The 72,089-nt window shown below is 38.8% G+C and overlaps 3 protein-coding genes across 3 annotated transcripts; 2 read left to right on the plus strand and 1 right to left on the minus strand.

Annotated features, from left to right (window-relative positions):
* Window positions 1–19,159: 19,159 nt before the first annotated feature.
* Window positions 19,160–19,542, plus strand: LOC108102101. Its single transcript, XM_017206755.1, has 2 exons — window positions 19,160–19,261; window positions 19,313–19,542. Exons 1-2 carry the CDS (start codon window positions 19,186–19,188, stop codon window positions 19,516–19,518), a joined length of 282 nt encoding a protein of 93 aa, XP_017062244.1. The 5' UTR covers window positions 19,160–19,185; the 3' UTR covers window positions 19,519–19,542.
* Window positions 19,543–19,649: 107 nt separating this feature from the next.
* LOC108102100 lies at window positions 19,650–20,073 on the plus strand. The gene is made up of 2 exons (XM_017206754.2): window positions 19,650–19,744; window positions 19,801–20,073. The coding sequence occupies exons 1-2, from the start codon at window positions 19,660–19,662 to the stop codon at window positions 19,968–19,970; spliced, it is 255 nt and encodes an 84-aa protein (XP_017062243.1). The 5' UTR covers window positions 19,650–19,659; the 3' UTR covers window positions 19,971–20,073.
* A 9,875-nt stretch (window positions 20,074–29,948) lies between these two features.
* LOC108102111 (V-type proton ATPase 116 kDa subunit a1) lies at window positions 29,949–36,825 on the minus strand. The gene is made up of 4 exons (XM_017206775.2): window positions 36,725–36,825; window positions 31,731–33,939; window positions 30,982–31,153; window positions 29,949–30,187 (listed from the first exon to the last, which is right to left on the minus strand). The coding sequence occupies exons 2-4, from the start codon at window positions 33,916–33,918 to the stop codon at window positions 30,094–30,096; spliced, it is 2,454 nt and encodes an 817-aa protein (XP_017062264.1). The 5' UTR covers window positions 33,919–33,939; window positions 36,725–36,825; the 3' UTR covers window positions 29,949–30,093.
* Between the last annotated feature and the right edge of the window lie 35,264 nt (window positions 36,826–72,089).

A 72,089-nucleotide genomic window follows, 5' to 3' on the forward strand; every position in this document is an offset into this window, starting at 1 on the left:
AATAAAATAAGGAAATAAACTCATAAACTTGTTAAAATTTGCTATGAATTCAAAAAAATATTTTATACAAATATAGAACAGGTTAAAAATTAAAAAATACAAAGTCAATGGTAGTAAAGTTTAGTTCAATTCTTAAAGGTTCAACTTGAATACATAATAATCTAATAAAACTCAGAGCAACAGATTTTTATAAATTATTAAAGGTTATTAAATATGATTATTTTTTGATTTCTAATATACCTCTTAAAAATCGAAAAACACAGAGTACCAAGAGCAACTTAAGCAAGTGCAAAGCCGAGGCAACTGCAGCAGCAAGTTGAAAGAAAATTTCGCTCTTTCACTCGAATTTGTTGCTGTTGCAGCATTTGTAGCGATTGCTGCTGCTGCTTTTGCTGCTGCCAGTTGTCCTTGGGCAGGAGCATAACATTTCAGCATGGAAAATAATAACTTAAGTAATGTCATTAGCCGGCCAAAATGGATTAGTTGATGCAGCTACCGGATTGCTGAAGAACTCGCTTCTAAGCATTTTTCAATTGCGAATCTTTCGACTTCACTTGATGCGAACAACATGGCTGAGGGACCTGCGGTGTGGGAAATCAAAAATAGGTTGTGCAGTCTACCGTTTTTGACTTGCAGTGGCGTTTTAGTTTAAGCTGGCCATAAATTCAGGGATTGCCAATGGCAAATATATGGCGTACATATGCGTGCGTGATTACAAATTCCTATAAAGGAAGGGAAATTGCCAACGAATCAAATCGAGAATGCATTGGATGCGAAAAACCGCATTGATGAAGTTCTCGTTGGGTTTTGTGGTTTTCCCCCGATGTTTCTCTCATAATGAATAGCTGCTGGTGTTCCTGTTCTTGTTTGTGTTGTTCTTGTTTTTTTTCTGCTTTGCCTGCATTGGAAAACAAGGAGCCTGTTGCTGACATCGACTGCAGACGACTGTGGCTCCACACAGATACACGGAGAAATTTCAAAGGCAAACTTTGTTATTCCGAGAGGAAAGCTTTTTTATTCGTTGTAAATGTTTTCTTTAAGATTATACAAAAATGAATCTCACAACTTAAGAGATCCGATTTTTATTTGAAATTTAGAAAAATAACTATAAGTAGGAAAGAAAAAATGTATTTATTTCTGGTGTAAGGTAGTTGGAGATATACAGCAAAAAATAATAATAATGTATTTTCTGTTCGCTACCTTTTTGCATAAGAATACGTATTATTTACAAAAGTTAATTTGAATATATAAATTTCAAATTTAACAAAATTGGCTTCAGGGGAAAAGAATAAATTAATAACAAAAAATATAATTTGGTGTACTATTTTTTCCAGTGCATCCACATTCCCGCCCGCTGTGAGTGTAAACTCTTTTAGCATACTTTTGCGAGCATTCATTCAATGAGCGTGACGATTATATGATGAATGGCGATAAGGCCTGCCCCTCTTAAATTTCGAGCTCATTCCTGCGAATTTTCCGCCGCCGCCACTGGCGCTTTTCCTCACAGCGGGTGAGCCCATCCATTGTCTGTTTGCTATTTTCGATTATCCAGTTGGGGCTGATTGTCCTCTGATGGAGTAGAAGGATGACGATCGCTGGTGGACCTAATAATTAACTCGAGGAAGGGCAAGCTGCTCGCTACCCAATAAACAACTGCGGGCTCGTATCACTTGTTTACAATCCGCACAGCTGGCACCTCGCCCCTTCCCTTCGCCACTTGTCAACATGCAGGGCGTGTAAAAAATTCAAGCACGAGCTTATGAAATATTTGACGCCATGTGCTCGGTGTCGTCACTCGCTTTTTACGACATGCCAATGATGGCCGCCATAAAAAGCCATAAGAGGTACAAAGAAGTCCTGCGAAATGGCGTCAAGAAGCGAAATCAAGTTGCACATGCAGATTTACATAATTTTTTATCCAATGCTTTTTTTTAAAACGCTTTATGCTTGGCTTATGCGTTTTAAAATTACTCTTTCAATTTCTACAGAGAAATTTGAGTTTGGCCTTTGTCTGAGTCACATCAAAATACTTTAGTTTGTTTTCATAAAATTATAATGGTTATTAATATTATGTACTTATTTCTTTTACTTAAAAAACAAATTATTGGCTTAAATTAAATTGTTTTGAAATATAGTTGTCTTATAAAACCAAAATATAAAATAAATAAAAAAATCGCTTTCAATAAAAGAAATATTAAATTTCCAAGAAAATGTTTAGTCACTTTGGAAGAAATTTAATATTTAATTTTAAAGAATGTTATGAAAGTCAGTTTTAATATTATATAATGAAATTGAAGTTAAATGTTTTTGTACATTGTATGGACTAAGCGTTTTAAAATTGGCCACATGTTAACTATTTCAAAACTTAAAGTTTTGGATATCTCTTTTTTAAGGGTAATTGCCTTCCTCGGTAAATCTCTCCAAGCACTTTAAAGTAGATGGGCTTAGCCGTCAGAAAAGTGTTGAAGAAGATAGGCAAAATATGTCTGCCGGATAGTAATGGCTGAGACTTTGTGCCGGAAACCGTCACGCAGCGCAAAATGGCGCAACTTCCGCTCGAGACTTGTCAACCAAAAAGTGGCAGACGACCAGACTTTCGTTCCTGAACCTCTCCACTGGCCGCCTGATTTATTGCACTTTAAATTTGGCGGCATTTTTTCGTTGGATGTCGTTTATCTTCATTGCGTATGCCAAAAACTAAAGCATGCAATTTCTACCCACCGCCCATAAATATAAAGCATGAAAATATATATATTATAAAGGGTAGCCACAGACAAATCCTTATCAAGCTGTGGACTTGTAATTTTCTAAAAGCTTGCTTCAGAGTTTTGCATATTTTGCATACGAAATGCATCAACAAAAGCACGGAGTTCTGAGGGTTCGAGATTCACAACCAGACACTGAGCTGTCGTTGCATTTGTTTTCTGTCAGTCCTGTCCGCCTCGTCCTTCATAACACAAACACAACCTGATCTGCCAAGATGAGATACTTTGCCAAGCTTATTTTGGTTAGATGTACATCAATAAGCCTACTTTAAACGCACTTGCATTTAAAGTGCATTAAAAAAAACACATACTGATTTAATTCAGAGATCTTAAATAACGGATTAAAATACCTAATAAACTATTGATACTTGTTCATCAATTCCGTTTTTACAATAACCTTTTAAATAAGCTTTAATTAAGTTTGCAATAATCTTGTTTGTGTTATGTCGTGGCATTCCTCAGATTGGCCGTGCCCTGTCTATTTAGCTAAATTTGAATGATTTAAATTTAATCTCTTTCAGTCATGCCATTTTTGGGGTTGCCCAAAAGCCAAGACAGAAGAAAATATCAGCAATTTGATAAATGAATTCCGTGGAATGGGCGAACTTTGTGGCACGTGACATGCAGGAAGGATTACTCATCCGCCCCGTAGACTGAAAAATTAAATGTACTTCTATGCTTGGGGTTCTCTTCTTTTTTGATTTCCATTTTTGACTACACCTTGTTGTGGGCTCAAACGAAGCGCGAAAAACGCCACTAAATCTTGAGCGCCAATAATTCAATAATTTTACGCTTAAATCATAGCAAATTAACCCATTTCCGGCGTAGACAGCGCCACATAAATTATGCCGCGCGACGTGCGATTTGAGACGGCTAAAAAGGTGGAGCGGATGGCTCCCCGTCTGCCGCTCGGACGTTGCATGAGTTCAAAAAGTTATTTTCCGGGTTGCCCTGTATTGGGGTTCGATTAGGGAGTGCACGAATTCAAAAAAAAAAGCGAAAAGAAAGAAAGCCGAAAAAAATTTTTTTTAAAAAATGTAGCATACTTGTATGCGTATTAATAAAATATATATTGCCAATTTTATAATTCAAAATAATTAACTTGTTGCCATTAAATAAAAAAATTAACACTTATATTTGATAACTGTAAACCTACAGTTTTAATTTTTTTATGTGTTTTTAAAATAAATTATACAATTAATAAAAATCCAGAGTTTTACACCTAACACAAATTTATACAACAAATTTATAAATGAATTGGAAATATCTGAGAACATCATTGTCTTGATACCTGCTCTCTTAATCTCTTTTATTTTAAAAATATCTGTAATCTTGATATTATTAAAGAGTTTTGTAACGTTTAAGCTTTTACAGATACTTTTTAAACATTCTCCTATTTGACAGTCTAAATTTGTTTTCTTAGGTTAAGCAAAGTTGTCGTTCAAGCTTTTTTTTTGCAAGTTTCTTGTATACAATAAGTATCCCTTTGTCTGCCCGCTAATTTGAATAGTTCTGGAAAAATGGAAAGCCATCTTCGGAAGGGTTGGGCTGACGTTTATCTCTGGGGCCAAGAAAGTGGCCAGTGGCGTCGAGTCGAGCGCCTTGGTGGATTGCCAGGTGTGAGTCGTTTGATAGTTGAGGCAGTGGATGTGAAAAAAAGCAAAGCGGAAAGAACGAAAACTTGCTACAAGCATTCGCGTGAGCGTGAAAATGGTTTTTCGTTTCGCTGTCGCCCACGCCCACTTTCCGCAGACCACCACCCATCGCCAACCGCCCCCGTGGGTTTTCCTTACCAGAATTTTCAGGGCGATGGCCATGGGCGTTGGCTTTGTGTTGCGCTTCGCCGAAGACAAGCTGACAAATGCTGAAACGTATCGTATGCCATCTATCATCGTGCATTAGAGCCACGTCCGTCCGGCTGTCCGCTTGTCCGCCTGTCCGTTTGTCCGCTTGTCCGTCCGTCCGCTCGGCTTTCTCTTTCTCGGTTAGTTGGCAGCAAGTTAAGTGCCCGTTCAATGGCCAGTTTGGGCCACGTTTTATGTTACAATGTTAATTTCCTCCTTGGGCCTTGGTCTAGACTCTAGACTCTGCTGCTGAAAACTGATTGCTGCCTCCACTTAGTCGTGGGGTTAGCTTAGTCAGGCCCATTCGGGTGGTGTGGGCCTTTCTGTATGAGTGCTAGAGATTTATGCGCCAGCGGGGCAATCATGTGGAATGCATGTTAATTATAGTACATCGAACGAACCGCACCGAAATAAAACGAAATGAAGCGAGGAAGCACGGAAAAAAATGAGTGTCAAGCTTGTGGAGAGCTGAAGTCGTGTGTCCAAAAGTATTTATTGTTATTTTTAACGAAATGTATGCAAATGATGGAACATCAAAAAAATTCATTTTATATTTGTGGCAGAAGCATAAAAAGTTTAAAAACTTTAGTTTATAAAAAACTGAATTCTGGCAAACTGCGCAAAATGTAGAATATATGCATGTGGTAAGAATACATTTTGCTTGTCTAGTTGCTGTTATTAAAAATACGTAATGGCAAAAAAGGGGAGACCTTTTTGATTGTTTCTTAATAATTCAAGCCAATGGCTTTTAGCAAAATAAATAACAATATTTCCTATTTCCTTTATTTATTTGTCCCTCAATTTGAATTTTATTCATTTATTTATTAAAGTAGCCTTAAATGTTTCCTGTTGCTAAAGTCTGAATAATTAACAATTTGAAATGATTGACCTTCGGTTTTTTTCTCTGTAAGGCCAGTGAAGCGAGTGAGTCATGGGGACCCCTGATCTGGATGTTGTTGCAAATCAATTTGATGTTATTAGTTAATAATTAGAAGCCGAGGCGAGGCAGCAGCAGCAGCGGCAGGAGAAGCAGCAGCAGTCACATCAGCGGCGCCGCGCACTTAACCAGGCAGCCTGGGGTTAATGCATGCGACGTGTTTGAACTGTAAATGAGCTGGAAATGTCAGATGGAGGGCGTTGTGCTCCTCACCTGCGGATCGAAGGGTCCGCCCCAATCGCCACCCATCGAGTTTAAATCGCTCGCAGTTTGTGGTTCTTATTTATGAGTGGAAAATGTCTGCGAATAATGCCACTTAATGAATAACTCAGCAACAGACGAGGCAATTTACAGGGGCAACTACGTCCGTATTGGCAATAATTTGACAATATTTCCGCACGTGCCCAACATCCGAGTCCCACTCCCTCTTACCCCGAAAATCCCACCCACCGAACTGGGCTCTCACGCAGCCAATTGGCCGGAAATGTTGCTGCGGCATAATTTGTCAATTGTGCGTGTTGATTTCTGAATTAGCTAATTTGGATTTTAGTTATTAGATGCTGATTACGTGTGTTTCTCCCCTGACTGTGTGGCACTCAACTCACTATTTATTTGTCCGTGTGTGCCTGCCCCGAAAATTGCCCCCACTCTTGGCCAAATGAGCTTTATAATTATTTTTTAACTATCACAGTTTGTCGATCGTTGGCAACCAATGAGCTGCTTATTTTTGCGGCTGCGGTTTGTACTGTTTTTATAACTCCTAGTGGGATGATATTTTTTCCGTGGCATTTTAACCCTCGTAAATGTTTGTATAAACATGTATCATTTTTGTAGTACATTTTGTTTGTTGTGCCTTCGGATTTAGCCTTCAAAACGTTTAATTAGAAATGTTTAGGATTTTGGCATTAGCAAATTGCATTTATTGCATTTATGGTAATGCGTGGGATGTCGACCCAGCTCTAATTAATGACAAATTATTTTCTGATGCGGACACATAGAGGGACTTAAATATTATTTACTGTGTTAACACATTTCTTCTGTCCTTGTGCGGAATTATTATCCCCAAATGAAATTCGTTTTCCACTCATGGATAATTATCGTTTTTTTTGGCAAATAATTTATTTTGGAAACATCCCGCAATTACCAAAATTAATGTTTGACAAAAGCTATTGGGATACATATGTTTTCTGAAATGTTATTCATACAAATATTGGAAAAAATGTGGGAAAATAATGAAATGTCTCTCTGTTTTTATTTTGCTGGGAAATGTCTAAAATAATAATTATTACTTAAAGTTTTTTAACAAAAAGGACTTCAAATACAACTAATGTGGAATTCGTATTCCCGCGGTCTCTTTAAAGTGTTATTTAGTGTAAGAATTTTATATGATTTCTTGTAACAGTTTATAAAAAAATAATTTTGTGTAAATCTAAAAATAAATTATATTTAAAAATTAATTAAAATTAAAAATTAAATTATATGAACATTTTAAAAGGTTTCAGAACCCTATTTCTAGAATATGATTGTTTTTTTTTTATAAAATAATTTGTAAATTAATAATAAATAATAATAATAAATGAAATTGACTGAATAACTTTTTGGCTCCTTGAAATTTAATAATGACCCTCTCATATTGGCCAATGTGTTAAGTCTTGAAATAATCAGAACACTAAACTGTTCCCAGTATAAAAGTACCTCAGCTAGCTTAAAATCGCAAACCCTTGAACTCTTATACTCAATGGGCTAAGCCTCAAAAAGCTTTTGCTCTTTTTAGCCAAATGCTCTCATCGTTATTACACAATAATGTGGGAGCAAAAGCTCTTGAGCAAAGCTGGAAAAAATAAGGTTTACTGAGGTGCGGGAGCTCTCGTTACCAAAAACAGCTGATGACTGACCAACCCAAGAATCAAATGGAGTGTTTAACCTATCCAACTTTTCAAACGAAACAACATTTCTGCTGCTTTATTTTCGCTTAGAAAGCTGTAACTAAATATTTGAGCAGCTCTGAAAGTCTGACGATTCCCAAGAAAATCTTCACTTCCGTTCAAAGCAGGTAAGCGGATGTGCTGGCTGTTTGCCTATGGCAATGGACTTTTGTTTTCATTCGTTATACCAACGGAAAATTTTAGTAGCAGCTTAGTCCTACTTATCACTTTGCAGAGAACATTATTTTTATTTTACTTAAATTATTTTATTTTACTTTAATTATTTTATTTTACTTAAATTGTGCAAACGAAGTGTATAAACATACACGATTCTATTTCTACGTATATTGACATCTTATTGATTTCTATTTATAAAATTTTAAAGTCAAAAAACGGAGAAAGTCTTAAAGAAATGATTTCCTGAAATCTAAAAAGACTGATATGTGACAACATTGTTGCAAGAAACATGTTAAATATACTTTCGCTTGAAAAATTAAATAAAATAAAAACAAGCAACAAAAAAAAATGCATATTTTTATTAAACAATTTCTTCGATTTTTCTCCAGAAACTCAAAATATGAGATAAAATAAGTTTTCCGGTGGGATAACATAAGTTTTGGCAATTTTATGCAGTCATTAACCAATGCATATGGGGTCCCAAACAAAGTTTTTTTGAAAAAAGTATTTTCTAAACTTTTAAAAATATAATAATATATAACTTTTTGGAAGGCTTATAAACATAAAATAGACGCCTTACCCGTTAAGATAAAATGATTTTTGGGCAAATATCAAAGAAATTATAAGCCCCTATTCCACTCCACAAGAAATTGCCAAACGCACGCTCACAGAAGGAAAATTGAGATTCGCGGTTGTTTATAGCTTAAATTCTTCAACAAAAACCTGAAAAACACCAGAGAAACTGTAAGCCAGCAGCACATAGGTGCATTCCGGGACGAGAAAGAAAATAATAGCGTGACAGCGCATTTAAGTGGGCTTGTGAGCGTATTATTGGCTTTAAGAGATAAGATGAAAATAAACTACTTTTAGTGGGTAGAATCTGTGTGAGACCCACTTGCGCAGGCACACATGCAAATGAAAAACACATTGCACCGCCACCAACCGCAAATTGACTAAAACCATGCCCAAAGGAGGCGGATGGAGAAGTGGGCGTGGCGGCGGGCTTGCCGAAGAGGCATCCGCAACATCCTCGGCGCCACTTCTGTAGTTTTCACTGTCTGTCACAAGACAATTTGTGCGCGCAAAACACAAAATAATTCACATTCATATACATTTACAGACAGAGAAAATGTGGATTGAAGAGCACTTTAGATTGAAATGAATTGCTTAATTAAGTTGGTAGACCTTTGACTTTCTTGAATCGAAATGTATTAAAAACAAATTTTATGGCAACCCAAATTTGGAAATAATTTAAAGCGATATTAGTGTAATTTCATAATTTCTTATCAAAAAAAAAAAAAAATAAATAAAAATAAAGAAAAGGATATTGTTTTAGTTCGGTTTGGTAAAAATGGCTTTAATGAAAAAGTAAAAACTTATGCTTTCTTTGCAAATTTAATTTTATTTTTTGTGTTTTTATTAAGTACACTTTTATGTTGTCAAATGAGTTATTTAAATAGCTACAGAATTTTTTTGAGCCTTGGTTTATTTTACGGCTTATTTTTATTTCTGTAGCACATTAACTTCAAGTATTTTGAACCAAATGGTTAAGATTCTGAATTTCAGCGCTTTTTCTCAGTGTTGATATGCATGTACATATTTATAGGGACACTCGCACAAATAAGTATATGCATGGCACAGTTGTTCAGCTGCTGCCTGGCATCAGACTCGAGGGACGTTCTTCCTCCGCCTTTGGCTTGGCTCACATCGCGTATACGTAACGCAGCCAACTACAATACGTCTAGGATCTGCGATACACACACGGATATACCGATATACGTTTATACGGCTACGAGGTTGCCTAACACACACACACACACACACACACACAACGATGCACTGTAGAGATTTCAAGTGAATAACTTGTGCGGGTAAACATTTTAGATTTTGATAAATTGCAACTTATACGTTCTCTGTATAAATAAAAGATTTACGTAAATCGCCTGGTAAATGGCTGTAAAGAAAATGTGCGCGGTGTCTTCACTTCCCTCATCGGCTCCTCCCTTTTGCAGATCCTGGTGTTTCCGTTCGCTTTGTGTGTGTGTGTGTGGTTGTGTGTGTGTGTGCATAACAAATGCTTACCAACTTAGCCACTGACTCATCTGGCAACTGAGCCTGGACAGCTTATATCACAGGGGGCGAGGGGATGGGAGAGGGATGAAGGTGGTGGGAAGGTAAACCATATCATGAATTTGGCTATAACATTTTTCGCAACCATTTTCATTGTGATTTTGATGCTGGAAAAGAGAGACTCGAAGAGGAATATCTGGTTTGGCGAAGAAAATGTGGTGAGCAAAATCAGAATTTAATAAAGCAAATACTTTCATCCATTTTTGGCTAAAGTTTCCGAAGCGAAAAACATAGAAATATACCAGGAAGAATGCCCGAAAAGAAAATGTACATAGATGCAGGAGAGTTATGTAAGTGTGTAGCAAAATATTTAAGGTACTGAACAGATAAGTCTTTATAAACAGGAAAGATAATGTAAAGAAGATTCCACAATAAATTTAAATAGAATATTTATTTATTTACAAAAGAGTTCGCAAAAGTCCAACTTGTTTGTATAAAATCGAAATGGTTTTCGAACCGTTACCCTTAATTTATATTTAAGTTGTCAAAGCCCACAGCTCATTTCATCGTCGTTTCTGTGTACAGTATGTAGTTAAACCTCGCTGAGGGAAAATCTCCGGGGCTTTTCAGGGCCACAGCAACGAGTGCAATCTGCGCCTGCAAGCGTGACTCCGACGCCATTTAATCAACATTAGTGGAACCACAGAACACTGTACCATAGTACCATCGTGTGTGGGAGGTCGGTACGGAAAACAGAAAACATATACCAAATGGCATATTAATTGCTGTCAGCTTGCCGGTTTTTAACTACATTTTATGTTGCCAGCAACAAATGAACTTGAAAAGGGATTGCTGTGGGATTTATGGGGGGGAAATTGTAAGCAAGGTGGAAACGTGTATATATTATGATCTAATGGCCATTTAAAAGATTGCTTCTTGTTGCCGAGGTGTCGAACGCGAATACAAAGTGTGGCAGTAGATCGAAAATCTATAGGTAAATGGAAATACCATAATGAAACTAGCTCAATTTGAACTAAAGTTTCATTTTATTACAACGAATGCTATCAGCCTTTCGTAATAGATTTCGTATTTAAGCTTAGCCATTCCGCAACTCATTAAACTATCAGAAACTAAACCCCAATTTTATAGCTCCCTTTTATCCTGCCAACTCTCTCCTTGTCGTTTTGGGGGCCTTCTGCCTCATTTCATCATATCGCATTTCAGCATTTCAGCGCTAATGCCGCTGCAACTTTGCTTCCATTTAGCGCTAACTGCCATTATTTTCAGTTTTATTTCCGCACAAGGTCAAAATCCACTACAACAACTACGACTGCAACTCGCACAAAACGAGTGGGTAAAAAGCTGGGAAAATGTTGTTACAATCGCCGGATTTTCAACATGCCCTTAATTTTGAAGAGGAGAGTTAAATAAATTAAAAAACTAGTTCACTAATAAATTCCTTAGTTGATTGTAAAAATTAAATTTTGGGTGTGGTAAATAATTACAAATCTTTTAGAGTTCATTTCGCAAATCCAATTATTTTGGTGGGCAATACTTACAATGTTTTAAAGCGTTTTTCTTACAAAATCTTAAGACTTTTGCTTTATTTACCAAATATTTTTTGCGCAATTTTTTTTAAAGAATATTGTTAATAATATGTTAATGCTTTTTAAATATTTATAAAAATTACAAGAGGATATTCACTGGCTTTTTCTGTATAGCAAATAATATAACTTAATGATAGTACGCAACGCACAGGTAAGAGTATAAAAACTACGGAAAAATGTTATTTACTACACATAAATTACACGGGGGTGATACCGGAGGGTGGCAGGGGAGGGAGGAGAGAGGGTGGCTCCAACTGGGGGGTCTGGAAGTTGGGCAGCCCCGAACAACAAGAAGAACTATCAAACAACTTTTTTTCACAGCACACCGCAGAGCGTTTGTTTAGTGGGCGTGACCTGGTTCTGCCTGGAGCTGCGCTACCGCTGAAATTGGATGGGTGGGGTGGGGATTTTTGGGGGGTTGGGTGCCTGAACGGTGCATATGTACATGCTACATTTGACCGCAAAGTAAAACGGTTTTTTGGTTGAGCTGAACGCTGAACGCTGAGAAGCAATTTCGGACCGAAGTTGCAATGAATGTGAACGTTTCCATGAATGACGGACGCTTTGGCAGAACTTTGACGGAACTTTGTTTTCCATTTTAGCCATTTCCACCAACCTCAACCCCCCACCCTCACCCACTACCATATTTCAAGGTCAACGGCTGTCGGAAATCTGAAAATGTGATGGAAGGCGAACAAATAGAATCTGTCCGTGAGTTTTTCCTCATTCTAGTGTCACACAGATGTCAATCGAAGCATGTTCGTTTTGAACGAATCCTTGATATTGCAACTCAACTGACGTCAAAGGAGAATCACATCTTTGGGGGGATTTTATCAATATAAAAGATAATTGAGGATTTCAGATTGTTCGCAGGTGCACTGAACGAAAAAGATCCCTGAATAACAGGATTTTTATACTTTGTACGCGGCAAAAAAACAATTTATCAAAACAAAATTCTTTAAATTTTTTCAAAGAAGTTTTTTAATGCATAATAAATTGATTTTAACACAGTTTTTATTATAAATGGTGGGCCTAGCTTTTCATTTGAACTATTAGTTTGTGATGCAAGAAAAGTGTTTTTAAAATATTATTTTTTATAACAATACTGGCTGTATTGTGTATTTTTGAAGTGCAGCTTAAGTGCTCCCATATTTGCAATACAAATTTTAACAAAAAATTCCTAGAGTAATACTATCATTTAATCGTTTCTGCTTATTTGTTCCCTACTATCAAATAGCTCTCAAAGTAGTTTTTATTACCAGTTTACTTCCAATTCATTGAACTGAGCTCGCTTAAACCACAGCTGCAGGACCATAAAAACTTAATTTGATTCAGGCGTAACTATGTGCTAAATGCATTTATATATCGAGCGATTTTAAAGAACTACTTTTCCGCCCCTTTCCCGAAACGGCGCTTCGGCCTAGTTTGGCTGTTGAAAACTTGGCCGAACTATGCAAACAACACTCGTAAATAAGTTCGACGACATTTTTAATTACATTTAAGGAAAGTTAGTCGCCCTGAATGGGCGCTGTGTTGCTGCCGGCGGTTCAAGATCGATCGATACGCAATGCCAGCCATAAATAAGCAATGCCAACGGCAACGAGCAAGGAGAAACTTAATTTCAAAATAATTTCAACGGTCGACGGCGAAGCTGGGCAAAAGTTTTCGCTTAGCCAAAAAGTTTTCGGCTCTGTCTAAGTTAGTGTTGACTTGGCCTGCTTCTTCTGCGCTTCGGCCGCTTATGTTTTGTTTATGGTTGCACAAGCCGTGCACTAAATATTAATAGTTTTATGTTGTTAAAAACGCTAATGAAATGCACTTGCCGACGCCGCCAGTTGTAAGCTGCTGCTGCCCGGCCAGGTGGCCAGGTGGGCAGATTGCCAGGTTGGCAGGTGAAAGTTTTCACGGCATATTAATAGCTGATTCTGCGAAGGCGGTGACCTGGCCAAAAACAGCTTCACTCGAGGACACGACCGAAAAGTGCTTGCCACAAGCATCCTGCCGCGTTGATGCTGCGGAAGCATGCGTGCGTGCAAGGACGGCAAACTGCAGAATTTCCAGCGTTTCGTGTTACGTGTCCGCACACTCCATCCATCTGGCCGTGTTACTTTGCCCTCTGACCGGCAAGTGGCATGGCATTAGATTTTTCAGCAGGAATTTGCAGCGTTTGTGTATTTTCGCCTGCCCTTCTCTCGTGAGTGTGTGTGTACCCAAACGAGAGTGCGGCATGCTAGAACTTTCAAATTTCGAAATATTTCTATATGGGCGGTGTTTGAACACTTTGTACTTCTAAAACACCAACCGGAATTTAGAGAAGAAAAGCGGTTCTTAAATTAGCTAATGCGAAACCGTATCGTTTTACATGAAATGCAAACAACATTTCTGGCATTTGGGGAGAAATTCATTTTTAAATGCAAAATGTAAAAAGAAAATAAGAACGAAAATAAAAGTATACAAGTTTTGGAAATGGATTCCCTGAGGTTTTAAAAGAGTTGGCTAACCAACATGCTCTTTATTTTTAGAAATATGTATAATACTAACATACCATTTGCTTTTCCTCTGAATGTAAAATTTGTCCCAATCTTGCCGATGTAATTTTCTTTTACTTAAGAGAGATAAATTTAGTTTTTATCTGTAAACAAATATTTCAAGTAAATATCTATCAAATATTATAATAATATATTAGTTGTGTTTTTTTTCTTTCGAAACTGATTAATAGAGGAGCGAAAAGAATATTTGCCAACCCAAATTTTAAAGATCATCGCGAATTCGTGTCCTCCCAAGGGGCCATAATTTCTAGTCTCTGCCAGTTGAGTTCAGTTCTTTTCTATCTCGCTCTGTTCGCTTTCGGTGGGTGTTTTCTATTGCGTTTTGCGAACAAATTCAATTGCAGCACGTGTCGTTTGGCCATGTACACAAATATATGTGAGAGCTTGTCGGTATCATACGTATATATATTTTTGCATCGATATGTTCGTATACATAAAAAAGAATTCTTGAAAGGTTAAATGTCACCAGTAGAACTTTAAAAAAATTGCTCATCAACAAATAAAAGAGTTAAGCAATAACGAAGTGGTATGATCCGATAAAAAATGTTTGTTTACCTTATGGGTACAAATTATTTTAATGTTATTGTAAATAAATAAAATTTTGCACAGACTCTTGTACCATAGCTTTTTCCCGTTCTGCCAAGGATGAACTCGTTTCGCCTTCCCTTCAAATTTAAATTCCAATTCAAATGTCTTGAACATGTAATTTTTCTCTGTGTATGCGTAAGCTTCTGAAGTGTGTGGGCATGTTAAAAGCAACTGACGCCAGCAGTTTTGGGCACTGGACAGCACCGCCCACTTTATCGAGTTTATATTTGTGCGGAAGAAATGTCGCTGGAGTGCAAAAAATGCAAGGCACAACAAACTTGTTTGTCAACCTTCAAGGGGGTGAAAGTGGGCGGTGTTGGTTGTTGGGTGTTGGGTGTTGGGTGCTGGGAGGTGTTCGAGGGCGGTCTGAAGTGTTGGCAGAGACCCTCACGTAGTTGTCTGTGGCCACGAAAAAGTTGCATAAAGTCAACAACTTTCAGTGGTTTAGTGATGTGAAAGTTGCTAAGCCCGAAATGCGGCTCTTGTCTCCACTTTTCCCCCAGCATCTGCAAGAAGGTCAATTACTCGAGGAACTTGAGTTAAAAGGCGTGAGAATACACAAACTGGACAAGGGAGAAATGGACAGATAACTTTGCCAACAAACTTTTCAGATTTTGGTAAAAGATGGCAGCATTTTGGGTGCATTATTAAATTTAGGTTTTTCAACTGCCAAAAATGTTGAGTGTTGAATTAAATTTTCGTTTCTCGGGGGAGGAACAAAACAGACAATTTTATTGTATTTCAATCGCATCTAATCCATTGTGATGGGTGGCCAACCGAAGCTGTCTGGCCAATATCAATCAAAAGTTGGCTACGCCAGATGCCGTAAAACTCAGCAGCTTATCAACGGTTAGAAGGGGCAAAATGGGATAGGAAAACTACACAATCAGCAAAATTAGCGCAATTTGCGCCGCAATTGCAATGGCGAAGGGCTGCAATTTATTTAAATACAACGGCATGTGCAGCCGTCAGCAGTCCCTCGTCAAAGCCAACAATGTTGGCCATGGCAACAGCCGAAAACACACGAAAACACACACACACATACACCCACACCCGCCAACAATTCAATGTGGGAGCGGGGTTTTGAGTGAAATAAAATTTAATGCCATCAACAGGCGTAGAAAGGAGTGGAAGGGGAGCTGGAGTGGTAAAAATGTTTGCGGCGCATAAACAAGAATTGTTGCCACACACAGCACCGGGTAACACGCTAAACCATTAACTAAACAGCTCAAAATAAAACAAAGGCAGTCATAACAGTGCTGGGGAGTTAAAGGTGTTGCAGGGTGGATGCCCTGTGTTATTAGCTCGGTTACCCGCTAATAAGGTTCTAAACAAGCCCATGGTACCAAACATAACTATGTTAACAAATTTATTTTCAACCAAGAAATAGGAAACAATTGTATACCTCATTAAAATTAAGCTAGTTAAAAACATGTATAATTACGGAATACTAAATAGGAAGAAATAATTAGTTGAAATGATTTTTAAAAAAAATATATTAATAAATGCAAACTAAATTTTTCGATTCATCAATTCAGAAATAACAATTTCAAACTAGAAAGTAAACAGCATTTATAAATCTGGCGTAATTAAAAACCTATTAAATATTATTAAATTAAATGTAGAAATATGTTCATCATTAGTTGCATGCAAATATGTAGTTTAGAAAGCTTCACCAAAGCTTTGCCTTCTAATTTAGTTGTTAGCCAATGGAGTCTAGCCGAATCCCGTTCCCAAAAACAATTAAAACTGGAGCCCTCCTCGGTTTTACAGAATATTGGCCTGAAATTTGAGTGGAGGCGGGGAAAGGGGTGGGGAAGGATGGCGCGATTGGAATGCACTCACACCCACGCATGTGCAGGAGCAATAAAAATAGCTGTAACCGAAAAATAGCGGCACTTAATAAAATAAGCGTGTGGCAGCCCCACACAAACACACACACACACATATGTAGATGGTTCAACCCACATGCTGTCAATGCATAAAACAATTTTCCACGGAAATTGCAGTAATTAACTTTAGTACCTGCTTGAGTGACATTGTGAAATTGTCTGTGTGTGTGTGCAGGATGTTGTAGGCCAAAACAGGATGCCCGTCAAAGTGTGTTTGCATGTGGGTTTGTCCCTTTCTATGTAAATTTTGTTTGCACACAAAAAAAATATAATTACTTCATGATTTGATTTTTTTGATACTGAAAAAACAGAGACAAGTTAAAAAAAATATTTTTTGTGATTCTTTTAATTGTTACTTATGTTAAGTTCAGATTTTTTTACTTTAAAAAAATTGTTGACCATTTTGTAGCATACTTTTTGAGCGTATGCACTCAGCGCACACTCTCGCGGATTCCCTTTAAATGAGTTCAGTAACTAAATTTAAAATGTAAATTAAATATGTATTTTTTAAAACAATTGAGGCAGATAAAAACCAACATTACAGTGTCGTGAGCCTCAGTGTTTTTCTAATTCAATTAAAATTGGCAGCTACAGCCGGCAAACACGAAACAGCGACAGCAGCAACAAACATTCAGCCAGTAGCAATGGCGACTCATTAGGAGGTCTGCATATGCAATCGAACACAGACACAGACAGAGCACTCAATCCCCAAATAACCCCAAACACTACCCCTCCCCCTCCCCCATCACCAGCCCCTCCCCCAGTGTAAGCATATGTTTACGCTTGTATTGGTGTTAATGTTAACTGTCACTACATTTGCCTGCAGCATTTTTGGCTTTGCCGCCCCCACGGTTTTTAACTGGGCCGAATGCTCTTGTTGTTTGTTATGTAACTGTAAAAACATGTCAAACCAGCATGAGTGCGTGTATGTGTGTGTCGACGCGTGCAAGTGTGTGTATATGTGAGTGTCCTGTAGGCTGCGTTTTTGTGATTCTGCCAGCATGAATGGCGCACTTTGATCGCCAGAGTTTATAAATAATTCAGCAAAAAACCTTGTATTTTTTAAACACAAACGCTATCAATATCACGCAACTTATATATTTTAACATGAATTTCTAATAACATTTAGGTAAATATACCTACTATAATAAAAACATTAAAAGGCAATCTGCAAAGCAGATTTTAGCTTTTATTTGTTAAACAGCTTTCCTAATTTTTATTTTTGTTAGTCATTATTGGATTTTCTTTTTTTGCTGGTAAATTGATCATTTAACTTTTAAAGCGTCAGTCGAAATACAGAAGTTACACACATTTTAGTATCTTTAGTGCCAATTTTGTTTTGAAGGTGGCTTCTAGGCTTTATCCTATTTATAGTTTTGCAGATTTGGTCGGTTTGTTTGCTATCACACATTTGCCACAACAAGCCACAAAATAAATCATGAAATCATTTTATGAAGGGCTGTGAGCACAAGAAACATTAGACCATAATGGTAAATGGAATTTGCGATGGAGTTTCATTGTTTTATGAACCTAAATTAAGTATACACATATTAAAATGCCACATTGCATGTCAAAACAAACATGTAATGCAGACTCACAATAAGTTAAAACTTAATTATCAGCTTGAATGCTAATCACGTGGAAAACCAAACGAAAGCTTTCAACAAATATTAACTGATTTTCGGGCTTCTATTTATGGCTTACACTTCAGTCCAACTGACTGACTGAGCAATTAAAGCCACACATATAATTTTCGCATTACGAGTCCACAGAATAAATTATAAGCAGCAATTTATTCGAGCATGCATAATAAGCCCACGCACACAAAGTTTCTTTTGCTTGAGTTATTGTCAAAATTATCCCCAATGTCTTTTGCATAATTGTATAGCGTTTTAGTTTTCGGGTGCGTCCCAGTGCCCATTATCCTAGCTAAGCCTTAAAAGTTCATTTTAATCACCCATTCAAGGAGTGTTTACATTGCTGCGTGGGTGAGCGTTTGATTAATGAAGATTAATAAAGGGGAAAATCGTTACCGATCTGTAAAAGGTTAGTTTGATGTGCGTTGGATATGATTTAGGCCCGACAGTTTATTTGCTTGGGTGGATTTTCCCAAATTTTATAGCCAATAATGTGATTTAATTAAGCGATTTGTGCAGATTGAAGCAGTGAAATGAAATAACTCATCTATTTAAGATATAAATTAAATTTTGGCCAGAAATATTTGTTTGACAATTTATGCGTTTGTAATTTTAAAAATTGTTTCTCATTGCTTAATATGTTCTTCGTCAGTAAATTCATACTGACGCTATAATTGAAGCATCGTGACTCGGCGCCACGCTCATATATAAAATGTTATTAAAACGCAGAGAACCAGAAGAGTGAGCACAATGTGAAAACTAGACGCTGTGGCCATTATAACATCGCTTAAAATTTATGACAGCACTTGCGGCATTTCGCGTTGAATTTTATTTATTTATTTCGCCGCCTTTTTCCTCATTGTTCCCATTTCCGAACTTTGCGTGCCGGCAATAAGATTAAATTGCCATTGTTGCCTTGGCAATGTTGGACAAATGAGAACTGTCGGGCACAAGATACGTTTATATCCATCGTAGATAAACAGACAATTGAAAGTCAGACACAGCTGAAAAAATACTCATACCTTTTACGGTGAAGTATTCTTTTTTTTGTTATTTTTCCCTAGATATTATAAGTTGGTTTCTACTATTGAAAATTAAATTAAATGTAATTTAACGCTACTAATGCGATTAACAGTTTATTTTCGTAACTGCTTGGTTATAGTTTTAAGTTACATCTGCTTCAACTGCAACAAAATGAAGTTTTTAATCTGGTTTTCACTGTTTATAGTCTGCTATGAAGCTAACGATTTGGAGAAAAACATAATCCACGGTTAGATCTTTGTTTTGAATACATTTCCAATCTTAGTTCATTTTTTTTTAGAGATTTGCTTGAAGCCTGAAATTGGACCTGCCTGCCAGATACTTAAAACGTATTACTGGAGCGAAGATGAAAAGAAATGCCTGCTTACCAACCATTTAATAGAACCTTGTGGTTTCTTTCACAGTGAGAAAAGATGCAATGAGATATGCATGAAGGAATCCTGGACACTAAATAACTTGGAAAAATATGTACTCACTTTGTCTTAAAATAATAAACTCAATTACAAACTATGTGTAAAAAAACTTATTTAGGTAGTTATGTAGAGATCTATGTGATTAAAAATGTAGCGTGGCTAATTCATTAACTATGGGCTTAGTGCAGTACTTTAAGGTAAATTAGCAGTCACAATGAAGCGTTTGAACTTGTTCGTTGTAATAGCTCTGTTCAGTATTGGCTTTAGTGCCAGCCGTGTTCCCAGTCCAGTGCACAGTAGTGAGTATACAGAATTAGCGTCTGAAAATCATTAAATCACTCACATTTTGTGAAAGATCTTTGCAAGCGAACCGGTGGATCAATAACTTGCTATCAAGACAACACTTGGGGTTTCGATGAGAGGAAGCGAAAATGTTATCGTGTTCGAAAGGCCCAAGCACCTTGCGGGTTTTTCGATGGCGAGAAGGGTTGCCAGGACTTTTGCCTGCATCCTAGCGGAGGATAAAATGTATATTAAATGTATAGCGGGGAAAAAGTGATTTGTTTTTTCCCAATTTTTATTGTAAGTGTTAATGTGCTTCAATTAAAATATCGAATTAAGAGATCAAGTTACAATTTTTTTGTTTTATATTGATCAATTATGTAACTACTGATGTTTAAAACTTTGAAAACAACAGTAAAAACTGGAACAAGTTTTCGTTTGACTAATATTAAGGTAAAGTCTTAACTTCTTTTAATTACTACTGGTTTTCATAGCTAAATATATATCAACACAAATATATATTTTGATTATTCGAATTGGAGCATAGATAAGAATTTTCTTAGTACATCCATGTGTTTTTCTCGTTTGTTTGCCGGCAGAATGAAGTTCATCAGGCAGCTTCACTGGAGCGTGTGTCCTTGGCCGAGCGTTGTCCTTTGCTTTGTTTGTTGTCTGGTTTGCAACTGCCGCTAATGAAACATACTTCTGGCACTTTATTTCATTTGGTCTCTCGCCTCGCCCTAACAATCTCTGTTTCAGCCAAGGACCTACAGATCCCACTCCCCTTGCAGCATTTAGCTCATTTTCGCCGGCTTGGCTCAAGTTTTTGTGTCCTTGGTTTTATTAGATTTTATTTGCTTAGTCTTTATTTGTCTTCAGCCGTCGTTTTCCTTCTTGCCAGCATTAAGTGTCCAATTTTAGTCCAGGGTCTCCACTCGCCGGGGTATTTTTAGGGTGATAATATTTTGCTACCCATTAAATGAAAATTGAAGGAGTTTTTTAGTTCCAAAATGTTACACTTAGTTAAGAAAAATTTCAAAATCATTTTCCAATGACAACCTGTGTAGTAATATCATTTATTTCTTTAAGCATTATTGAAAATAAAAATAAATTACTAAGCTTTACTAAACTTACATTTGGTAAAACAAATCATGAGGAATTTGAATACAATTGGGTTTAAAACTTTAAAGAAAATATATTGTATTTGGAAATGCTTCATTATTAATATTTTTAAGTCAAGACGCTTTAACTGTATTGTTAACATTTCTTAAAATAAAATTTTAAGACATATATTGCGTTTAAAATTGTAGTTTTATTTAGATTTGTTAATATAAAATTTTTAATGGTAATTTATTCTGCGGAAAGCACAAAGTATCAAAATGCCGTAGTAATATTTCTAGCTACTCCTTTTCCTTTTGGCCAGTTTTCTTTTGTGTTCAGCTTTCGCTTGCCACAGCAGAATCCTTGTTGCTGGCTGCCGTTTCTGTTCTATTTGCTTTGGCCTTTTGTTAGTTTGTTTTGAGCAGAGAACTTTGCTCAGCCAGCTGGCCACATATGTATGCCAGCCAGCGCAGCACAGCATCCTTCCTTGGCTCCTTGACATTTTTAAAGCACTGTTTTTTATTTTTCGTTTTTTAGCAAATTCGTCAAGTTTGTAAACACAAATTATGACAATTAAGTTGACTGTTGACTTGTTTGAGTTCGCCGTCTGTAAACTTTGCTTGCAATTTAAAAAAGTCGGCAAATTGCATTAAACTCCTGCCAAAAGCGTTGACAGCGAATTCAATTAGGAGGGCCGTGGAAAAAAGCCACTCGCTTGACATTCCGGATCGAGCTTAATTTTCGTTTTAATCCCCGTGCATCCATTTGCAGTGGGGAAAGTTTTGGGGGCTGCTGCTGTTGGTGGCAGAGGTGGCACAGGTGGCAAGCTCACGCAGAGTTCTTCCTGGGGGCACGGAGGTGTTAAAGGTGGCCTGCAGCCACAATTGTTCATTAGATTAGCAAGTTGGCAGCAAAAGTTTGCAGCCCGGCTCAAATGCCACTTTCACGGCTGCTGACACACTTGACTTGGATTGCGTTGGATTCTCAGCCTCTGGCCCACCAGTTTTCCATTTCCATTTCCACTACCATTCCCATTCCCACTTCTTCTCCTTCTTTTTCGTTTTTGTCATTGGAGGAAATTTTATGAATTTTCTTATCAATTCAAAAGGCGGGAAACGACAGAAATTTACGTGCTCAAAGTGGCAAGTTGTCACAACGACAAGCCAATCTATATCTGTGCAAGTGTGCGAATGTACGTGTGTGTGTGTTAGCCAACTTTTGGCTCTTTTTCGCCTTGATGCTGCCGCTGCTGCTGCACCACCACATCGCTGTCTCAATTTGTCATTGAAGTTGCCGCTGTGCTGCCGATAAGAAAGTTTTCACTTGATATAAGCAAATGCGGCTATTGATGGTAAATGTTGGCAGTTAGTCCGCTCCCTCGACTCTTAGCTGTTTTCAAGATTTAAATTGAATTTTCGAGATTTTTTAAAGAGCAGTCGCTTTGCGTTCTTAAACGAGAGCAAATTGCAAATGATTTGCGCTTGAAAAATGAAAGTGCTTTGTCACCATTAACTCAAATCACTCCCACAATTAAACTTATCTGTAATTGCCTTAAAGTTTGAATTGAGTTTTTAAGAGTTTAAAGAAGTATTATATGCGGCAAGAGGAATATTATATTGAGTGGTTTATCAAAAACCGTTTAGTTCCTTTTAATTTAAAATTGTGAAAGCTTTAATTGAAAGTAATTTTAGTAGTAGGTATAAGCTATTTTCCGAATGCAATTCCATTTAGTTTAAATTAAATAGGTTAAGAAAATCCTTTTTCCGTTTAGTATATTTTAATTAATTCAGTGGAGTGTGAATACTCAGGTTCCATACAATATGCAAATGCTAGTGAAAACAAATGAAAGCGCTTTGTCATTACTTAGCTTGGAGCTCCCCGCCAATTAAACTTATCAGCAGTTTCGCTTTATCTGAATTAAGTTCACACGTGGAGGACACGCAACTGGACTGCGGAAGTGCGGAAAATGCCCGGGGAGAGCGGGGAAAGGGGGAAATGGAAAATGTTTGCCGCCAAGAGGAGCCGCAGACGCTGAAGTGCGTAAGGCAACACTCCTGTGGCGGCGCGTGTTACATAATTAAAAGGCTGCCTCGAGGTGGCAAGAGCGTGGTGGAAATAAGGCGAGAGACAAACTATAAAATAAAGCAAGTGGAGCGCAAATGCGAAGGGGCCAAATATCACAGGGAGCGGCACACTCGAGCGCATAAAAGAGTTTTTATTACCTGACTCCAAAGGGGAGGGCCGGAAATCCTAGTCCTGCGTGGCTCCACCTGAGTAATAGCCAGTGCGCCTCATTGTCCTTTTCCGGTAATAATTCCGCATTTACCCCCAGCTCGGTGGCAACCTAACACGTTTGTTCTGCCGTCTGCCCGGCTAAATTAGCTGTGACAGCCGCGTGGCAAGAGCGTTGCTGCCCGCGTTCCATTCCCCATTTCCCATGTCCTTTGCCTTCGCTTCTGCCTGCAGGACTCTTCGGCGGCTTGAGACATACCTGAGGCGACTGAGGCGACGCCGTGCGACCACGTTATCATTTATAATGAGTTAATTACATTTAATACGCATGTACAATGGCCTGTTGAACATGGCGCACAATTAAATGTGACCCTGGCCAAAGGAGCGTCGCCGGCAATAACAACAAAGGATAACGTGGCCATATCTCTGCGGGTTCGTCTGTATGTGTTTATGTGTGTATTTGCGAGTGTCTGTGTGAGAGTTCGGCGCTTTAAGCAGTCGTTGCGTTTAATGGCTGCTTCGAGGTTTATTAGCTGCTGATTGTAAGCCTAATTACAACTGGCTAAGCTGCTCGAATAGTGCGGTTAAAGTAGTTAAGGTACTCAAGGGAAGGCAGGGAAAGTATGTCCAGAAACTATAAATAAAACTTTAGTAGCTATAACATTTTTTATACAGTCTAGACATTTTATATTCTTTTGCCATATAATCAAACTTTTACATAGCTTTTTCAAAAAGTTATCTTATTACTTTGAATATTTCTGACATAAACATAATAAAAGGGAAAAAAACTTAATTTTTTAGCTAATCAAATATGAATTATTCAATTAACTTTTGCTGGAATCTGTATAAAGTTGTTTACGTTTGATTTATTGGTCAGAGTTTGAAACAGTTATTTTATAAGTCAAATGTTTCCCTTATTTCTAGGAAAAAATGTAATTTTTTCTAAAGCACCTAAAGGTTTTTCATAAATAAATTTATACTTCCCATAAATAAAGTCAGAAAGTTAAAAAAATACATGTTTTTTTGCATTTATGTTTTTAGTGGTTGAGTTTTTACACCTGTTAAATATTAAAAAATGGCATTCTTACTGGTTATCCAGACTTGGAAAAACTTGTCGGTAACTAAAACAATATGCCATTTATCAATAGCCCATTTTTCATATCAGCAGACCGATGCATCGCGATGCAGTGGGAAGACTGAAAACATTTATCAACATCCATTCCAAAAAAACACACCGATTGTGGTGCATACGGGAGTTGGGATCGGCAATATTACGTATACGTGACGGTGACTGGAAATGGAAAATCCATTCCCGACGCCTTTTGGCGACAAATTCTTTGCAGACATCTAAGCATTTAACAATTTGCGACCACGCCCATACAGACTCCCACTTTTGGCTGCCGGCCATTGCATTTCTCGGAAGACTTAAAAAAGCCCAAAAAGCAACCAAAAATTATTTTAAACCACAATTTTGGGGTTCGTTTTGCTTCAGCTCTTTTTAGCAAATAAAAACTCTGCTTTGTGCCTCCTGTAGTGCCTCGTGTCCAGGCTCTTGCTACTGACAGCTGCAAAATTTGTGCGCTCTTGTTCATTTGTTTGACTGCCCATTGTTGCTGTCAGTGAGTCTGTGTGTATGTATGTGTGTGTGTGTGTGTGTGTGTGTGGGAGAGTGTGCGAGTGAGTGTTTGGTTGTGTGCGCTTGTTTGTTGTTATGCCAAAAATTGAACACACAAAGCAATTGCCATGCAACATTTGTGCAGACATGGCCCAGAGTAAAAAAAAACCCAAAAATCCAAAAAAAAAAAAAAAAAATTACAAATAAAATTGCTGTACAATTGAACGAGTACAAAGGCCTTCCATGTGTATGTGTGTGTGAGCTGGAACGCTTAATAGTTTTATTGCCGGCCACAAGCGTTCTTGATACTCAGCAATCACAGTCTTTCATGGAATGGCAGACTTCTTTTAAAGTGGTTTAATTGAGACACTTTCAGTTTTAAAAGAAACTCGAAAAACTAATTTTTTTATAACTTATTATTTGCTTTTCAAAATTTCTTTTATAGATGAAGATTTATTTTATTGGGCAAATAATCTTAGTCACCACGTATCATAATATCGAAATTTTCCACAATTGTCCACAATTACATACTTAGATTTGTGTGTTTATTTTACTCTAAGTTTAATAATACCTTAATTAGATTCAAATACAAGAGAATAACTTAATTAAATATCTGAAATCAATTGATTTTGAAATCCCTTAGGAAGGGGTATTATTGTAACGACTCTGTAAGGCTCACAATAAAATTTGATGGAACATTCTTGGCCAGCACATTCGTTAGTTGTCATGTCGTGTGGTCGATTGTTTATTGTTAACATGGTCAATTCAACGCCACCCATCCAGCAGCCTGGGGTCTTTAGATATATATTTCTGAAAATATCAAATTACTTGGCTTTCTTCTGATGCGGCTCAAGAATGTATATCTTGAGCAATTTGTGGCTTTGGCTTGGCTGTCAGCACAGTTCGCATTCAGAGACAAATTAATCCGTTTTCAGCTGCCTGTCAGGGCCAAGTTGATAGACGGAGCTTGAGATTCGGCCCAGAAGGGCGGCTTTAACACTTTAAGACCACTGAACTGCAGCTGCTCGGCCTGGCAATTCTGGCTAATTAGGAACTAGATTTCGGCACGGTCTCGGCTGAATGTGCGTCAAGTGCTGAAATGGCTAATGCACTTTACTGTTGCCACTGTCGGCCGAAAAGGAAGCTGGCCGCTCATCCGTGGGCGGGGAAATATTTTATGGGCCGACCAAAGACGAGCTGACCGACTTCATCATCAACAAAGCTGGCGCCTCGAGCGCAAATTTCAATGCGTTCCAGCATTAAATAAATGTCCACTAAAAGTGTCCCTGGCATTGTTGTTGCTGCCCTTGGGGGCGTGGCAGAACAGGGGCGGCCAGGCGGATGAAGAACAAAAAGATAATGGGGCTGAGCTCAGAGGCGCTTTGCACACCTGAAACATTTTGTGGCACGTTTTGTTTTCAGCTAATATTCAGAGTAATGTAAATTGCGACTCGAAGTCTTGCTTGAGTTTGTAATTGACCTTCGTTTTATTTGTGAAAATTATCTTTATAGAGAAAATATACTTTAGGTAACAGTTCTGCCATTTTTGCCATTAAACCAAGTTTTTGTAACTAACGATTTTAAAAGAAATTATCATACATTTGGAATATAAATATTTAAATTCTTATTAAAACAAACACCTATTTTTTCTTTTTTGGCTATTTATGAAGGGGTTAAAATGCAATTAAACAAATAAAGATTAAAGATCAAACAAAAGAAAGTAATCTACATACAAATTTATAAAATAAATACATAACCTAGATTTATATAGTTCATATAGGTTTCGTGTGGTTATAATATTTAATTTGTTATGAATAAAAATCATTTTTTTTTGAGTGCATTACCCAGTTCTCGTACATGTCTCAAGGACATGTTCATGGCTGACTGCCTCCTCGCAGTTCCCGCTGAACTGAACTGAACTGAGCTGAAGTGGACTGGACTGAGCTGGCCCAAATCGCTGCAAGTGCTTTTAAGTCGTTGTCAAATGCAAAGAGCACAATAATTCAAATTTATGACGCGCAATTGTGCTCACACACTTTTCCTGCGCCTCCTTTTGCCTTTTCTGCCCCGCGGCCCTCGAATTCGTCCTTTTGGCAGGCATAAATAAAGGAAAACTTGGAACGTGCGTCCAGCTGAGTGGGCGGTGGCTCGTCATGGAGTATGTAAATTTACTGTCCTCGGAGAAGGGGAAAAGTAGCGTAAAAATTTTATAATTTGTGGCTCTCTCACTGAACAATTATTTTATTCTTCCGTCGTCCGGTTTTCTGGTTTTTTTTTGGTATCTGGAATAGGTGAGGCCGCAAGAAAGTGAAGCTGTTGGAAAATTATCTGCTTTTGATTTACGGACTTTGTTGGACGGTGTCGTAAAATCTGCTGAAGCCTACGCCGGGTAATTTCGGATTCGGATTCGGATTCGGTGATTTGGATGTGGCTTTTGTGGCAAGTGATAATAAAACTGGGACACCAAGAAGTTGATCTGGATTTGAGTTCATGCCTTGATTTCCGATGGTTATGAAAGCTCTAGTACTCGAGAGAAATAAAAGCGTAATGAAAACAGAGAACTAGCTGAGTTATTGACCGAATATCCCATTAATTTTGTATCAAAGCGTTTCAACAAATTGCATATTTATTTAATTGCTTCAAATAAATCCCAAAATAAAAGCTATGCAGTTTCATCAACACAAAATGTCCATGGGAAACAATAAAAGTGGCATTTAGTTTGGCACTGGTATTCAATTAGACGACCAACGACTGCATATGCCACAAGAAAAAACGTAAAGAATTATAAAGAAAATATGCACATTTGAACAATTAAAAAGCAATATCTATGCAATCATTTATGGTTCGAGGTAGCCACTATTATTTCGATTTGGAATGTGTTTGCGGATTTATAAACAAATCCCAATGCAAATCAACGACACCGAACAAATGCAGTTTGATTTATATTTATGCTGCTGCAGCGGGCGTAAAAAATCAAACGACAACTGCCAAAAAAAGTTGTAATGCCGAAGGAAACTTTGGAAAAAACCAAATGCAAATAATTGCGTCAGGCAAATAAATTAAAACAAATGCAGGGCAAATGCCGCAGTTGCTGGGCACAAAAAACGGAGGCCACACAGAAACCAGCACAAACATTGATTAATACGAGGCCAAATGCATTAGGCCAACTCACATAATTTACGACCGCCAGTCCAACTGTCTATGCATGCACAAACATTTATTTGTTTAATGCATTTTGCAGGCATATTTATATGCCGATCGCCTGGATTGCAGCTTCTGGCGCTGTTGTTCTTTTCTGGCATTTGTTTCCGATGCTGATGTCGATGGCGATACGCGGCGTATACGTAATGCGAAATGTCCTATTGCCACAACGAGAGCAAAAGCAGCAGTGGCGGCACGAAACTTGACCAGACTGTCAGCTGCACAAACAGGACTAAACCATCGATGCCTGCGGACCCGAACTCCCGACTTGCCTCTGGGTTTCAGATAGTTGATAGTTTTTTTTTGTGGCATGGTTCGTTTTAGCTGGACAGTTTCGTTTAAATGGATTAAAACAATCAATCCGTTTTTTAAGATTTTTGTTTATCACAGTATTTGACTTAAGATGGTTTTTAATGGTAGTTTAATGATTAATAAATATTAACCTATCTAAAATTATATTTTAATTATATTATATGCATTGCAAGCTGGTGCTTTAAAATAAAAGACAAAATTTAAATACAAAGAAATATTTCATTGTTGTATAAATACTTCTTTGAACAAGTTATTTTGCAGTGCAGTCACTATTACCCAATTTTCTAAAGCTTAATTTAATTTTTAAAAATGTATTTGTTGCTTAGGGTATTTAAAAGTCCGATATCCCCAAAATATAATTTTCTTGTTCTTTTAGCTGCCTTCATTGTTTGGTTGTTGTGAAAGCAGCATTTGACATGCGGGTTCAAAGCGTTTGGCAGGCTGTTTGAATTCCTATTTGCATTGCGTGTGTTTTGCTCGAATCACCTGGTCTGCGCCGACACACCTGTCCATTGCCCAACTGTCAGCACCCAACGCTCGCGAAAATATTTTTGGCAAGAGAGCAATGGCGGCGACAACGACAACGACAACGACAACGACAACGAAAACGAAACCGAAAACCCAAAAAAGATACACACGAGAACGGGTTCAATTTTGCCAGCAAGCAAAAGGCAATAAACACAAAACGCAACCAATTGAGTTCGAATGCAAATATTTGGAAACGCGTAGAGGGCGGCAAAAACACCGTTTTGGCAAAGGACTGCACGATCCCAAAAGAACCGAAGGACAACTCTCAAAATTGACATGGGAAAAATTTTTTCCCGCTATTTAACAGTTTTATACCAAGCAAGTTTTCATCGCAAGTGGAAAAGTTGGAAAGAGCTTGCCACTTTGTTTGCATTAAATCAGAGTTGAAGAGAATTCAATTTATTTATCTATAAGTTTGCTTTTCTTTTTGTTTAGATTGGTTTATATACGATGTTTAATAATATAAAACAAACATATATTTATATTTTAATTGTTCAAATATTTTATTTGTTTTCGATACACACATTTGAACCAACTTGGCTTAAATTGAATTATTATTTTCTTTGTTTATTATTTCTTACGCAGCAGCATAAAAATTAATGTTTGCGTAAAAAAATTAAAACAATTGTGAAATGTAGGTATTTGTTGAAAAGCTTAGAATGCTGACGGTATTAAATCTTTTATAAAATATGATGATAATAACTTCCACTAACTACTGCCAAATCCAACTTGTATTTGTTTCTTCCAGAGTATAATATCTAATGGTTACTACCATGAACATAACCGGATTGCCGATTATTTTCCGGCAATTAAATTTGATTTTGTCTTACTATAATTGTTATTTCCAAAAGCCAATTGCCATTTCATCTTAATCACGTCTTTAGTGGATCTGATATGTCATACTATTAGTATTTAAATTGCGCAGTGTGCAATTTCACAACTCAATGCTCAATGGACAGTTGAACTGACAACATAATTTCAGCACTTGACAACTTTTCTAATGAGAAAAAATCGGACACACAAAAACCGGAGAGTTTCTCCTTTTACGATGATATCAAGCAATTTGCTTTGAGATAGTTTCAAATATGAGAGTACAAGTTGTGTGTTCAGATGTTTTTCTTTGTAGTTGTCACTTGGCTGACCAAAGGAAAACTGTCAAAAAGCATATGACAAACATTTGTCGTCGGCTGAAAGAGTGGAAATAAGCCAGGAAAAGAAAAACACTTTTGCCATTCTGTATGCATATCAATCGAATTTAATTTCTTTGTGAAAACAAACGCAAGAAGCGGAAGGAAATGAACGGAAAATGCTTTAAGGAAGTGCGTCCTGCGCTCTCTCACTCTCTCCTGTGGACTCTCCTGTGGATACCGTCCTACTCTAGTCGTCCTCGCTGACCTCCAGAATGGTCTTGAAGGCGAAAGGCTCAAAGGCGTAACCAGCGCCCTCATAGAACTTGCTCATGAACTCCACCCTGAAAAAAAAGAGTTGGTTGGTTATACTTCTACTGAAAAAGCGGTTTCATTAAGGGGTTATATCCAGTTGCGAGGCCAAAAAAATGAGCTTTTTTGAAAATTATTTTTGGAGAGGCTATTTATTGTATGTATACGTGTTGTATATGAAAAGATAGATCATTTTTTCTAGTTTTTGAATACATTAAAAAAAAAAAAATGTTGGACTCCGTCGGTCCTGTAGAGGATCTCCCGAGGGTCCACTTCAAAAAAGGGTTTTGCGGTGAGGAAAATATCTCCGGTCCAAATGATCAGAAATTCAAAAAACCAGAAGGATTACGTAAAGAATAGACAAATGCTGGTAATGAGACTTGGGATTTTCAAAATTTTGATTTTTGACGAAATGGCGGCTTCCCAAACATAAAACTTTGTTTTTGGCACAAAAATTTCAACTTTGAAGTGGCTAAAAAAATCGAAATTTTTGTCGGAGCCAAAATTCCAAGTCTCATTACCTGAAAAAAATATCTAAGAAGAGAATGTGAAAGGTTCAAGTCAATCGGACAAGCCGTCTCGGAGAAATTTTCCTCACCGACTTTGAAGACATAGTTTCGAGAAAACGCACTTAAAGTTTTGGCTACTAGTTGAACTACATGGGAGGCGTCTTTACAAATACACTGATTACTCCAATACTATTTACCGGAATACTTTGAAATTTTCAGACAATCTTCTTAGATATATATACATTCAAAATAGGCAAAAAAAAAATTTCGATTTTTTCAAAATCGCAACTGGATATAACCCCTTAAGTCAATCTCACCAATGCAAACGCAGTGTGTGCAGGAAGGCCGAGAGTCCTTCGATGAGCACCAGGATGCCAACTGTGAGCAGGGACCAAGCCCAGAAGAACAAGTAGATGACGATGCCACCAATGTAGCTATCGAACTTGAAGCTCTTTGCCAGCACCATGCTCCACAGCACTTCGGAGAGCTCTGCAAAAGGGAGTATCGCATTGATCAGACACTTTTCGGGCCAATTAGGTCTATTAAATTATCGCATAATAAAACCCTATCAATTTGCGACATTTACGATCCCCAATTTTAGCTTAAATTGCCTAAAATCGTGACTAATAAATGCATTATTGCTTTTTGAAATTACGCAAAGCTTTGCGTGCCGAGTATAACATTTTGCTGCTCCATTTTTACTATTTAATGGAATAAAAATATTAAAGTTGCTATTGGAATTGTACACATATTTACGAATTTAATAAAGATATAAAAAAATCCATTGAGTTGTTCTCTAATCTTTTAAAAGTGTATACAAACATCAACTTATTAAAACATTAAAAAGCACTTATCAAAAAATTCTCAATTTATAAAATTGTATTATTATTATTTAGAAATCAATTAGTAAATACGACTACTTTTTAAATTAACCTATCTCCACTTGTCATAACTTAAATGCTTTTTTAGGCTTGCCACAGCAGAAACAAATTAATTAAATAGAATGTACGAGTAAGTACCCTCATATTCTACATTAAATAAAATAGAGCAAATGGATTGAACTTACGTGCATGGGCGAGGGAGAGGGCCCAGAGGCGGAGGTAGGAGGCCGTGTGGGAGACCGTGCTGAGGACGTACTCGATGGTGTGGATGGCCTGGTGGATGAAGATCTCGCCCATGGGTTCGTCGTCGCCATGACCACCGCCGCCTCCGCCTCCCTCGCTTTGGGGCTTTGGGGTAGGGGCTCCGCTGGCCTTTCTCTTCAACATGATGTAGAGGGGCTTGCCCAGGAGCATCCAGGGAATGCACAACACGGCGATGATGACGAAGACCTGCTGGATGCTCTTCTGGCTCTCGAACATGAACTCCTTGCACGGCTCTGGGGTGTCCTGGCTGCCCTGCAGTATCATGTTGATGAACAGGATCAGGATGGAGGGGGCACAAGCGGGCGAGAGGGGACCCTCAACGGTGTCGTTGTAGGTGACGAACTTGTAGAACATCATGAAGACCATGTAACCGAAGAGCAGCACCAGGAAGAGCACCTGCGGCAGGAATTCCAGGAAGATGCTGGCCCACTTCTTGTAGTAGGCGAAGTTAATGACCGACATGCAGACTCCGAAGATCATGTGGAGCACTCCCACGATGATCGACAGCTTCATCTTGAAGGTGTTCAGGAAGATGATCTTGTTGTCGGCCAGCTGCCAAATGGGATCCACACCCAGAGGATACGTTTTGAAAACCGTGTCATTTGGCCTGAGGGTGATGGCCTTCAGATTTTCATCTTCAACCACGGCTCTCGTGTAGTTCATGTGCCAACCGGAACCGAAGAGGTTCATGGACTTGGAGAACACATCGTTGTAGATCAAGCCAGTGTAAAGGGAGAAGAGACCCATCAGAAAGATGATGTAGCGACCGCCAAAGAAGATGTTGAAGATCTCCTCCTTGATCGACGCCAGCTGCTTCTCCTTGATGATCAGGAAGGCGGCGAAGAACACGAGGATCAGACCGTGTCCCATGTCACCGAACATAAGAGCGAACAGGAAGGGGAAGGTGATGCAGGCATAAAGAGCAGGATTCACTTCCCTATAGGAAGCCATTCCATAGGAATCAACCAAGTTCTGGAAGCCACTGGTGAACTTGTTGGTTCTCGTGTAGGTTGGTGGCATTTCGTTCGTTTCAATTACGTTCATAAAAGCTGGAATGGAACTCTCCGAGATCTTCGAGGCTCTGGCCAGAGCTTCTTGGACCGTGGAAATGTCGTTGGTGGGCACCCAACCCTCGCCAATGAGGCACTTTCCGGTCACATCGGGATTGAAGTAGTTGAGGATGTGGTAGATGGCCTTCATTTTGCGCACCATGATTGACCATCTTGGCAAATGCTTGGAGGCAGAGTTCAACACTCGACTGCGGTGATCGGCACTCTGGCTGAGGACCAACTTAAGATCTTCCAGGCGGACATTCACGTCCTTGATCATCTCCATTCGCTCGGCATGCGAACTGGGACAGGGATAAACGGAGGCGTGATATCCAGTGCAAACCTTCTTGATCCTCTGCTTTAGCTGCTCTCCCTGGAAGAAGGCCACGAAGACGGTCTTCAGCACCGGTCTTCCGGTCTCCTCGTCGTCCACAAGTCCTTCGATGTCATTCCTTCGCAAAAAGATGTTTCCCCTCGAAATGCGCCACAACATCCGCTCGAAGCTGAAGAATCGCTCCAGCTTAATAACTCCGGCAACGAAGGCAAGTTGACCACGTTGAGCTGCCCCCTGCAGATTGTTTGGGTCCTCGGGGTCCAGCCTTCGGTTGATGTCCAGGTTGATGACCTCCTGGTCGGAGAAGAAGCCCGCCGTGTTCTCCAGCACGCTCTTGAGCTCCTGCATGTGCCGGAAGTTGGCATCCAAACTGGCTCCATTGGCAGACATCTCGCGCAGTTCGTTGTCGGTCTTCTCCAGTTGAGCTTCCAGATCGACAGCCTCGCGGGGATTCGGGGCTCCTGGTTCGTCCTCCGGTTTGAGTACGGGCAATGTGACTCCATCCTTCTTCATCTCGGACTCCACGAAGCGGAGGCGCCGCTCCATGTCATCGCATCTCCTCACCTCCGTCACGTACTTCCGCTGGAAGGCACTCACCTCCTCGTTGAGATCGCGGAACTGGACGCATCCACTCTCTCCCAACTCGGCGATGGAGGCGTAGGCCGCCTCCGGCTGGATGAACAGCTGGCACAAGGCCATCTGCTCGCTGCGGAACATGTCACCCATTATCGAATCGGGGGTCTATCACTGCAAAAAATATAGATAGAAAAATTAGTTTAATATATTATATAACGAAATAGAGCAGTTTTCTTTAGCAACTAAAGTTAAATGGTGGTCAAATACATCCCAATTAACAAAAATAAATTTTTGTTTCACTTGTTAATTGGTAGATAAAGTGCCAAACTTTATAGTAAAACATTCATGTATTCTTCTAAGAAAAAATGTTTTGCTTATTATAGATAAATAAATTATTATAAATAAGTTTCTACTCATTAGGTTCATAGAAACGAAACCTTCAAAAATATTTGTTACGTCGTAGCTTATTAGGCCCATATTTAACTCACTATTCAAGTTTATGACTAATTTATTTCCATATGACATTGTTCTTTTATTGCTATATTAAAGAATTTATTGCCAAGTAAGGCATGTGATCAAACAATATAATAGTCACCCAAATTTCCCGTTTCGATAAAAAGGGCCATTACTTAAAAAATTTGTTTACGACACTTGTCATAGTGATAGAGAAACTTGAACTTGTTGTGAAATGAAACGTCTTTTAAACCATAATTAAACCAATTATGAGAATGGGAAATAAATAATGCAGTATATTATTTAAATTAGCAAGGTTATTTATGATTTTTTCAAGCTGTAAATATTTTTTGACACTGCATGTCACACTTTGCTAATCAGTTAGGATAATGAGTTGTTTCGACGAGATTTAATGGGTCTGCCGTCTGTCAAAGGGTTTCAACATTGTTGATCCAACTGACGCACATTGTTTATGGTCGGTCCACTTGAATGCAGTCCGTTCCCTGCCAATGTCGCAATCAATCACCTAAGTGGAACTCGACAACTCAGAACAAAACCGAATCATAGAGATAAGATTAGTTTGCCTCAGCTTGTTATCTACTGGCATTCGGGCCAATCTGGAGTGTGTGTCGAGCGCTGAGCGCATTAATAATTTGAAATTATTAACAATTACCGGCAATCAGTAGGTTTATAAATAAGCCCGAAAGTCTTTTATTGCATTAACCGCTTATTATTCGGCCAGAAACTGTGTGCAGTGTCTTCTGATAACCGATTTGGCGATTTGGGTTGGCCAGATTGTAGATATTTATGGTTGGGACACTGCCGTGCTGTGATTTGAGCCCCGCCCGTCTGGCCACACAATCATGATTGACTCTCGCTCTCGACTGACTGATAAAGAGACGCGCAGTCTGTGGCCTCACTTCAACAATTTTCTGATAGTTTCGGCCTGTCGCAGATACGATTGATTTGATTTACAGCGACGGGAGGCAACTTGGCTCAAACGGAATTGTGGAATTGTGCGGAATGATTGTTGATTTCTTAATTGCACCATAAATTGTTGAATTCCTAAATGAAAAGGCGGTTTTGCAACGTTTCCAAATAGGTTAGGATTATTAAGAACTTTTGGTTACAAATTATTGAGTCATTGGCTTTCAGAAATTGCTAAGTAATTTTGAATTTAAAAAATCAGAGTACAAAGATCGTCTTTAAATTTAAATGCAATTTCGAATTAATACCGAATGAGTACAATTTCTAGAATACCTATTTAAACAACCGGGATATCAATGGCTTTTGATTACAAACTAAAATTAAAATTAAAATTTAAATTAAATCCAATTATTCATTATAAAATCTGTCTTCAAACGAACTTTGTAAAAGTTGGCCTGCTGCTTAACCAATTTTAAAAGAATTTGAACATTTTAAGGTTTCAAAAGAGATTTACTTTTTCCTTATTTGACTGCTTTCATATTTTTGTTCTTTGTTTGCACGCCAACTTGGATTTTATTTTTGGAACTGGAATTTATTTTAGCCCACAGTAGGAGAACATTTCCTTTCACAAACAGGTAAGAACTGATTGAGTGCAGCTGTCTGGGCTTCGCCGATGGCCATCTGCGGATAAATCAGTGCAAACCCAAGCTTATCGCTCCCAGTTTTGTTCATCGGCCTTAGCCATAAATCTGCACAGACCAGACAATTGCCTTTAAGTTGGCCATAAATCTTAGGGGGCAAACTTCACGCAAATGTCTGATTATCGGATGGCCAACAACCATTCCCAATCCCATTTTCATTTCCATTCGCAGTCGAAGTAGAAGTAGAAATCCCGCTGGTTTATGTCCGCAATTACGGGTTCACTGGGGATTGCGCTCCGGATTGCAGGCGGTGTTACGGGGCTCATTAAGAAATCCGTTCGTGGGCAGTAAAAATATTATCGAAGCCGCAATCGCAATCGGTCCGGTTCTGTGTGGCAAATTTCAACTTGACGTTTGAGTGGTTCAATTCACCCGCCCCACATGATCCATCACGTGCTCTGACGTCATAGGGCAATAATGGCGCCATATCGTACAAATAAACCATTTATAGTTCCATATTAGTGTCAGGCAAATTAAAATCGATGTTTAATGCACGTTAGCGAGTGATTATCGGAAACCAATTAAGATACGTTATCGTTAAAGAAATTACCATTAAGAGTAATGCAATTTTGAATAATTATGTGAGGAGTTCAGTTTCGACTGAACATTTAATTTACGGCCATTTAAAGCTTATCTGTGACAACAGTGATAACCCCAGTGTTGGCCCTAAGGGAGCTGATAATAAGTGTGTGCCAAGAAGTGGCTCGGGAATTAGGCTAACACGCGCATTAGCAACATGATTGCCAACGTGGTGAACGAGTCTCGAATTAGCCATTAAACAGTCACAAGGGGCTCGAAAATAATTTATGGGCCAGTGCACTGTTTAGTTTTTAGGATTATTAAAGGACACTTTCGACTCGGAGCACAGCACTTACACTAGAGCAGAAAAAACTTGTTAAGTTCCAATGGGAGTTATTAATTTTTCGCGACCTGCCACCTCAGCGGTGCAGAAAGAACTGTGCGATCGCCTAAGACCCGTGAGGCTCAATGGCCAATTAGAGTGGGGCTAATCTGAACAATACACGCATACACCCGGCCAAATGGGAGAGCGCACCATCATAATCTTTGTGCCCACATTTTTTATCACACGCTCCGAACCACTTTGCGATTGTGGTCGACTGGAACGAACGCCTTTGATAGACTCGCTGGCTTATCGCAATAAGCGAAAAGAGGTAATCGGCGGGTAACCGGAGCACAATTATGGCACTCCACTCCCCGATTACCGGTCACTTTTCTTGTGGTCACTTTCCAGGGCATTATCAATGATTGAGTGTAAGCACGAGTTGGGCAACACCCCGCAGTTCCATTACCTGATTGACACAACCACCCGGGGTGGCTCCTCCTCAGCTGCAGCATATGACACCCGCTGATATGCCACTGCCACTGCTGCACAGTTTATTGAGGGCCAGCCAGCCAATGATTGACGGAGTGATCAATCAATCATCGGGCCAGCGACAGTCGTACGCAAGGTGATAACCCGGTGGTAAAATGAGATGTTAGGACTCTCAATATCGGAAAATTGGCTTGTTTGCTAAGTAAAATGTACTTCGTTTTTATTAAACTTAGTTAACTTATAAAACTCATTATTCCTTTTTTCATATAATGTTTTTCATTTAAAAGGTAACTAAAATAAAAAGTGCATTTCATTATAGTTTTTAAAAACATTCCTGTTGCGTAGGAGGAAACAGAAAACACAGTTTTTAAAACAGAGCAATATAACAATACTTATAATTACTTTTTTGATTATTAAACAATTCTTTTATTATTTATTTATTATACATCGTAATATGAAAGCAACCAAAAAGGTCGTGTACTGATAGCAATAGCTATTTTTATACATATTTATTTGGCTTTGCAAATATTTATTCCAGATAAACGAGCAACCCTTTTACAGTGACTTGAAACGCCGCAGTGCAGACTTTAATAAGTTTCCCGGGCTTTAACCCGCTTATCTGCAGCCGAAGTGCCACCGCCCGAAGGAAATAACCCACCTGTGTAATAAGCAAGGATTACGGAAAGATTTCTGTCAAGACGTGTGAAGGGAAGGCTGCCTGGCAGCCTTATGTCTGCTCAATTGGTATTAGCCAAGAGTCAAGTGCTTTGTTTATCAGGCGTGTTCTATGGAAACGCTCTTAAGTACGCCGTTCTTATCTTGGGTCACGTGCTCCTGTTGGTTTGGCAACGTTTGATTACCAGAGCACATGATTCATTGAAAATTATTCACAAATTCTCTGTTCGGTTCAGGGATTTTGAGTCCTTGATATTATAATGTCCAGACAACAGGAAATAACAAAGTAGAAAGGTTGAATTAGGAACTTTATATGTTCTCTAAAAGGAAACATAATTATGAATATATTTCCGAGTTACCAAACAAATCACTAAAAACAAACCTGAATGGGTTTTTATAACAAATCATTTTCGTTCAACAAATTACAAATCTACCAAAAATAGTTTAAAATTTTAAACATTTAAGAAAAAGTATTTTGGTATTAAATAACAACAAACCGCGCATAAAAATAATTTATTAGATTTCCATTTAGAAAATCGCACACAATATGATTTTGATCTTCTAATTAAGCAATATTTATTTGTTACGAGACGTAGCTTCGTATCTACAGACGTCACAATATTATACAATATTATCATTCCCGCAGATGACGCGAATTCGTAGGAACTGCATTAGCTGTGTAATTAGTATAATTTTGGTCGCCACTTGAATGATAAGCTGCCCATTTTTTTTTTTTTTTTTGGTGCGCCGATAATGGGTGACCACCTGCCAGAAGTCCTGGCCATTACAAGCCTTCGGTGCAGTTTGCTAATTAAAAATTTCCACTTAATGAGCTTAAGCATCTTGATTTATGCTATTTAAATGAGCTCAAATGCACTTTTTCGCACACACGCAGGAAGGGGCGCAAAAACGAGGGGACGACCGCAAATAAATCGCATACAACTTTAAGCTGCAACAACATCATCATCCTCGTGGCGCGGCCCCTAATGCCACATAATGATGCTGATAATGGCCGTCAGTTAGCGAGTGTGTGTGTTTGTGTGTGTGAGTGTGTGAGTCTGTTTGTTGCCAAGGAGAGAGGATGAAAAAGGAATTTAGCAGCCAGCACGTTCAACTTTTCGCTGTTGCACATTAAATGGGCCAGAGACTGGGGGCCACGTGTTGGACTCTCGCTATTGGTAAATGTGCGTCACCATTCCGTCTGCTCCGGACCAAAAAACGCATTTGCAGCTCAAGCATGGCACTACTACAAAAAGTTACAAAAAGGATTTTGTTTTCATACATTTATTAGAAGCAATTAAATTAAGTTAGTCGTTTGATATTGGCATGGCATTTCAGAAACTGTTATTTTCGTAAAAAGTTAAAATCAAAACTCCAATTTAATCTTTGAGTTAAAAAATTGAGCTAACATCTTAAGTGGTGAATAAAAATCTAAAACTATTATTTTATCTAAAAATATAAAACCTGTTTTAATCATATAATCAAGTTAGCACACATCAATTTCAGGTGTAGAAATATTTATTTCTTATGTCAGCGTGAACGAGATAAAAATGTTTGAAAAAAAATGTCTCTATGAAATTTATTTTAGTTTTCATTGTCTATGTTGGGCTTATCGTGTTCAGCTAAGCACAAGCCGATAAAAATACAACAAAATATTTACTCGTCAACAAAAGCAAAAATTGTAACTTTAAAATTGTCTTTAGGAAATTAAATTTTGATTTCATTATCGGTGTCAGTCTTATCAATATTTAGCTAAGCACAAGCCAATAAAAATAATTGAATTTTATTTAGATTGTAAAATTGGAAGAGATAATAAGCAATCTTGACAAAAAAAATGTTGCTATAAATTCCCAAACTGAAGTCCGCAGTCAGTTTTTCCCAGTGGAGCACTTCCGCGGTGAATTTCGGGACTCTGCCGAGTGCTTTCGGCCATGGCCAATAACTAAGTTGTTGCGTGCGGTACTCTGGATTAGTCTAATGCCAATATGTACGAGCTGCAACAAAATGGCCGGCGGTGTAAGAGCTTTTTGGTGCGGTTTGCCGCACAGACGTGCAGCCAATTGGATGCTGATGTGTTTACGAACGAAAAGCGCAGATCTGGCCGGTTTTATGGGCCGATTTCGCAGTTGCAATTGCAGTTCCCGTGGCACTGGCCGTCTCGTTATCTTTAGTGATTTTCGGTCGGGTTTTATAGAGGGTAAACACATGCCAAAAATGGAAATCGTGTGTATACTGGGGATAGTGAGTCAGAATTCCCGTAAGACGGGGGCTTATCAGTGGGTTATCTTTTATGGCCCCGGTTTATCGTCGTTTACACTCTTGATTAAACAATTAGGCACTGTGTGTGCCCTTGATTTATGCTTTACTATAAAAGGCGAATAAAATTCAGTTTACAGTCTAAGTTGCTTTTAATTTTGTTTGCGTTGAGCTGGCAGTTTTTCGCTTTGTTTTCATTTTTGCCAACAGCACTTGGAAGGTGGGGAAAGTGTATATAGTAAGTGTTGCCTCTTGATGGTTCATAAAATAAAAACTAATGTTAAATAAATAAGAATGGCCCCAAATGAAATTAAAGAACCCAACAGAAAAGAACAATCAGCACGATTACGAACTAACAAAAAGAGAACTCACCTCGACCTAACTTCCACGCCCCCTTTTCGCCCACATCAAGGGTACCCAAAAGTATGTTACGTAAAATTTAACATTAACAACAGCCGTGGCAGCAACGTCATTTCGTATTTATTGTATTACCTTTGTCAGCATATCTAACATTTATTCTTTGTTTCGCCGCTCTTTCGGGCGATGTTTAATACTTATTATTTTTTGTTGCTACCGGGGGGCTTTACTGTTATTGCCTCGCCTCGGTGTTTTTTTTCCGTTGTTTTGTTTTCCATTCAAGATGAAAAAATCCAATTTTCTGCTTAAAGCATTTTCATAATGCCAAAGCCCCAAAAACGTTTCCCCCTTCCCACTTTTCCCCCCACCAAAATCCCCCAGCGAAAAGGGTTCAGCCATTGTTGCCGTGCTGCTTTTCACTTTTGTTCCGCAATAATGTACGTAATTTGTTCAGAAATGAAAATGTGTGAAAATGTTGGAAAAACCCGCGCTAATATGCCATGCCACATGCGAAATGATATATGGTTGTGGCTAAAACAATGTTAAGGGTTACACAACAATTGCGGCCAGTCTAGACAATAAATTTATTTGTTGGTTGTGTGTTTATTTGGAAAAGTGAATGGGCTTTGCATAATTTTTAGTGCGAGGTGAACATTGTAATTTTTTTCTAAAAATAAAACAAGAATGAGTGTATCTTAATTCTATTTAGTTGCTTGTTACATTTAAAACATACATCTTAAAATTAGAAACGATTATTTTGCTTGTGCAGATGGAGTTTTCAGAAATCTCCCATCATCATTGCCCAAATTTCTAAAAAATCCATTCACTTCCAGCTTCGCTTTGTTTCCTTACTGTAGTTTCAGTACCTGTTAAATTTTTTACCGAGTTTGCGGTAATGGCAACCGCAGTGGCAACTCACCGCCGTCACCTGCCCCGAACAGTGACAATTATGGGCATTGTTACGAGCATTACGTATACGCCGCGTTGTGCGCCAGCTCAGCTGAAATGCATATCAGTTTGGAATTATGCAGGGGAACAGGAAAAAACGGAAAAGTAAACCGAGTGGGGGCATAAAGCCGCGCTGCGTCATGTCGTGCATAAAAGTCAACTGTTGCGTTCCCCCGCGCCACTCAGCCGATTTCAAACAATGGAGGATATATCCTCGTAGTGGCCCCTGCGAGTCTGCCGTGCTTGTCTCAATTTGCTCTCTGCTGCGTGGCGTATGCTCAACTATATTATATGATTATTTTTTATTTTCATCTTCATTGTTATGGCTGAAGTGTTATGGACCAGCCTGTTGCTCATATATGCGATGTACTTTGTCTAAATTGAATTATAAAACAGATCAGCAAAGTGACTAAGTCGCAATAGTGCAATACTCTTTCTATTAATAAAACAAATTGAAATTACAATAAAACCAAGAAACAATAAAATGAAAATAATTAAATAAAAATATAAATATTAATTAAAACAAACAATACTCATTTTAAACAATTTTTTTCTGCAGAATATGTTTAAAAAAAATATGTTGAGAAAACTTTATGTTTTAAAATTTAAGAACAATAAATATACTTAACTTCAAACTTTTTAAAATCATTTCCAATAGAAATATTTATCAAACGGGTGATATAACACGATATTAAAGAATATAACGCACTTATTGTTACAAATTAAGAACTTAAGGTGCAAATAAAAGGAAGAATATCCCGAGAGCTGACTATACTAAAATAGTAAATTCTTTTTTTTACACTTTGTAGGCCAGAGCATTTTTTGTAATTGTGATTTTCGAAAATGGATTTCTGCGAATTCAGCATGAAAAATATACGCGTTGCGATTGCCCCGGCAAAATAGAATTTCCCTTGGAAAAATCTTCAAAAGCAAAAGCAAGCATCATTGATTTGCGCCAGGTCCTCTTCGTCGGAAAACCCATGGATTTTCCCGCTCCCCATGCCAATTTCCCGCCAGGACACGCGCTTTGCAACCTCGGGAGATGCCAGAATATCCCGGAGCCGCCGATGCCGACATGCTGGAAATTCGGTGTGCATCCTTTTGGCACCACAACAACAACAGCCGAAAGAAAGTGGGGAAAATGGAGGAAAGTTTCGCCACAAGGTCGCCCGCGCCAAAGCCAAAAGGTTGGCCTATACCTATTGGGGTTGCGAGTTTTGAAAACGCTTCAAAATTGGTTTTATTCGAATTAAATTTTATTCTATTTCATTTCGTTTCATTCTTCGCATTGGGGCGTGTGTGTTGGGGTGTCCTTCGCCTTCAATTGAATTTGACTGCTGTCAATCACGCGCTGCATACGCTTCACTTGGCTGTAAAATTCAAATTTTATGCTAATTTTACGCAGGACGATCAGCGAGTCGCAGGCGTTTCGTTGTTGGGTGTCGCCAAAGGGTTAAATGTGTTAAATATTGATTGGTTTAGCCCGCCGATGTGAGCCCCTCCACACACAACCAATGCGGGCCGGCAAAGAAATGGGTGAAAACACAAGACCCCGCTCAAATGACGTTTTAAGCGCGCCCTTAAAAAGAGATTTGTCAACAGTTGCAATGCGGCAGGAGGCAGAAGGCGGGAGACGGGTGACTAAAGGGGGCGTGGCAGAGTTAGAAGAACGAAAAACGAGAAAATCTAAACCAGGCCAGATAAAGAAAGGGGAACATGGGAGACTGGGAGTTGGGACTGTTAATTTGCCTTTGATTATGTAATGGCAAAGCGAGAGCAGCGCAAACAAAAGTTCGCAAATGGAAATCAATGGGAAAAGCTCGTGAAACGAGCGATTCTTTAATTGGGGAAAAAATCGGTTTCTATAACCAAAAAAGCAAACTGAACTCTGAGCTGTGTACTATAATCCTATGGGTAATAAAAGCTTAAGTGATTTTAAAATTTGATATATATAAATATGCACAGACCAACAAACAGGTATGCACTTAACTCAAGCTTTGTTTTAAAATTTATTTATATTATATATATTTAGAAAAAATATATTCAGATCTTATTCCATCTGGAAAGTGTAACATGTTGTCAGAAACTAGTTCCAGTAGTCATCATCCATCATTTACATGCCTAATGGCAAGCAATTATAACACAAAGAAAAAAATAAAAAAGGGTCTGCTAGATAACATAAAAACACCTCTTAGTTTCAAAGCGTATATCTTAAAGCAAAGCATTCACTTTTCGGAATCCCTTACAATACACCAGCTCCACAAATATATCTTTTCCTCGTCCGTGTTTATATGTTTTTTTTTTTGTAATTTATAGTAGCCGCTCTTGTGTTGATGTTGATAAATTGTTGGATGCCAAGGGTTAACTCGGCATCCGGCAGGCAGTTTTTAGCTTTTGTCAAGGTGGGCAGACGAATACCTTTGTGCGAAGGTGGCTGCAGATAATCTACAATAATAAATTTATTGGCAACAATTTTTGATTTATTATGCCATGTGAATAATATAAATAGCTCACCACCTTTCTCACATATGACACTAATGATTCGGCGCCAGCTTTGATGCTCTACCTTTCCTTTCCTTTAATGTTTTTTTTCTTTTTTTTTTGGGATCCAACTCAAAGCCCGGCTTTCCTTTATTTTCCACCTCCTTTGTGTGTGTGTGTGGCCAGGAATGTGCGGAAAGTCATAAGAAAAGGATGGCTCTGCAGAGTTTTAAGTTGCTGTACAGCCTTGAGCCTCGGATAGGACATTGACTGGCTCCTGTTCTCTAGTTACCCTTTTCCGGTGCCGGGCCTTTGTTGATGTTATTAACATGGATTTTTACAAGCCATAAACCCATATTTGGCCAGGCCCATTGTGCTGCGCCTTCCATTGCCACATAAAATGCCAAGGCTCCCAGCTGCGCCGCACCATTCCTCCATCTTTAGTTGTCCTTTTTCTTACGGTGTAGAGGGAAGATGTTGCAATGGGTATTTAAGGCAAATCGTTGGGGAAATCTTAATATTTTTGAGGTCATTAAAACACTCAAGAGGAGTTGGGTAAATTTAATCTTATAGGTACTAAACTTGCAAAAACTTTTCGTAATTTAATATCACGTTTAATATCAACGCAGCAAATAAATTCAGTTTGTGGTTTAAAAAAAACATTACTTTTGGGTTAGCAATAAAATATTCCTGTTTTTATTATTGAACTTTGATTGTATTCATTTTTATGCGTTTAAAATTCTGCGCTTAGCTGTTTATGCACATGACAATCGAATTTATCTGTGATTAAACTCTGAGTTATATTTATGTATGAATTATAACAATATAAATATCAATTGGCAAACAAGTTAAATTTGAGTTTTAAAATAATGATTGATATTAAATCTTTTATTATTTATTTTATGATTTGATTTCAATGTACAAATAAGCAAACAAATTCCATTTTGGCTTATAACACTTGAACAATATCGGCTTAAAATTGTCTTTGTCTGAATGAAAAAGCCTCAGGACATATTTCTTAATAATTTAAAAGAACTTCACTTGTCAATTAAGGCATGTATGAGTTTAGTAAATATAACCTTAAGCAGTATACAAGCAAATATTTTACCAAAACATATTCCTTCCCTTTACCACACATAGTGGGTATTCTAGGTGCCAAAGCCAAAGGATTTTATCCGCCCAGATTTTATTAGCGCCTTAAGTGGCCGGGTCGCTATGCACGTTTTCAATATATCTCATATTGTTTGGCCGTGAGCTGCGCGTGTTTATTTGCTTTGTGGTATTTATTCACGATCCGTAAGGACTGTGGGGGGTTAAGACTGCGGCTGGACCTTGGGTTGGGCGGCTTATGCACAAGGTATTGGAATGGCCAACTACTACTTGGCGGTTTTCGGGGACCCAAGCCCCTGGGAGTGTTATTAACAACATTGGACTCTTTTATTATACAGATTATTAAGGTGGGGCCCGGGAAAAGCTCTCATTTCCATCACCGGTTTTATGGGCATTCCAATACCAATCCCCGTTCGGTTAATCTACTTTCCGTAAATCTTTAATGTTTAGTTGCCTTGTAGCTGCGTGTTTTATCCGCTGACACAGTGACAGTCATAAAAAATGCTAGCAGATAATTTATGTATCACGAATTTGCCTTCGCCTGTCAACAATTTTTTTGGCATTATTGGCTGAGTTATGATTCACTCGGTGGTGGAGGGCGTTCTCCGATTTGGAGTTGGAGCACGACATGGCATGTCTTGATTCTGATTAGGAATACATAATTTATTCGCTGTTTGCATGATTTCCTTTTAATTTAATTTAGTTTCCTCCCAATCTTATTCGTATGGTGGAACACGGAGGCATATTAGTTAATTAAAATATAGAGCACATTTAGTTATGACTTGTTCCCCAAAAACAATTTTTGGATCGTTAAATTGGTTTGCCTTTGAAGCCAAACAACAAAGTCTGCTTTTTGGGTACTCGTTGCGAATCGTTTTGATTCGTTTTGCTTGTTTTGTCGGTTTGCTTGAGATCAACAATGTCAACGGCCACAAATGAAACAGATGAAAACCGAAATCGAGAAACATAGTTCATAGACTGCCCGGAATCCTTGGTGATAAAAAGTCACATCAATTTTCTAGGGCTGACCGCAAACGTGCGAGGATGTCGAGTGCATCAGTATCAGTCCATCATGGAAGGTATTGCAGTTGTGGTCAAAAGAATAGCAATCTTCAATCAAAATAACTGTTTTTAAACAAGCTGAGGTAATCGAGAAATTTATTTATGTCTAATGTTGTATTTTGTATATCAGCTTTTAATATATATATATTCCAGACATAACATAATTCGATTTTATAGTACAAGCACGAAAATAGATCAAACAGACTAAAAAAATTTAATGCTTTATTTAATTGGAGAACTTATTGATGGTTAAACCTTATTTCGATAATAACTTATTAAAATATTTTCAGCAAGTTGCTTGTTTTAAATACAAATGAAAATGCATATATTATCAGGACTAAAATGTATTATTTCAAATTCTTAAAGTGTAAGTAATGTAGAAGTAGAAAAAAGGTTGATTCTTTTTTCCCTCCCTTAGGTGTTACGAGGTTGTTTAAAATTTTCATGTTTTTAGAAACGAGTAAAATGCAGTAAATGTAACGCGGATTTTCTTTGGTTAGAACCCATTTGCAATCGCATTTCACAGGTGTTTGTAGAGTCGTTCCCTACTTTCTTGGCCCCTGCTGTGTGTGCGGTCTAATAAAATGAGTTGTCGAAAACGCTGCACAACAAGCACGCTGCAAATATATTGACTGACAGGCAGGGCTGCCAAATCGGAGCAGGAGCAGTGAAAGGACGAGAAGGATGACGACGAGGACGAGGACACAAGGCGACTTTTGAACGTTGACTTGGAAATTGAGTGAGTGCCGTGTGTGTGTGTGCGAGTGGGGTGGAGTGGGTAAATGACTTTGCAAATGGACATGCCAAAAAAATGTAAAGCAGTCGGCTGTGCCTCTCTGTGTGTATTTGGATGGAGGGCAGCGGTCCGTCCAATCATGGCCATTTCTCAACCTCCATTCTAGTTGCACTTTTTCCCTTTCGTTAGCAAATCGAGGAAACGGAAAAAAGGGGGCTGCTGGTGGAAAGGAGGCCCGGCTACAACTGGTTTTTGGCCCTCCAGTGCGAGTGTGTTCATTTCCAAACCCACAACAAAGCGGAAACGTATTGACAACGAAGGAAATGGACTTAAGCCATGATTTATAGTCTACGGATTTTCCATTTAAGTTTATTGGTTTTCTGTAAATGCAACTGGCAAAAGGGCATAGGACCTTTCCAAAAGATATTCACATTGCAAGTGGCCGGCAACATAACATAAGCTCATTGCAACACTGCCTTCGATTCCTCCTCTTCCTCCTCCAACTCCAATTCCTGAATTTCCCGCCAGGCTTTGCTATTCCGTTTGCGATTTTCAGCAAGTTCTGGCCCGGTTTTTCCTTGGATTTTCAAGTTTAGTTCCCGGCTCGGGAATCCGGGAGGAAAATAGTTGCCTTCGGAGCGATGGGGGGGCTTGCGTCGGCTTCGATTTATGCTTTTGAGTTGCAACTTTTGGAAATTGCTCATGTTTCACACATTGGCCGCATTCGGTGCTGAAGTTGTGCGGAAAATAGATTTCTGCCGGCAGGGAAATCCCGCTTGGTCAACTCCGTCCACATGCAAAGCTGCAACTTTTACACTTCTCCCGGCTGGCAATCGAAACAATGACCAGAAGTAATTGCCAATTTGGGCAGAGTTTTTGGTTCAGGGAATTGCTGCAGGAACTCCTCTTGGTTAATCCCAGTTTTAAATTCCCTGGGCATTCATTCGCAAGAAAATAGAGACTGAAAATAAGTTTATACATGTCCGAAAGCCTTTAAAGCTTTTAAAAATGTTTGTTTTCGATTTGCAGCTTAGTTTTAAAGTGTACATTTCAAAGGATAAAAAACACTAAATTAAGTGATATTTAATTTCCCTTAATACATTTGGTTGATGCTTAAAGAAATACATAAATTACTGTAACTATGGCCTTTGTGATTTTTTACTTAAATTTGAAACTTGCGCATTTAGTCGAACAATGAAACGCCGAGCTGGGAAAATTTCCAGGCATTCAGTTTCCACAAAGCTTTTGCCACAAAGCCTCGGCATATTGTTTGCGGGTAGTAATGTACAAGTAATGCGACATAATTTGTTAAAGGTATTTTAATGTCCGAGCATCTGCCCGGATTGTTGTTCGTAGTCGTATATGGAATATATGGACATTAAGAGCGCCGCATTGCACACAGCAGCTGGGAAAATCTATTAGCAAATTTTACAAGCAAATACTTAGGGCCATAACAACTTGGCCAGTCGTCCAATAATGTATACAAATACCGAGACTGACTTCCGCTCCGTAAACTTAGCTTTGGCACACATTTGAACAAAGGGAAAGCCCAGTGTCGAATTTACTTGGTATCGATGCGGATTTGATATTCAGCAAATAACTGGAATACAACTTTGAATACAAACCGTTTCTGCATACGAACAATTTTCAAGTGGCCCTGTTTAAAGGGAATTCTGATCCCTTGAATGAAAATTAATTTGGCAAACGTCTTTGTTACACAACCAATACTTACTTGTTTGAGAGCATAATTATGTTCCCTTCTGTTAAATTCTGGCTTCTGCCACGTGTGTGCGTATCGGTTACACGTGCCGAGAACCCGGCGACAACAATATTAGGAAAACTACTCACTTGCGGGGTGGAAATATGAAAAATCCATTCTCCAATCCTCAGCTATCAATCAAGCCAGCAGCCAGCAGTTCGCTTTCCCAAGCCGCCCGGCATCTAATAGACATGCATGACCATCGACTCACCCACTCGTCTTCAGATCCGTCTTAGCCGAGTTAATAAGCACACTCTAGGAGGGGACCATCTTTCATGTCCTCCGAAATGTGAAAGTTTCCTGGTACTTGCAAAGGGTATTTCCCTTATCGCGAAGAGCTTGTCAAAGTCCGAATGTTTCCTACAGATTTATATTCCTATTACTTATAGTATACTGCAGTAAAAACGGATTTTAAAATTGCTTTTGTATATACAGAAGTATATTGTTGATCAACAATTTTTAAATATAAAAAATTTAAAGAGTGTGCCAAAGAAGTATTTAAGAATATAATTTTTTTTAGTATTCTTGTGAAGAATCTCCTAGTCCCTTATCTGTATCTCTTTGGTTTAATGGTATTTTCCTATCTACACAAATTCAACAATTTTTGTTAACCCAATTTGAAGACATGTCTCTCGTTACCATAAAATGCTGGGTGATAAACTTTTCTTTAGTCAATTTAATTTTTCCTATATGTAGGGGAGATGTGGGGGTTGTGGGCATAGTTTTGTTTTTGGCTTATAATTACCGAACTAGTGCATATTATTTGGACATATGGATATCTGTGTAAAGCTAGAGATCTAAGCTAACTAAATATTAAGAAACATTCTTGATTTTGTCATGCGAAAAAATTTCATATGGACTTTTGTAAAATCGTAATTTTCAGCTAAAATTTTTTTTGGGGGGTTGTGGGCACCCTGGGTAAAAATGATACAAATGGTATAATATGGAAAAAAAACAGCAACCAATATCAACAAACTGACAATTTATTTATTTCAAAGACTACATAGGCGTTATTCATCGTCGGAAACACAATTTTGACATGTATAATGACTGCCCCGCATGTCCACATATTTCGGATGAAAAGCTCGATCGCAGATGTCACAATTGAGTGATAATCCCTCTCAGTGGGAGAGGATCCTTTTCCAAGAGCCTAAGATTTCTACAAGAATGTTCTAGAGGGTTCCAAACAAATTTTGAAAACAATTTTACAAGAAATTGTAGGTAATAAAAAAATTTGCCAAAAAAAAACGGGTGCCCACAACCCCCCAATTTTGGTGCCCACAACCAACTTTCGCAGACATTTTAAGAAGTAATTAAAAAATGTGTTTGCATAAATTTTTTGGTTCAAATCGATATTGTTCCATTTAGTATAATGCTTTGACTAAATAAAAATGCATTACACTTGCCTTTTTAATCGATTCACTTTAATTGATACACTATTGAAAATCTTTGAATAAAGTTTCACCACCTTTTCCAAGCACAAAAAAAACCAATTCGTTCATTTCAAAAAGCGAACGCGTTCATTTACTTTGATATTTGGCATAAATCATACATAGGGTAATTGCTTGCGAATGACATTACCAACAAAAGTCAATCTTCATTTTGTGAAAATATACGTAGGGGTGCCCACAACCGACCCATGCCCACAACCCACACTTCTCCCCTAGTATCGATTTCAAGTTAAAGTTGTCAAAAAAATCTTAAATGTCAAATGGTGACGAGGGCATTTTCATATTCGTTCTGCAGGACCTTTTTTCTTTTGTTATCCTGATAAATTTCTGGTTGACGAGCGTAAAATCCGCGTGAAATGTGTGAATGCAAAGAACGCCTGCTTTTGCTCAGCTTTCGAATGTGGTTGCGTGTGGTTTTTGGGAGAGTTTTGTGCGGGTGGTTTTGGTGTCCTTCAAAGTCTCAAATGTCACATAACTAAAACATCAAACGGTCGAGTGCCTCGGGCTTTGCAAATCAACTCCGGCTTTGGACCAAAACTATTGCTCACAGAAGTGTCAGGAAAATGACTCCTCAGTTGAAATCACTCCTTTTCCCTTTCCCCTATCCCAGATTCCATATACCAGATCCCATATATATCCGACATGCAGCGCATAAATGATAAATGAGTGCGGCCATGAAAGAGAGATAGTGACGAGGTTACAGCGGCAAACTACTTTGACAAATGGCTCCCAGACAAGGATGCTCCTGTGCATCCTTTTTGAAATGGCAGGACCCATTTGCATGCGCCTCGTCGGCTTTATTATAAACTCGCATAATCGCTAAGCATTTGGCTCTGGGTCGAACCGCTTTTCCTTAGCCAACCCCCATTGAACTTGTCAGGAGTTCCTTAGCTGACTCGTTAGCGGATAGTTAGGCCACTGGAAAAAGTTGAATTCATTACAAATAGTATATAATATAGAATTTGTAACATATAGAGTATTGCAGTTTGTTAGAGAAATAATTATCATATAAAGGGTCTTTGGTTTAAAGCAGAAATAGTATGACAATTTAAAGGACAATAATACAATCTACAGACGTGGTTAATAAAGTTACTAAAAGTACGAGAAAATTAACGTTACACAGCTGTTAATTTCATTTTAAAAAAATCATCTAGATAGGATTAAAATTTATCTCCATAATTTAACAACTGTTTGTTGACTCAGACGTAATTTATCATTTTGAAATATAGTTCTTAAAGTCCCATTATTTCTTAGATTCCCTTCCTTTGGAAAAAATGGCACCGTCTAAGTTTTAAACTAAGATTCTGCTTGGTCGCCTTCGCTAAAACTTTTCTCTCAATGTTTTGGCCTGAGTGCTTGGCAGATTTCGTTGTATGCAAAGATGATTAATGTGCCCCAGACAATCCGAGACCGAGACCCAGACATCCGAGGGTCCTGCTCCTTCGGGGTGCCAACTTGTAGCCAGTTAATTGAGCGCTTGATGCGCTCGGCAATGCCTTTTCCTCATTTTTGTGAGAGAACGCCTTTCAACGGCTTTCAATTGCAGTGGTGGCAACTAAAAAACGAACCCCAAAGCCCGAGCCCAACTGCATGTCAAAAAGTCAAACTCAACAAATGGCAGCCGAAACTTCATTAAAAAAGAAGCACGGCTGACAAAAGGAAGCCCGGCAGGAGGATCAGGGAGCCAGGAGCTACCAGCCAGGAGAAGACTGCAGTGCACTCGTGTTTTTCTGGGTTATAACAATGCGGCAAGCAGAACTTGACTTTTAATGTTTCCTCAATTAGAAGGCACACAAAGGCGCCAGCCAAAAAGGTGAAGTCGTGTCGCCCTTCTCCCCACTTCAACGAGACTCAGGAAAAAAAGCATAAAAATTGACGGAGCAAAGGGAGAGGAAAAGAAAAAACTTAAATGCGCATTAATAACAAAGTGCAGACCGTTCTGGAGTGGCAGTGGAGCGGTAGTTGTTCAAGGAGAGCCCGGCAATAAAATACTTGCAAAATAGATGCAGCTCAGTGCCAGGAGTTGAAGTCAACGACTCAGCAGCCACAACACAAGGGGCAAAGAATGGGAATTCGGGGTTGGGTTGGGTTGGTTCGAGGTTGCTGGGACAGCATAACTCAAAAAAGGTTAGAAAAGCCGGCGATGACAAAAAATCCTGGGCAGCCAGTCAACGAGGGTCGCCACTCGGGGCACTACACAAAAACACAATTTCGAAATTATTCGTCACTGTTTTTCAGGCAAAACATGTTCTTATATCCCTTAATACAATAAGTGCTGTATAAACCTCTGTCTCACTGAAAAAGGGTACAATCGCTTGTAAACTTAAATTTAATAGAAGTTTTCTCTTTTTGTCAGGGAATACGAGTATTTTCCTTAAAATGTATGTATTTAAAAGTATTGTGCCATTCGTAATCTCCTTTCTTTATAGTTTCAAATGCAGCTAGTAAGTATCCACAATTTTTAATATTTAAATGAAATGTAATATAAAATAATTGTTTAAATATTTTAACAATTTGTAAGCCTTGCAATATTTGCATTACTTTTATAGAAAGTTATTAAAGTGGACTTAAAATGTGTAAAATAATAATAAAAAGTCAATACAAAATTCTTTCTAGAAAAGATATTTAAATTTTAATAAGTGTATACTTTTAAAGAGCCAGATCTGTGTTGTGCTGTCTTACTATAAATCTTTGTTGTTTGAAATGTGTTATAAGTAGTAATTAGTAATTTTTCATGAAATCCAAATGTTTTTCCAAGTGCATCTCCCGTTTTCCTGCAGGAAATGGCAGCACGTTCGGTACACAAAACTGATGCAGTTCCCAAGGAGCAGGAAGGCGGAGTGGCCTCTTGGGAAACACAGAAGGGCGAGGGGGGTGAGAGGAGAGGGGGGGGGAAACGTGTGGCTGTCTAAGAAGATTGATGATGTGCAGCCGCAGAGGTGCTGCAAGTGGAGAAGCGGTCTCGGAGCAGGCAACTCGGAACTGAGAACTGGTAACTGGGTCCTGGAAAACTGGTAATTGGTTACTGGTAACTGGTAACTGGTAGATGGTAACTGGTAGATGGTAACTGGTAACTGGTAACTGGCAGTGGCCAAGTCCGCAAACCGGCATCTGCTTAACCCCGACTTAACTTTATGCTGACAGCGCCTTGGCACTTGGCAAGTACTTGGCCAATCCACCGGCACTCCCTTGGCCCGATGAGCCCGCTTTGAGCTGATTTGCTGCGTGTTTGGCCACCGCAGCGGAATCCTGCATTCATTGTTGCTGATTTTGAATTTGCACTTTTGCCACCGGGTGGCGGCCATCATATATCATTCTGGGCGTTGCCGACGAGTTCCGATTTTGCTGGGGAGATTGGCCATTTTAAATGGAACGTGTATGTGGCACGATTATCCACAGGTTGGGCCGCAGATGACGTCATGCTTAGTAAGCTTATAATTATACCCAATCACTAGGTATAACTGGTTTAAAGAAAAAATTGTGGAGTATTATCACTTTGTTAATTAAATAATTAAATAATTATAAAACAATTTATACTATCTCACTTTCTCCTAAACAGTATGCAATTAGCAAATACTCTCAGCTTATTTTGTAAAATATAAAAATAAAAAAGGCCAAAAAAATACACACCACTCATGATAGCAGCTCAAGTGTTATTATTTTTTTTTTGTGCATAACAATCTAGCAGAATTATACAAAAACACTGGATTACAATAGAAAATCTAATCTTTTTGTTTTCAAGGACTTAAAAAATCATATTTTATTTATTATGTGTACCAGCATAAAGCCTTAGTTTTAGAAATGTAAACCAAAGCAGACCAAAAAACGAGGCTTTGATTTAAATGTGATTGGTATTTGAGTTCTTTTTGTTCATGTTTCTTAATACCTTTACAAACATAAGCTGCGTTCTCCACTTTTTAGCCAATCAATAAAATGCTTTTCTGATTTATTTGTTCGGAATCCTTCATGGTTGAAAGTTTGTTTTGACTTTCGTCCGCGGTCAATCGGAAATGGAATTGGACTGCTCACAAAAGCCCCCGTGGGCGTAAGCTTAAATCAATTCAATTAAAACTGTCAGCAGGTTCAAACAATTGACGCTTTCTGTGGTCGATTCAATTATCAATTTCGCCAGCGTTCACCCTACGTCTTAAATACACATAAAAAGGCGCAGCAAGGAAATCAATACCACAAACTAAGCTCGGAGTGTTCGAACTTCTATTCAACTGCCACCTGCAGTGGCTAAAAAATTACCTTTTCAAATGGCCGCAGGACAAAAAAGGGTGCAAAAACTAGCCGGCAGTTACTTGCGACATGTTTTATTTGCATTGTCGTTGTCGTCATCCTTCTTATCGTCTGTTGGTGGCAGTTTCCCTAACCAAATCCACGGGATACCCTGAATAAATTCTAAGTTTGGTATGCCAGAAACTCGAAAACTTAAAAGGTTTTTATTGAACTTAAATGCAATTTTGTGGCTTGTAAAAGGAAATAAACAATTATAGCAGCTTGTGGTTTAACTTGGAGTTTTCATATAAATTTTAATTTAAAGAAATATATAAATCTCTGCTTTAAAACAAAAAATAAATAATGTAGAGCCTTTCATTTCAAACCAAAAGCAGTTTTTTATTTACTTAATAAATATTGTAAGTGAATAACGAATTCTATTATTTAAACTTATGAACTTCCAAAGTTTGGTTTTGTTAGAAAAGGGAAAAGTGCAGAGCAGAAAGACAGAGTGAAAGCGCAATAGAGAAAGAGACGACATGCTGCCTCGACCAGTTGAGCGCATTATTTATGCATACAATGCTCTTTGAGTCTGCCGCAGTTATTGGCGAGCGCCAATTTTTTTGTGAGTATTTTTGCATCCTTTTCAGAGTACACGGAAAATAATAACGAACATATACAGACATAGCTTGCCATTTTTTTTGAAGAGTGCTATAATATATTTGATAAAAAAACAAGAACAGGAAGCACAATAAATAATATTATATTAGGGTTACACAACAAAGATTATGCATGCAAAAATCACTAAAAATCCCTCATAATGGGATTTACTGTGTATTTTTTAACTGTGCACCTCTGTGAATCTCCTGACTTGTGTGTGCCTGGTGCACCTTCATTTTTTGGGGAAGTCTAGCGTGGCCGAGGACGATTTTATTTAACTTCAATGGAGTCATTGATCTTTTGCGCCAGACTTTGTTTGCGGCAACTGTTCGGTTCAACCCCGTTCGCCCGTCGTCTGTTGGCCCGCTTTAAAACTCGCATTTAATTCATGGCCGACAACATATAAATTTGCGAAGGAGGTTCATCGAGCCCATAACTCACGGGAATTGTTTAATGTTGTCAGCAGCTGCCCGCAGGAGTGGCGGGGTTATCCTTTTGGCTAACCTCCAACAATAACAATAATTTATAAGAATTGATTATGCTGAGTGTGCAATCATAAATCGTTGCCCGACTTACGGATAGGGCGACAACAAAAACACAGCTCGTATACTTCGGGCCACGTTTAAAGCCATTTTGTGGTTGGAAGTTCTTTAAAGAAACGATTGCTGAATTCTTGGTTCTGCATTCGCTTTGGCTCCGGCTTTTACGGCTTCCAATAAACAATTTTATGCCGCTGCAGCAGATTTAATTAGAGCTATCAATCAACTTGCCCAGTCGGCTGCAGACCGGCCGAATAATCTCTATAATTTCTGCTTGAGCGGAAAACTCTAACTCTATGGAAAACTCTAATGTTTTTATGGTTTCCACTGGTTATTCGACTAAATAAACTTTATTTGTGTGAAGCGAGTTTATTGTGTGTGATTTGGCTGACAAGGAATTGAATATTTGGGTTATTAATTAAAGTTTTTTTTTGCTATTTCAGTTTATAAACATTGGAAAACCTTTTAATAACAGCGAATTCGAGAATTCTTAAACTATGTCCGCACATTTTATAGCGCTTCACACAAACTTTTGGATTAAACAAACAAATTATAACAAGAATCTTCGCTCCTGCCAGCTATAAATTAAGTTTTTCCCGGTTCCCCTTACCGCCAGTCGCTCAAGCCAAAATAAATACATCAAAAGCCGGGCTCAGCGTACCTATTACCAAGTAGGAAGCCAAAACTCCCGAATTTCGAAAGTTTGCTCACGTTTTGCACGGCCAAGTCATAAAAGCAAATCATGTCCGGAGAAGTCTTTGAGTAGGCAAAAGCCAAGACATTTTATTGATGTGCAAAGCGCATGAAATTAGAATTTAAAGTGTGACAAAAGTTGGCCAACGGCATCCTGCGGTTAGTCATCCCCTTTGGAATTATGAAGGCTAACGCAATTACCGAGCCATAAAGAAGTCCTAATTGAATGCCATTGCAGGCCGCTCCTAACCCAATAAAAAAGCAATTTGCTAGCACTGCACATTTCGGCTAGCATTTATTTTTTATTTATATGTGCGCAAATCATTTTAAAATAATTAAATTGGCCCACAAAAAAGAAGCATGTGCATATGTGGATAACCGGGTGAAATGGCGAAAAGAACTGCTGCATAAAGGGTCACATGTAGAGCGGCAAATAAAAACCATAATTCGTCTATAAAAATCTCGTAAAAAAGGAGGCCAGAAAATGGGAAATGGGAAGCACACAGAATAAGAGGGGGAATCCTGGCTGAGGAGGGGAAATGGTGGCATCCTGGCTTTGAGCCCAGGGGCGGGCACTTCTGTTTTTCATGTTGCGGCTGCTGTAAACCGAGCCACTTAATGACTTCCGCCATAAACTATTTTCGGTTCAGCTAAATTCCAACAACTTTATTGCCCAACCCAGGCCGACAAAAAAAAGGAGAAAGAATACGAGCCGCACGGGGAAAAGGACAAAAATTGCCGATGTATATAAGCATGTACATATACTCGTATATATATATATATATAAGTGTGTCTATATAAATATGCTCGTGAAAGTCGGCGAGGAACGTAAGTAGCGCGGAATAAGGAAAAATTTTATGTTTGCACAACATAAACAACATTATTTCTTATGGTCCACGAGCACTCGGGAGCAAAGGATACAAATACATATAAATTGGAGATCCTGGCGATGAGGATGGCGCTCCTTCGCCAGTCGACTGGCACCTACACAAACGAAGTCGCCACGGAACGAAAAATTAATGATGCAGAAGCTTTATAAAGTAACCCAGTGGCGAATTGCCTATCTGATCTTAACTTGCTTTTCAAGAATATATACGTATGTGGAGTTTTAAGAGGCTTCTTTAGATGCTGATATTTACAGTCGTACAGTTTTAGATTCTGATTGAAACTTTAATTTTTTATTTTTAATGCTGGTATTTATGGCCTTATAAGTTCTGATTGATGCTTTTATTTTTAATGGTTTAACTTGACTTATTGAGTTTTGCCAATGATTTCTTTAAAATACTAAATTATCAGCAAACACAAAGGGATGAACCTATATTATAATGTTGTAGTTCTCAGCAAAATGTGCTATTCTTTCTAATTAATAGGAATCCTTTTTTTTGTTAAATATTAATTTTATTTTTATTAGCAAACAAATTTTAATTCCACTTGTGTACAAGCTAATTACTTTTAAATGAAATAAAATGGCTCTAAAAAGACTTTAAGTCGTCTCTTTAAATTGGCCATCCTTTGTGTCTGCTATCAGTGAGCTAGCTGCAGTTAATCATCTAGAAATGGAACGACAACAGTCACGGATACAGGATGTTCATCCGCACACACATGCAGGCACACACATATAGTACACATCCAGACGCACACACACTCGCACACACAGTGACACATACGTGCTCATCGCTTCCTGCTGCCGAGCTGTTGTTCTTTTTGACAAATTAAAAATTTAATTCGTAATTTCGCAAGCACATAAACAGCTTTCAGGTAAATAAATGAAATTAAGCTGCCAGCGCACACGTCCTTGGCCAAGACGCTCGACGTTTTTTCGACTGCTTCGGATTGCAGTGCGTACCGGTGGCGTTACCATTAACTTTACCGTTACCCTTACCGTTGGCATTACGTTCGCATTGCCGTAGTGCTGTCTGTCATTTCCTTCGGAACCGAAAACTGGAAACTGGGTGCTGTTGTTTCGCAAACAGGAAGTTCCTCCTTAACTGTGTCGCTGCGTTGTGTTTGCTTTTCCGGTTTGTTTAAGTTGCACGCGCCCTGTTCTCCAGTGCAAGCGTTTTGAGTTTAAATTGCTCGGATTTCGTACGAGACAATCCATCCTGCTTCCCCCCTTCCCCCGCTCCGTTCCCTTCCCTTCCCTTCATTCCACCACTTGGCGAACATCAAGCTGAGCTTTTGGCACTTTTTCCTCGCTTTGGCGCTGATTGAATTATTCCGCTTCACGCCATAAAGAGCGCTACACAAAAATTGCACAAGCAGTGGAATATGATGGCTATAGCGAGGAAGAAGAAGAAGTTTATTTTATATTATTACTACTTCAGCTCGGATCCGTGGATACGTGAGACCTTTTCCTTTCACTTCTGACAGCGTTTTCCAGGGTGTAAAAAAAAGGGAAACGGATGTAGGGAAGACATCCACTCTGCACGCTCGCTGTCTAACTGTTATTTAAGAAAAGCTTTCCCCCACGGGGAGTTTTTGGCCAACCCTCAAGGAATTTCATTAGACAATAGACCGAAGTAAAACAAAATCTGCCAAGGGTTTTTTGTCAACTCTTTGTGAAACAAAAGAAACCATTGCGGGGTCCTGGGGATTTCATTTATTAAATAAACATTCGTCCAACGGCTATCAATCAAGAAAACATTCCGGAGACACTGCTGCAGTCAACGTTTGGGAAATTGTAAATAATACTCCCGACCCAAAATCGGAAAAGTAGGCCTGGGAAATGCAGCAGCTGCCTGGCTAAGTGCCTGCCAGCCAAGCAAAAAGGGAATAAATACCCGAAAACAAAGCCAAACAGAAACGAGAAACAGAAACAGAAACCGTCTGCATTTTAATAAACTTTTGGGTAGCCGGGAAGGAAGTCAATTTGGCGAAACTCAATTTCAGCCACAAGGCAGCACACATGAGCTTTGTAATGTTAATAGGTAATAGCTGAACAAACAGCACGAAAACAGAGCAACTCGAAGATAATTTCCTTAAATTTACCAACCAGCAGGGAGGGAGTTGCCGGCGGAGTCGGGGAGCCAAAGTATCGGGGAGCAAAGTATCGCCAACTTTGATAAGATAACATAATTTCTGTCGTTTGTCACTTGCTGAAACTGACAATTAGAAAAGTTTATCATACAACGGCAAACTCCGAACGGCAATGAGGGTTCCATTCAGGGGAGATGGAGTGGGATGGCATGGAGTAGGATGGAGTGGAGTGGGGCTGTCTGGGGCGTGAGTTGTGCGACAAAAGCCGGGGGATACCGAATGTCGGTCTTATTATGTCTGCATACAGGGCGACAGACATTTGTTTGCTGCGATTGAGTGGGCGGGGTGTGGCCAAAAGAATGAAAAAAACACTCTAAATATATTTTATGCAATTTTTTAAAATTATTATATTACAATTGTATTAAATAATTCAAAGTTTCTTTATGCAAAAATAAATAAGTAACTTTATTACTGAGCATAGTCTTAAATTGTTGTTATAGATTATTATATTATTATTCATTTATTTTACTTCTATTAAAATTACAGGTTATAGTTTGAAGACTTGTTAAACAGGTTATAGTTGAAGACTTCTTAAAAGGGCAGGCTTGTAAAAAATATTTATTGTTCATATGTATAATAGCTGTAAAATTATTGTTTTGCAAATTTAATTCAGAAACACATCGTTTTGTCACCGACTTGTCTTCAGTATTAAGTTCCTTTTTGTATCCTTATCCATTTTTTTAGTGTCGCCGGGGAAGCCGCATATTGAAGCCTGGCTAAGCCGAGCCAACTGTTTGCGCCTCAATAACTTTAGGCATCGAAGCAAGTTTATCTCGCACGACAACGACAAGCGTCAGTCAAAGTTTTTCCTTCTGCCCCAATCTCCTGCGAAAAATTGCCCTTGGCTCGGGGATCCAATCAGTTGGGGATGGGCTCGCTGCTGCTTTAACTTGTTAGTTTTTATTTTGGAGGCGGCCCCGCTGCTTCGTTAGAGGGTTGGGGCAAATGATTTGTTCGAAATAAATGACTTTAACCATTTGTGAATGCGCCCTGTGGCTGTGGCAACAAAAAGCAGCCGCATTCACATTCTCCCATCAACCGCAGCACTTCAGCTAAAAAGTAGGCACTGTTTTTTACTTTATTTGGGAGTTTTCTCTTTTTGGTTTCGAGTGCAGTCCGCACTCACTATATTTCAGTGACTGGCAGTTTGCATTTCCACTGCAGTCATTCACTCACTCACACAATTTTCACGGTTTTTATTTTGCTTTATTTCACTCTGCTTTTTTCGGCTGGCGCAAATTTCGCGTTCCGCAAAGCGAAAAAGTATGTATGAATAAAAGTCTGACAAAGAGCATGAAGGGGTTAACATAATACGAATGTGAGTAGATCACGGAGTACTCTATGGCTTTAGTTGGTTTAACAACTAATTCTTAGAAATACATTTTTTTTTATTAAACGCAAATGTTGCGCCGCTAATTCTCAATTTAAATTCAGAACATGAACACCTCTTTATTTAAGTGGAATAACCATTTCCTGAACATTTATGCATTAATTAAAAAACTAAAAAAAAAATTTAACTGCATATATATTTTTTAAACAACCCAATCAACAAAAAGAACTAAGCATGAGTTGCATAGTGAAAATATAGTAATAAAGGATATAGGGCCCTAAAAAACGCCGCTGCCAACTCCATTTCGCCGGTGGAGTGGCTCCGGGTGGCCCTGGGAATATAATAAATTGGTTGGCTCTGTCAGCACCCAGGTATACAATTTTATTAGGCAAAAGACGACGGAGTTTCGCTGCAGGAGGGAAGGAGTGGGATCGTTGTGGTAGCAACAATTATATTAATTAATTTGTACAGCGGGCAAACAGAAATGGCAGCGAAATACGGCGAATAAAAATGACGCCAGATTAATATCGCTGTCAACGGATCTGGGCAAAACGAACCGAAACGAAACAGAACGGAACGGGTTTAATTGAATATTTTATTTTTATTCTGGCAGGCGGCACTCAACCCATCTCAACCCGTTTTGCCTCGCTTTGGATGTAATTTTGCATTAAGTGCTTATCCCGCTGGAATATAAATGACGTCATTTAAGTGTGTACGATGCTCACGAAAAAGAACTGTTAAATTGGGTGAAATAATTGTGCACAATTATTTAAAAACTACAAGAGCAACAAGACTTACAGCGGCGACAGCAAATAAAATGAAATTAAGTAGCAGGCAAACGGATTGCGTTGCATTAATGAAACAATTAAGAACTTTTCGGCTGCCTGAACGACTAATGAAGCCTTAGACATTGCTGAAAAATACACGCAATTAATATGTGCGGTGCTGAGATTATTTATGTCTGTCTCGTACTTTCCTAATGAGCCCCACAAAAACGCCGAGAAGGAGAAGAAGAAGGTCTTAAAATTAAACAAACCAAAGATGAAATGGGTTATGCTGGGGCAAACATCAAATTACATTCATTAAAATGTTGCTACTATCATTTGCATAATTGAAAATTAGTGCGTTCAGTGCTTCCATTGCCCCACAAATATCAATAAGCGTAAACAATTAAAATGGCTTGACACTGGCGGCTTTGATTTGGGTATTTAATGAGCAAAAGTGGCAAAACAAGGCGCAGCACTACGAGTATGCCACACGCATGCTGCGGCTTTTGGCCGGGCTCTCTCTCTTTTCGGCGGCAATTGTTGGCTGAGTCCCCGGCCAAAACCGAGAAACCCTAATCACGCCGTTTGCGCCCGATACGTGACCAGCCTGGCCACGGCTGAATTATGCAAAGAGCCGTCACTCCACGAAGGCGAACAAGGAGACGACCCGGCAGATTGAGGCTGAAACTGAGGCTGAGGCTGGCGAAAATATGCGGCCGGAATGGAAATGGTACAACTTAGTGACGCAAATAATTAATTACGCAGCCCATGTCGAAAATCGAGGTGAAATTTTAGTCCCCAAAAATCCTGTTCCCGCATTTCATATCCATCTTTTTGCCGGCGGTTTTCCCAACACCTGGTTAGGGCTGCAGATTAACCTGGAAAATATTCGGGAAATTTTGTTGCTCGTGATACATGGATGATGCATATTTTAGGGGAAAACAACTTTAATTTGAGGCCAGACGAGTTCTTGCTTATGAGGAACTTTGACTTAAGTTTTTAGCTAAGTTCGAGTATGTACATTTAAAATGAGTATAATAATAAATGCATAAGAATTAAGGATGATGCTTGTTGGTAAGTTAAATAATAGGTAAAAAATTAAACCAATAAAGCTTTAGTATCTAAATATAATAAATAATAAAAAGTTTTCGATAAATGTAACACCTAAACCATTGAAATTTTTTTATAAAAGCTAGAATCATAAAAAAAAAAAATAATATTTGTGTGTTGCCTACGTGATGTTTGCATAAGGTCAAAGTGAGGATGAATTATTTAGACGTGATGGTAAGATTTCAGTTTGAAACCTTCACAATAAATCCTCTCAGAATGCAAAGACTTTTTTGCCTATTTTTCTATTAGTAGCATTGAGTATTTGTTTTTATGAAACCTTTAAAAAAAATAATGATCGACTTGATTGCAAAATGGTTGGTCAGGAGTATTAAAACGGGATTACTTGAAGGTACAGAAATAAATGGAAAAAGGAGAGGCTGATTTCCCAAAAAGGCCTTCTCTTCTAATCATTTTTATTGGTTCTGAAAAACCCGACTGAGTGCACCTGATAGGGTTTTCCGCAGGAAATCGGCGCTAATGTCACCCACGCAAATGCGACTGATGGCCATGTATAGAAATCATGGCCGTAATTGTGTGCGTGCGCCAATTAAAGCGGCTTTGCCACAGAGCCCTCTTTTCGGCGACGTATATAATTAGCTGCTCGCTGGCAGCTCCATCATCTGTCCACGGCTTGCGGCCTTCCGAAATTGCTTCATTAGGCTTTTGGGTCCGAGAGAGCCGGGTCCGCCCTATATTTGGTCCCGGGGCTTTGATTGCCGTACCCGGGGTCGAGCCACTTGCTGACGGCTCTCCGAAACACACACGGAATTATAGAAAAGTCCACGAGGACTAAGCCCCGGCCATGGGTGGAATTTTATGGGCAAGGATTAGTTGCCGTAGCAGCATTTTATGGGTGGAAGTGAAACAAATTACGCTTCGTGAAAACAATTAAATCAGCATGCAATAAATCTGTGAAGGCCGTCTTGTCTACGAGAAAGTCCAATAAACTAGTAAAGTGTTTTTATTTTAGCTGATTAATTGCTTTTTACGTTCTCATCAACGTCTGAAAGTTTTTCATTGTTTGCAGTCATAATGAGAAAGTTGTTTGTTGTGCAAGGTTGCGAAAAAAACGGCTTAAAGGTAAGGACAATATAAAATACAAATCTTAAATCAGTTCTCTTAACTTCACTTATATATTTTCTTGTTTCTGTTTCAAGTCAATCTTTTGCCTTTTGATTCGTTGTATCATTACAACTTTCTTTAAGTTAGTTTGCTTTAGTCTTCCCATTTCTAATTGGTTTATGAGTATCAAAGTCTGCCTGTTTTTTCTTTTTTCTACTTAATGAAGATTTGGCTTAACTTCTTCGAGCACTTATGTTCGCACCATTTCACTTCCTCATAACCCAATGACATCGGTGCACAAAACCATTCGCATTGCAGTTGGGTTGTAGTAAAGCAATGTCCAGAAGAAGTGGAAAAGCAAAGCCAAAGCGGTCATGTCCTCACTGCCCTGAGGTCCTAGAATCAAAAAAAAATTATGAAAGGGCTACGAGCCAGTCTACTGCCTAACAAATACCTAGTAGTAAATAGCATAAAAGCAAATAACCAGAATTGTTGGTTATTGCTTTAGCAATTATTAAGATCATCTAAATAATTTGTTGTCTCTTACTAAGAAGTTTCTTCATAACTATTTTTGATTAAGTAAAATTTGAATAAATATGGTTGCATCATTAACATTTTATGAAAAGGAGAGCATACCATTAAGTATAACTAGTACAGGGTATTTGAGTCCTCCCACATGGAGGGCCAGACACTCCTCAAAGTTGTGGGTGTGTGCGTGTGTGGTATATGCGAGTAGAGTATATGCGAGTGCAGATGTCAAAGCCAGATGCCAAACAAACACCTCTGTTCGTGTAACGTCAACACTCGGAGGTTCAAGTAGATGCTTAACCTGCAGCCGGCGGCAATGAAGCTGACAGTCTCCTCTGATGCCTCCGATGCCTCTGATTCCACCGATTCCAAGACGGACGAAGCCGGAGTAAATTAAAAACAGACTCAGAGGCCACAGAGTCGCATAGAAATGAGCGAGAATTGACTCAAAGGCTTGACTTGCCGGCTTTCAAAACACTTAATGACGAGGAAGCCCAGTGCAACAGAATATTTTTTTTATAGAAGCAAATATGTAGCTCTCTTGGCTTTCATGAAGTAAAAAATAGGTTGATTTTGTATCCCTGTGTCACTTTGTACTTTAAAAACTTTAAATTGTTGCATTTGAAATAAACAGCAAATCACAGATATTTGCTTTGCAATTTTTTGTTAATAATTTTGAAAGGTATCCTTTGAAAAATTTGCAATTCAAAAAGGACACACCCTTGAGAATCCTTCGGGGCTACTTTTCTCTTAACCGTTCGGAAGTAGTAACTCCTTAGATTACGTATACGCACAGTTGCACAGAGTTAATGCACAAGTTGGCCCTTTTAAAATACGGTTCGCTGCTTAATGTGCGGCGCGTGTTGGTCGGAGTGATATAAACCAGGGATAGAGGGACGTATCAAACACTTGTACGATAAAAATAATGAACCCGATGTGTGTGATAATGCTTCGCACAGGCACTTCTAGCCAAGCTTTCCAGGAAAAGCGAAAGGAAAAAAAGGGACAACGGTCCCCAGTTCCTTGATAAATGATGCTTGGGCGAGCCGCTAGGCTTGGCAGGAAATGTGGCTTGTTGTGCAAGTAGATTAGCATTGAATTTGAATGGAAAATGAAAATGTTTTCCACACACAAACACATATACAAACACACACGCACAAGACGAACTCTTCTCGGCTTTTCCCTGCGTGTGTCCAGTTCTGGGCAGCAATAATCAAATGAACTAGATTGTCATAAATCAAAGTTTGTTTGATGGTCGTTATTTGGACTTGGGTCAGAGGCATGCATAGATAAAATTTCGGCAAACAAAAAACGCTTTTTCTTCCCGCCCTGATGGCTGACTATTTGTCAGGGCTTTGGGATTGACCACTCCCGAAATCAGTTAAGAGTATTTCAGTCCGGAGAGAAGCGGCCAAAACCAAGCAATCACAACAAATATTCGATTTCGTTAGCTTTGCTCTTAGCAATGAATGGTTATTTAAGTTGTTTTGAGTAAAAATCTATAAAGAAATTAAAAAGAATGGGGAATAGGTCTTAAGTCGATTAACTAATAAAACTCACCTTTTAACTGCCAAGACTTAAAAGGATTTGTTATATTTGATGATATTTAACAACCTTTTGTTAAGTTTCAACGGAATATTTATTTAAGGGGCTTTATTCTATGTTATTAAATTTTATAATATTCATTTTTTTGTTTTTATCTTCTGAGAAATTTGAAGGCTTGAATTATACAGGCAACATATGAGGAGGGCAATTGCCATAAGTGAGTAACCAAAGTGCACAGCAGACAGGCAACAAATCAGCAGAAGAAAAACAAGGAACTCAACCCACATACTTAATTGAGCAATTTGTGAGCAAATGGAGAAGGATGGAGAAGGAAAAATTCCAAAAGCTACAGCCTCCGAGAATCCAAATTGTGTCTAAACACTTTACATTGCAATTAGAGAGGATGTGGGTGGCTGACAGGACAAGGCCATCGATTACATCTGACCTAAGGGCAGCAGGTTGCGAGTGGCACATTTTTTGTGCCTCAACTTTAAGAACACATATAGTCATCGGTTTTGTTTGCACGACGGTACATAGTTGGCATGTGAATGGCTAGAGCTCCTTTTGAATTTACTGCATTTGACCTACAGTTCTCTTTAAACAAACTGATTAACAGGACTCGCGGGCAAATTAAATGAAACAAGCAGATAGCTCAAATAAACTTTTAATTGAACATAAAGGCAAGTGCAGTAGCAGCGAGTCAATGACTTTTGTACCTTGTTTTAACCCGCTGGCCATTCATAATTACAGACAAGTTACCGCCGCAAAGAAGAAAAGGAGTCGCTGCCACCGCGGCCGCAAAAAAGAGTAAGACTTTTACGATTTAAAATGAACTATAGAGTTTTGGATACCATCTATAAGCTTATAGATTCCGAAATAAATTAAATAATAAAGAGAGTCACTGAATTTAATCTCAGAGGAACTTTTAAATGTATTTATTTTTTGCACTAAGTGCTAACCCATATACCCCGCCGATTAATAGGTAGAGTATATAAACTGGAAACCCGAACAGGCATGCAACAAAGGTGAAGTTGGTGTTGGGGCTCCTTTTCAGTTTTCAGGTTGTCTGTGTTGGGGGTGCACTGAACTTGTGTATAGAAAATACGAGAAAAGTTGCCGGGCAAAAGGAAAATTATAAACTGGGAGCGGGCGAGGGGGAAAACTGTTAAAATGATTTCCTGCATTGCACGCTACAAAAACTTTAAATGCAACATGCAGCAGCAAAAGCAGCAAAAGCTGCACGCAGTTCGTTATGCGAAGTCCATTTGCCAGGAGAAGTTGGTCGGGGGAGAAACTTGCAACGCCCGGCAACAACTTGCAGCTGATTATGCACAGCCAGTCTAATTAAAAAAAATTAATGCTGCAATGTTGCTGCTGGGGGAGCCTCGAAATATTTCTGGCAATTATTAAAGCATACTTCTCTGGGGCGCACATTCCGAAAATTAATATTTATGAAGTCTTCGAGCAGTTTAATACTGCAGAAAAGCACAAGAAGTTATTTCAGCAAACTGAATACATTTAAGATTAAGCAAACGTTTGCGTGGAAAACTTTGGCAACCATTGAATGTTCAAATATTCTGGGTTTTATGATGCCCCACGCATTTCCATTGTTGAATCAAAACGCAGATGTATTGCACGACTATAAATAAACATAAAATCAGCAAAGTAATTGCACAAAGCAATAAAATTAATCAAAAATGCGGCAGCAAACCGAAAAATTTACGCTTAATTTAACATCGCAGACGTTGCCCAAGGGCAACATTCCCGAGAACACACACACTATAAAAGTAGAAATCGAACAATAGCTAAAGTAATGCTAATCAATTATGAATCAATGCTCGAGAGCGAAAAAGAAGTCAAAGCGCGTACGTCGAAGGCACACACAAAAAACATGGCGCAAAAAACGCAGACGAAATTGTACAATTGTGCGGAAAAAACGTTGGAGGGTTGGGGAATTTTGGGGGCTTGGGGCCTGATGGTGGGTCCAGCAATACGGCAATACGGCAATCCGCAGACGTACATATGTCGTCATTACGCCGGCATTGTGTTTGTTTTAATCAGCGGTGACGGCGAGGGCCGGAGTCAGCGGCAAATGTTTGCAGCCTAGCGGAGGAAAAATCGGGTAAAATCGGGAAAAAGGGGGAAAACGAGCCCCGCCAAGCAAATCAAATCAAAAGCCAGACCAAGGAGAAAACCTCGTGTATCTCGAGTGTTTCAATTTACTCTGCGGAGCGAGTGGGGCATTCGGGGTTCAGCAATGGATTTATTTCGCTTCTAAGAATCTATTGTTACCGAAACTATAAAGGAGAAGGAAAAGGGTCAACTTTAAGTGGATTTATTTCATTTCTTTTGTATTAAATTCAGAATTCTTTTAGTTTTATTGCACTTATCTTAAATAATGTGTTTCGAATTTTTTTTTGTAAATCAAAAACAATACCATATTTAATGTACCAAATTGTATAATTGTATTTTCCTTTTATTAAAATATATCAGCTCCAAAATGATCCACAATTTTTTTTGCAAACTTAAAAATCGTTCTTTAATCGAAAGAGGTGTTACTCCAAAAAACCGTCTGGTTTTTTGTCCCTCTTTTTCATTGAAGGGCTTACAACTATCAAAAAAAAAAAAAACCATCTCCTGGCAGAAGCAACTACTTTTTTCTACACAGCGTCACATACCGCATTCCTGTGCCTTTTTTATTTCAATCGAAGTTGAACGGCCAACGTTTTTTACATAGTGTGCCTTCTTTTCTTGCCGCCTGCCGCCCGCCATTTTTATTTCCAATTGGGAAGCAATAAATGTGCGCCTGCGTTGGCAGAGGCAGTCTTCGTGCCAAACAATGAAAAAGACAAACAATCAGCAATCATGCCAAAATTTGTTTTCATTTTTGTGGCGCCCACACACGCACGCACACACACACACAAACACACACCAGGACAAGCCCCGTGTGCATATGTAGGGGTGTGTGTTCTGTGATTGCCAGCACGACCATTTGGCATTGATTGAAGTGTATTTGTTATACAGCCGAAAAGTGTTGTTGCCCCGCCAACACCACACTCCTTCTCCACCTCTCTTCCCCCGCCGCAGCCTCCTCTTCTTCGATCCGGCAAATTACCCCAAACTATTCGCCAGATACAAGGATTGGCCGGGTCCTTTAACTATCGCACATATACGTATATCTATACAGTTACTGTTATCCAGTCTGAGGAGGCTCCCATTCCCCCATTTGCCTTATTTTGGGGTTTATCGAACACAAGTAGCTGTCATGACTCAAAAGCTTTCAAACAGTTGCATCAAACGAATGGGTTTAAGTTAAGGAAATTGAAGCTGGGTTTTGAAAAGTTAGGAGCTTAGATATGAAAGGGGACTTGGGAATTCGGGGAGCGATTCGAACTCTAGTAATTGTCCTCTAAGGAAAACTTTCTAATGATAAAAAATCTTCAATGATACGCATCAAGTATGAGATTTCTAAAAAGAAGTCAATTATGAATTTGCTTTTTTAAGTTTTACGTGTATCATCGCTTACTTAATAAAACTCTTAAAATTTGTTGTCAATAAACATAATTCGGGCATCATTTAAATAATTTTAAAAGTGTATAAATAAAGAAGAGTTGATACACACTCTTTTTTTTTTTTGGTACACTTTTTGCTATAGAAAAGTTGAAATTATGACAGCATTAAGTTAATAAATTTCCATAGGTCAAAAAAATCACATGGATTCCCTAATGAAATACGAACCAGATTGAAAACAAAGGAATATATGTCCTGGAGCAAAAACATTTATTCCTTTGTTGCACACCCACCAATTCAACCCAAACCAAACCCAACCCAACCCAACCGAAAAGAACCCACATTATCTGTTATTTTACTGCCGCGTAGCATGACAACCGCAAATTTTAGAATTATGACATGAGCACGCCACACGGCGCAAATCGACTGACACGCCCAGTTGGCCGCGTGCTCCTGCAGGGTATTTATCTTTTTGCACTGGCCATTTCACCATTTCACCACATGTGTGCTCGATGCCAGCCACATGTCGGACAAGTAAACATGCGAATTAAATATATGGCCAGCATGACAAAAAAAAACCCCCGCAAATATATGCAAATGCACATTTGGTGGGCAGCGACGGCTGCGAATGCAAAATACTTTCCCACAATTTATTCCAATCAAGATTGCAAACTGACTTTATAAGCCATCGAAATGATTTTGCATTTGCAAGTGTAACCTTAAGGGCTTATGAAGCTTCTATTTCAATGGTTCTCCAAGGAGAATTACATTTAAGTATTAACTACATTCAGTTTCCAAAGAAGTTCAACAAGATGTTGTGTAATTGCTTAATTGGAACTCTTGAGGTACTTCAAATCTTTAATGGTTCATTAAGGAGAGCTCCACGCAAACACTTCAAGTGCCATAACTACGGTTTTATTTGCATTTAATTCGGTAGTTTTAATCACATTTTTGCATATTAGATGGCAGAACAATCTGATGAAATATTCCGAGGCAGAACAAATGGCATGCGACACGTTAGAAAAACATTAATCGAGTGGCGAAGTAGGCAAATAACAAACGCCGCTGATAACTAATAATAACATTTAGACAGACACGCGAGGAAACGCTTTGCATTTGCCGTTCGCCATTTCCCATTTCCCATTTCCACGGCCATTTCCCGAACGAGAAGAGAAAACTGCACGCAATGGAAACTGTCCGCGTTAAAGTCAAGCCCCGAAGGCGTCGCCATTCATTGCGAAGTGCCTCGGAAAGTGACAACGCACATGTGTCCACGGGAAAATAGATGGAAAGCTGGGAAATGGCGGGTCGGAGGTGCCGATCCATTGTGGGTGGCGGAGGGAGGTGGCCAATACTCATAAGGAAATTGTCATAAATAACGCACGGATAATGGTTTCCTTCGCAATGGCCTCTCACTCTTTTGTTTGGCCACACCCTGCCATTAAGGAAAATTCGATTGAGGAACTTCAATTCGGTGGAGTTTCTGTTCAATCGAGATATTTCTTATACAAAATACGGCTGAAAATGGTAAATTGTAAGCTATTCATTCGATTTTCACTCATGTTGTCTTTCAGATTGTTGGTTAATTTTATATAAAATTCAAAGCAGTATCTTTTCGAGCATTCTCAGTATCTCATTGATGTTAATAGGGTATTTCGCAGTGCTTTTCGCATCTTTAGAATGTTGTTGCTTGTTTTCTTCGCTTTCTTGGTATTCCTGAGCTTTTGACACCGAATTCCGTTGCCGTTGCTGTTCAGTGGTCACGGAATGAGGAGGAGGCAAGATTTTGCTTGCTTCGGAAGCTTCGACGACTGACTAAAGTGAAAATCACACTATATTTCAATTTCATGCGACAGTGCGCAGAGCGGCGGCGCGTCTACAGATTTATGACTAAATTCTCATTCACATATAAGCAGCTAATAAAATGCCGAGCTAAGCAAGCTCTTCTTTTTTCTCCTCATCGGCGCTTTTCTCCGCTTTAAAAACGAAAACTATTTGGGTAAATGTTTGCCCAAAGCTGATTGCGTATACGCAGCGTGTGCCCTAAAAGTTTATGGCTGCCTTTGTCGCCGTTAGTTGCCTTTGCTCGTCTGGTATTGCACTTTAAAAAAATTGCTGGGAAGTGGATACAATATATTATTCAGCTTTTATTTATAGAAGCTTCAACGCATCTGAAACAGTGGAAAAATGTATAAAAAAATATAGTTCTTAAAAATAAAACTAAATAATACATTTTATATTCATTTTAATTTATGAGTAGATTTGTTAGTTTCTAAACTCTGACTAATATTTTCTTGAGGTGTACTCGTTTTTTTGTTGTCTGGGTGAGCTGTGCTTGAAATCTTTCTTGTGTCAGCGTTAAAATTTCAGTGAAGTACCCGTGGATGCCTGTGCAAACATGGCCGACGCCGTTCCCTTTACTCGAGGGCGCTACAAAGAGTTTGCTCCAGCCCTCGTGGAGGAGCTGCCTTTGATCCCTTAATGCCAATAAAACGTTCACATGTCTTCTGGGCGTGTGTTGCGTCAACTTTTTATGTGCAACTCGCCCACGCCCCGGAAGTTTTTGCATGCGACGAACTGTCTCCGCCCGATAAGCAACACTTTTAGCGGCTTACGCCCGGCTGAGCGGTGGATAAGCCTTGGCCATTTTCCATTGCCATTGGCATTGCCTCTGCTGCTGCTGCCGCCGCTGATTCTGCTTTTGGCCCGATTGCCTGCGGCGAAGTTTATCTGCCCGACCTGGCTTGAAAGGCGCCAAATGAGCGAACTCGGGCGCACAAAGCCCGCTAATTATGACGCGTGTAAGCTCAAATTCGCCGGCGAGAGACCGAAATGCTTACGCAGCCGTTTAACCAACGTGATGCAGCAACAATGACGCGTTAATTGCGAAAATAATTAATAATATTGCCAAGCCAAGCTGCTGAGCCCCGATAAACTATCGCCCCCAAATTGCGTGGGCGGTTCATTCACAGTGGTTAACGATTTCGCATTACAAATTATGAACATTTAAAGATGGACACGAAAAAATCAATTATTTTTATTATAATTATAATTATAATATAATATAATTA

The sequence above is a fragment of the Drosophila ficusphila genome, unplaced genomic scaffold, assembly GCF_018152265.1.
Source record: "Drosophila ficusphila isolate 14025-0441.05 unplaced genomic scaffold, ASM1815226v1 contig_607, whole genome shotgun sequence".
In the NCBI taxonomy this organism is placed as follows: Eukaryota; Metazoa; Arthropoda; class Insecta; order Diptera; family Drosophilidae; genus Drosophila; species Drosophila ficusphila.

Bases quoted from the DNA above. Each gene is read 5' to 3' on its own strand.
- LOC108102101 (XM_017206755.1), top strand. From the start codon at position 19,186: ATGAAGTTTTTAATCTGGTTTTCACTGTTTATAGTCTGCTATGAAGCT. The intron at 19,262-19,312 runs GTTAGATCTTTG...ATTTTTTTTTAG, and splicing joins GGAGAAAAACATAATCCACG to AGATTTGCTTGAAGCCTGAA.
- LOC108102100 (XM_017206754.2), top strand. From the start codon at position 19,660: ATGAAGCGTTTGAACTTGTTCGTTGTAATAGCTCTGTTCAGTATTGGC. The intron at 19,745-19,800 runs GTGAGTATACAG...ATTTTGTGAAAG, and splicing joins TCCCAGTCCAGTGCACAGTA to ATCTTTGCAAGCGAACCGGT.
- LOC108102111 (XM_017206775.2), bottom strand. From the start codon at position 33,918: ATGGGTGACATGTTCCGCAGCGAGCAGATGGCCTTGTGCCAGCTGTTC. The intron at 31,154-31,730 runs GTAAGTTCAATC...TCCCTTTTGCAG, and splicing joins CCTCTCCCTCGCCCATGCAC to AGCTCTCCGAAGTGCTGTGG. The intron at 30,188-30,981 runs GTGAGATTGACT...CTTTTTTTTCAG, and splicing joins CACACACTGCGTTTGCATTG to GGTGGAGTTCATGAGCAAGT.